This window comes from Lepidothrix coronata, unplaced genomic scaffold (assembly GCF_001604755.1).
Source record: "Lepidothrix coronata isolate B3197 unplaced genomic scaffold, Lepidothrix_coronata-1.0 Scaffold336, whole genome shotgun sequence".
NCBI lineage: Eukaryota > Metazoa > Chordata > Aves > Passeriformes > Pipridae > Lepidothrix > Lepidothrix coronata.
In genome coordinates this window covers 1-67,645 of record NW_016690516.1, presented here as the reverse complement: position 1 = coordinate 67,645, position 67,645 = coordinate 1, and the positions used below count along the sequence as shown (strand labels likewise).

Below are 67,645 nucleotides of genomic sequence, written 5' to 3'. Positions count from 1 at the left end.
TGCTCCAAGCCCCGTCCAACCTGGCCTTGGACACTTCCAGGGCTGGGGCAGCCACAGCTTCTCTGGGCAACCTGTGCCAGGGCCTCCCCACCCTCACAGCCAACAATTTCTTCCAAATATCTAATCTGAACCTCCTTTCTGTCAGTTTAAAGCTCTTCCTGAAAATCAGATCCCTTTTTAAGGTATCCCAAGACAGCACCCAACAAATGGGGCAGAAAAATCAAAGTGTGAGGATGGATGTGAAGGAGTTCCACCCCACACACACAGTTACACACACCCTGTACAGCAGAAATGTCAACACCGAGCCGAAAACTGCTGTAGAAGCTCTTTGATTAAATATTCTGCTGATTGCAGATGAAATATCAGCTATTTATTTATGCAGATTTAGAGACCTTCAGAACCGGCAGGTTGTCATCAACAGTGATCTCTGCACAACCTAGACCTGCAAAACAGACAAATCTACATTTCTTCACCCTCTCAGTTTGCTCAGCGTGACCAGAGTTTTGTTCTGGTTTAAATCAGGACAAGTCCCACGCAAGTATTCTCTGTCCAAATCAGTGGGATTTTGTAATTAAATACATTTATTTAAATTTATCGACTGTCCTCAAAGAGTAAGTAAAGGTTTTGAGTGTAACCAAAACAAAGAATGTCCTTTAGCACAAAGAAGTTTGGGGCAATTCCTTTAGCTTTCAATCAAAATTTCTTCTGAGCTCAAAGCATCAAAAGGAGAATTTCAGCAAGTGTACTTGTGGTTTCTCACAGCGTCAAGAGGCAGAAATACAGGTTTTTTTTCAAGGCTTCCTCACTTACAAGGAAAGTTTCAGGTTAGGATGTGACATGGCTTGTTTGTCGAATGAGTCAAGGATCAACAGGCGGCTTTTTCTCTGTGTAAACTCGTCACCCAAAGTAGACAAAACGGCTTGTTTTCTCCCTGTCCTTCTCTTTCTCCTGGTGCTATAAGGAGATCCTATAAGAAGTTTCAAGGTCATTGCACCCAGTATTCCCTGTCCAGTAGAGCTGGGAAGCTTGGGAAATAAAAGGGACCCAAAAGAGGCATTTGTGAGACAGAACAGGAAGTCACAACGAACCTGAACGATGAACCTTCCAGAAAACTCATTTTGTTTAACCTTTCCCACATTTGCTCAATCCCTCACACTCAAACTGGCTGTGCCAAGGTGAAATTTCCTTCGGACCTCAACACTTGCAGCAAATGGAAGGGAAACAGTGAGAAGTGAGAGTTGAGCCCAGGGAGCCAAACCAGACGGAGGACACAGCTCTTCTGGGTTGGAGGGGGGAAGGTCTGGGAGGAGGTTGGGTGTGGAGTGGGAGGCAAGAGAAGTTCTTATCCGAGGCAGGATCTGGCCTTTTAAGGTCAAGGAATGAAGGCTTAGCTGGGCCAGTATGTGAAAGCATCAAGGCTTAGGCCACAGAGTCTAAACTCTACCTGTTATTTATATCTGCAGCCCACAAACTCACACCTATGCCCACACGACGAGTGTCTCGGGGCTCTTCTCGAGCGCAGCCTCCAGCAGTCGAGTGCACAAAGTGACATTCAGCCCGTGCCCACAGGGCTGCTGGAGACATTAATATCAGCAATGACAGCAGAACATTTTGGCCGAGGGCATTATGCAACCAGTGCTCTCTAAAGGTGCTTTGGTATCCGTTGCTCCTGTGGCCAAAAAGTGAAAGACATTCACCACCATCCTGGCAGAACACGGGCTGTGTTCTGTGTCCTCTGCACCCCCAATGGAGAGGTGGGGTGATGAATGCTGGGAAATGATGGCATTCCTTCATTTTTCACTTCTGATTTGCACTAAATCTACTGGATCTGGTCAGACAGAGCATCTCTCTGAAGCTCTGCTTCTCTGGGGAGCAGACTTGGAGCTTTTCCAGCCTCTCGCATTTCTGAGCAGGTAGAAAGCAAGTCACATTTTTTTATATAAAGACTGTTAAATACATGAAAATACACAATAAAATTATCCTTATCACCTCTACAATGCATCTGATCAGCTGTGAAGGGCTAAATGTGCAATGTCCTGGTTGAATGTGCACCTCCGTGGCAGTGAGGACGTGCTGGACTGAGGGGTTTGTACCTGCTCTTCATCTGCCTTGTCAAAATATCCTCATTTCTGCTAAAACTATTTCCTTGCACTGACAGAGGACCATCTTAGGGCTCAGCCTTCAGTGAGTTGTTCAAACTTATCTCCCTTTCTTTCCTTATCTCCCCTCTGAGCAGCAGATAGGAGCAGACTGATGAATTGTGCTTTCCAGCAGGTTGTGCCGAACCCTCCAGAAAAGACTTATCTCTCACAGGAACTGATTCATTGCAGATCTCTGAGTTGATACACACTTTTCTTTAATCAAACCACACAGAAAACAGCAGGTGAACCTCCCTTTTCTCTGAGTGTGTCAAGCCCTTGACCCTCAGATTATTCTTTTTTCCAGGGATGGAGTCAAATTAAAACAGATCCTGCAAAGGGCCACCAGAACAGCTGCAGATTCAGAACAGTTTCTCTAAACAGAAAGGTTACCTCAATATTTCTCATGAATAAAGAACACGAGCTGGAATTATCAGGCAGTGGATTTCAAAGGAGCAAAGGGAAGCACATCTTCTCTCTAAAATTTGGAGTTCATTGCCTCAGGATAACGAAGACAATTAAAATTTGTCTACAATACAAATAGAATTTAAAATAAAATAAAATGTAGATAACTAAAAGGAAATGACAAGGGAATATCAGGCAAAAGATCAGGTCATGTGGGCAACCAGCCAGGGTCCACACACCACACAGCAAGAGGGTTCTTGATGCTCCATAACTGAACCACAGTCATGGGTTTTACCTTTTCTTTGCATCAGAAGACAGGATGAAGTGGATTGTCATAATGTAGTGAATATCTGTATTTTATTATTCTCAATTTGCTATTTTTAATGTATGACTCTAAATTTTACTGCCTCTCACTATGGCTTCGCTTTCTATAAGTTGCAAAATCATTCTTAGATCTTCACATCTGTTTATTTGCCCCTATGTATATCACAAATTCATATCTACAACCATTGATAATGATTTGCAGTTTGAAGCCTTGATTAAAAACACAGCTGAGAGGAGAATTCATCACTAAAATCTCAAGAATGAAAATCCAAGCATAAATCTGCATATATTTAAATTAAGTAGGGAAGCCAATGTAGTATAAAAGGGCACAGAGTGACTTGGCAGATCTTCCCTGTGTTGGGCATTTCTGTTCTTCACTCTGAAGTGCAAATGGGTGATTTGCTGTGATATTCCCATGCCAGAATCATAGAATATCTCAAGTTGAAAGGGATCCATAAGGATCATCAACTTCTCCTTGCAAGACTCCCTAAAACTAAACCACATGCTCAGACTGCAGGACATATATTGTGTTTGAATCCAATATAAATTGAATATACTGTAAATTTGATTTTTGATATAACTTGTATATTTGTTTTTCAATATAACTTGTACCCTTGAATTTCAATATATTTGATTTCCAATATAACTTTAAACAACAAAAGGGAAGGAAGTTTCCCATTATTTTTCATAAAAGACATAATTCCATTATGAAATTCCCTCCCCTACAGGCAATTTTTGGATCAAATTTTCATTCCCAGTTTCCTGATCACACTCAGTTCAGCATCCATGTATATAAGAGCCTTTGTTTACCTGCCTTTGTTGAGCTGGGAAGAGAATTTAGAATTTAGCATTTAGAGCACAAAGTTTGAGCCAAGCTGTCCTTGCTTTACACTAATTTAAAGGAGCTTGAGAGCTGCCTATTTTTCACTCTTGAATTAGTTCTAATATTAATTCTAGTTATTTTCACTCTTAAATTAGTTCACCCTGAACTAAATCAGAACTCAGCTGTTCATCTCAAGCTCCTCCAGCACATCAATGTCTGACCCACACGAGTTAAGAATTTACGCTCATAAAATGAGACAATGATTTTACAACAGAAACCTCTGAAAACTTCTCCCAGGGACACTGCACTGTACAAACAAGTTTTGATCCTTGGTGCTGCTTCTTCGTCTCAGTAATAAGAAAAAAAATTAAACCTGTGGTTTGGTGGTATCTGAGAGAACTCTCTAAACCTCCTGGTCTGTTCAAGATAAAAGGGCTTCATTCTAATTACTCACATTCCTGAGTATTTCATGTTCACACTAAAGCAGTGGTTAACAGGAGCTGTTGAGGAACAGCTCTTACTCACTTCTTGTGTCTCAGTGGGAAATAACGTGGTCTAGTGATGAAAGGAGGCAGAAAAGGAGAAAACACAGCAGAACCCGATGAACTCAGGGCCAACAACTTCTGTGGCAGCTCCTGGTGGAAGAATCGCTCTTGCTGCGAAGCTTTAAACTCAAATTCAAACCAAAACTGACTCAGACACAGCCCCACCATGCCAAAGTCACAGTTTGCTGCGTGTCTGTTTTGAAAACACCAAATGTTGGCTCAAAGCGACGAATGTTGCTGCAAGTCTGTCAGTGCATCTCAGAATTTCAAACCCAAGGATTTTCACCACCAGCTTTTCTAAAATCTGGTCTCCACTGAAACTTTGCACTTGTTTAGGCACTTGTTTGTAAGTTCAGGCTCAAGAACCCATAAGGATTCTCTGGAGTGGATTATTCTTGAAACCTGGCCATAATCACAGATGCTGAACTCCCCAAAATCACATTTTTCTCTACAGATTCCTGGTCTGAAGGACATATTGAACTCAAAGATATTAAATCACTGTCTGTGCAACTTATTCACAATGGGTGGTTTGTTTGGGAGTTTGGGAGGATTAATTTTGTCTCTTGGTCTTGAGGTAGAGACTTCAAACCATGGAAACCTACCCAAAATTACCAAACCAGCAGCAGCAAAAGTGCTGCATGAGCCCTCCTTGATCCCTCAGTCCTTGTGGCCAGAGCCACAGCCCTGAGGCTGCACTCTCATGGTAACAAGCCTCAAAACCAGCTCAGATATTACTCAGGTTGGAACAAACTGACCTCTAAACTTTCCTGTGGGTCTACAAAGACCGTAAGATGGAAACGTATTGCAAAGCCCTAAAACCCCCCACCTCACTAATGATCTTTGACCAACTTTCACATTTCTTGGTCTGCAAATGCTTCAGTGAGTGGTGCTGCTGAAGAATCTCAAAATAATGAAGTCTTCATGGTATTTGCTTCTCTTAACTTGCCTCTGCACCCAAGAAATCTGAACCCCTTCCCACTGTAGCTCAGTATAAGGTACTTCATAGATGTGGGGGTTTTTTCCTCTGGGAAAGGACTTTAAAGAAATCCTTTTTCTTCCTCTGCTTTGTTTCATAGTTTGGGTTGAAAGTCTTGACTTTTGGGCAGACTCTGCTTGACAGGGACAGTTTAGTTCAATTCTGAAATAGTGCAACTGGGGACTCAAGGCTTTCAGCTCAAAACTGAAACCAGCTCTGGGGTTCTCAGCTCAGGAAGGACACGGAGTTGTTGGAGCAAGTCCAGAGGAGGCACCGAGATGGTCAGAGGGCTGGAGCAGCTCTGCTGGGAGGAAAGGCTGAGAGAGCTGGGATTGTTCAGCTGGAGAAGAGAAGCTTTGGGGTGATCTGATTGTGGCCTTGCAGGGCCTGAAGGGGCCAACAAGGAAGATGGAGAGAGACTATTTCCAAGGGTCTGAAGGGACAGAACAAGGGGGAATGGCTTCAAACTGAAAGAGAGTGGGTCCAGATTAGATATTTGGAAGAAACTGTTCCCTGTGAGCATGGGGAGGCCCTGGCACAGGTTTCCCAGAGCAGCTGTGGCTGCCCCATCCCTAGAAGTCCAAGGCCAGGCTGGACGGGGCTTGAGCAACCTGGGCTAGTGGGAGGTGTCCCTGCCCATGGCAGGGGGTGGAACAAGATGACCTTTAAGGTCCCTTCCAACCCAAACCATCCTGGGATTCTATGAAAATGCAAACCAATCAACATCTTAGTATTTTCATATAATTTTTGGTCTTTTTTTTAAAACAACTAAAACTTTCCTTGGAATGCTAATTGTGCCTGAAAAACAGTCTGGATACTCCTAAGTATTTTCCAAACATTTTTAGCTATTCCTTTAGTTTGAGCACCTTATGATGGGCCCTGCTCCAGGAACATAGAACATGAATAACCCAAATATTCTTCTTCCCTTTGCCATTTCTTCTCTGCATGACACAGGGCAGCACAGGGGTATCTGAGGTGTTTCGTTCAGACCCAACGATGCTGAGACAGACTGGAATTCCCCAGGCTCACTAATGCCTACAAACCCAACTTGGCACTGCTGCCACCATCGAGTACTGAAGCTGCCTCACTGAGACCACAGTCACAGTGCACAGATTGCAGGAGCAGCCCCTCTGTATCAGACCTGTGTCCTACCATTCACAATAAAGCAGTAAATAACATATTTATGCCACACAGCAGCACAGAGGGAAGGCACAAACCCCTTAATTCCCGCGCGAGGACGTTTGAAGCGGCGCTTTCACTGACAAGAACCAGGAAGGCGTGGCTGCATTTACCTTGGTGGACCTGCAGGAAGCCTTTTCCAGTCACTGGATCTTCGCTCTCACAACTGATGGGAGAAGAGGAGAGCAGGCCCAGGAGCTCACAAGGCTGGTTGAAGGAGCAGTGGGATGATCGTGTGCGACGTGCAGGATGTGCAGCCCTGCATCCGCTCTCCACCTCTCTCTGCCTACCCAGAGGAATGGAAAATTCCATCTGCTTCATACTGAATGTGACAAAAACTGCTGTCACAATAGGGTTTTTTTTAAAGTAAAGATTGATTCATAGAGATAAAGCTCATAATTATCTGAAGGTTACCCCACAAGTTACGGTGATGCCTCGTCATGAGGAAGAAGTGAGAGGCGGCCAAGACCCAAAGGTAAGTCCCTTCCTCTCCACAGGTCACGAATGTCATTGCAGGCTATGATGGGGCCTAAATTTAAATTTAACATTCAGCAGAAGCTTAATTTTAAAAATTAAGCTGAGGCTGAGAGCTGAGGCAAGGCCAGAAACACTGGCTTAAGCAAGATCTGCCGCTGGCATTTGCAAGTCAGTGGCTTTCTGTCCTGGAAATTAGAAGTCAAGAACCACCAGGAAAGTATTGAACACATTTCTGATCTTTCATAGGTTCAATCATCTGTGGTCACTAGGTCTTCAGGGCGCATAAAATCCCTGTTTTAAAAATGGAATGGGATCACTTGCAAATGACCAAACCCCTGCTCTGCAGCAGCTGCAAAGACACCCCAGTCACCAAGTCTGTGACAACACCTCAAGAGGAAAAGCAAAACAAATCCTGGTAAAAACAAGGACTTCCCCTCCATTTTCAAAATCCAACACCAGGAAGCACAACCTTCTCCTATATTTGATATTCCCGATTCCTTTCTTCATCTTTTCACGTATCCGTTTCAAAATGCCCAACCCAACATAATTTCCTCAGCCAGTAAAACTTCCAGGACCTGTTCCATCCTCATTATCCTGCTCCTTGGGCAGTTACAGCAGCAGCTGCAAATTATTCCTCATTTACAAAACTGAATGAGGCCCTTAACTCATGGCTGAGCCACAGAGACACACAGAGGCAGTAAATCCCACGGGATTTTTCTTATCCAGCAGTGCTGGCATCCAGATTCTAACCCTAAGAAATTATTCTGTTTTAAATACACAAACTTAAAGCAAGTCCAGCTGTCTCCTTCTCCCAGTCTTTCCTGCTCCTACCTACAGCACAAGCACTTCCAGAAGGGCTGATCACAAGGTCCCATTTACAGAAGTTTCTTGAAGAACCAAAATAAAACTGATCCTACTTTTGCCCTCCTGTTTTGGGCCATTCACAATGAGATGTGTAGAAATATTTAGCAGATTAGCAGTGGAGTTTATTGAGGATCACAAATTTCTGCATGTGGCATCTTTCCCATCATTTCATGATGTTTGCAGGTTGTCCAGAGCAGCTGTGGCTGCCCCAGCCCTAGAAGTGTCCAAGGTCAGGCTGGACAGGGCTTGGAGCAACCTGGGCTGGTGGAAGGTGTCTCTGCCCATGGCAGAGGGTGGGACTGGATGAGCTTTAAGGTCCCTTCCAACCCCAACCATTCTATGATTCCGTGATCGTTTTCTGGCAGGAACACTCCCATCCTTGTGTTCTTTTGCAGAAATCCTGTCATGGGATCTGAAGTTCTCTAAAAGCTTTCTCTGTGCTCCTTAAAGGAAGTAAGTCTTGTTACGGGCTCGTCTTGAAGGCCACCAGGCCTCCTCCATCACCCGCCCGTGCCAAGGGCACTCTCGACCCAGCCTGATCACCTCCCTCATTCATTAATTACTAATATCAAGATTTTCTGTCAGAGGTTTCCCTTTCACTGTGTTATCACAGGAAATAAATGAAACTTCTGAAGACTTTTCGGGCAGTCACCTCTGCTGAGTTTCTATAACACACACAACCCGTGACAACCCACGAAAGGTGAAACTGCTCATTTCCACCCGAAATCATGGAGTTCCTCTGTGCCCCAAGCACCAGGGTGCTTATCAGTCCTTCATCAGTCTCAGAATACTGCTGGGGAACTGAAGTGAGGGCTCTAAATTAGGGGTTGGGTTTTGTCTGAAACTGCACTCGAGCCAAATCTGGAGTGACTCCACTAGTGCTGCACAGCCATCCCAGCAGCAGAAATCAGCAGCCAAGCTTTAATAACCTTTACAGAAACCAGCAAAAACCAATTAACTCTCCCTTGCATCCCTTGGGTTATTCTGTGCAATATTAGAATTAATATTAATATTCACAGTGCACTGTCACAAAATGGAAGAAGTGGGAGTTTCTTGACTCCATAAGAAAATAAAGATACTGTTCCTTCTCAAAACACAAAGCCAAATTCTGATGTTAACTGCACCTTACCTGACTTATTTCTGTTATTATTGATCCTATTGCTATATATATTGCTATTATCTCACTTTATTAAATTTAGGGCACAGGTTTGGAGAAGGGAGCTGTGACCTTGGCACCGATTTCAGTGACACACATCACCCAAGGGTTTTTCACCTGCCACAGTTCTCAGGGACCCCCGGGAGCACAGGATGAGTCCTTGAGCCCCCAAAGACTGAAAATCAGGGGATACTTCACCCTCCCAGATGCTGTGGCCACACTGACATGGTGGCACAGCAAGAGCCCATCTCAGACCAACCCTACAGGACAACGCAGTGAGGGAGCATAAATTATGAGGAGATAATTTATAAAGAGATAAATTATAAAGATATATATTATAAGATAGAAAGGCTGAACAGCAGGAACTGGACTGTGTTCCAGAGGCTTCTCCTCCAGGGAAGAAGTCTGGGCAGGAATCACAAGGATAAGGTCAAGCTCTTGGGTTGTTTTTTGCAGTTGAACAGATGTTTTACAGTTGTTCAAGAAAAAAAATCCTGAAGTTTAATAAGACTTTCCCAATATCTGCTGTTTTCCCTCATTACACTGAAGTGTCAGCTTTCAGTTAAAGAAAACTGTGGTTAATTCTTGAGGATTAAAAATGGAACACCGAGGAGCCCCAAAAACAAGACAAGTAGAAAACTCCTCTTCAACAACAACAAACCCGACCCCACCAACAAAACCAACCCAAAAGTTCTTCACATTTGATTTTACCACTCAACATCACTTGAATTTGGCTTTTAAAGACATGCTGCAAAGTTAAAGTTAAGACTGGAGTGGTTTTTTAAAATAGTTCATGTTTTAGAGTGTCTTTATTGGAGAACTGCAGTTCTGAGATGTCTCGAGAGATGCCTGAATTTTAAAAGTGGTCTTTTCCAAATGAAACCTGTTACATTTGGCAATAGAAATGTCAGAGATTGGAGTGATTAATTTTATCTGCCTGACAGCTACAGATTCTTCCACTCACAATGGCATGGAAGCCACCCTACAATTAATTATTCCAGCAGTGATTTCTGATGAGCAGAGTTCTAGATATGGGATAGTTGGATAATTTGGAACTGTGTTTCCCTTCTCCCAAAAAATCTTTGACTGCCCCCAAGAAATTCAGCCTTTCAGAAGGCTCAGCACAGCAAAATTCAAATTTAGAGTGGCAAAAAATTTACAAAAAAATTTGATATTTCAAAAATTAAGTGTTGTATTCTGTCTGAACCAACAAGGGATTTGTCACATGTGGAACAGGAGCTTCCAACCTTTGGGTAGGAGCCCAGTGGTCACTTCTTAGTCTGGGAAGACTCAAGAATTGTCCTTCAAACAGGTTTTTTATCAACAGAATAGTTATTTGCTGTCAAACTCTCTTTAAATCAAAAGCAACACCAGCTACTAAAATAAGCACAGAGGAAAGAAAAGGCAATAAAAGTGTCCAACCTCGACAATTAGGAAAACAAAGTAGAATAATACAATAAAACCTATTAATATAACCACTTCCATGACTCCTTCCGAGGATGGGAAGAGAAATTGGGAAGGAAGAATCTGGGCATTGAATTATGGGGAGGGTGTGAGCACTCAGGTGTGGGCACAGCCAGGTGTCCCTGGGTGGGCAGGTGCGGCAGGGAGGGGTCCTGGATGCCAAAAATTTAGAGAAATTCAGGGAATGGTGGAGGAAAGCAGAGAGTGCATGGAGATAATATATGGAGGGGAGAGAGAGAGGAAGGAGGGAAAAGGGAAAGAGAAGAAAAAGAAGAAAAAAAGAAAGACGAAAAAGATAAGTAATGAAAGATTAGAATGAAAGAAATTAAAAAAAGATTAAAAAATACGAAAAAATGAAAAAGTGGGGGAGAAAAAAGATAAAAAAGGAGAAAAAGGAAAGAATAGAAAAAAATATGAAAAAATCAAAAAGCCAGCAGTTTTCATGCCACAAGCCATCCATGGTTCAGGAGAGATGCAGAGCTTCAGGGACGAGCACAGAAGTGGTTTTTTGGAGAGTTGTTGCCTTCTTTGCCCCACGACACCCGAAAAAGCCCCAATTCCATGAACTCCCCAGCACCGACGTGGCCAGGACTTACCCTGCGGGTCGGACACAGCCCCTGGAGTCACCCGGCACCGGCTCCTGAGCCCGGAGCCCCCCGGAGCACGGCCGGAACTCCTCCTGTCCCATCCTTCCTCACCTCACCCCTCCTGGGGCAGCCCCGCACCCCCAGGTGCCTCCGTGCCTCACCGGGGATTCCTTTTTAGGCTCTTTTGGGTTTAGTTTGTCACTTTTTTCCTGGCTCGGGCAGCCCGGGAGCGCTGCGCTCCTGTCGCGTTACGTGAGAGGCGGTGACAGAGCCCCGGCATCGCCGCGCTGGGGGTCAGGTGGCTCCTGAAGCTGCTTTCGAGCTTCCCGTTCACATTTACAGCGAAAAGGCAGCGGGGGGGGGGACGACTCTGTGCTCGGCTTGAGGCTCAAAAACTCAACCCCCTGTTGTAGGTGTTGAGTCACTCGGGCTGAGTGAGAGTGTGAGCGGGAGCTCGGGGAGGGGGAGCAGCAGCCTGAGGGGGGCAGGGGGACCACCATGGGGTGGTGGGCACTGGTGGGACATGGAGAGGAGGAGGAGGACAAGGAGAATTTGACGGGTGCAGCCAGATAAATCTTAATTTAAGAAAGAGGGTGGGTGTTGAGTTAGAAGCCAGGAGTGAGCTCAGGGAGGTGGGAGAAGCAGCCTGAGGGGGGCACGGAGGTCACCATGGATGTCTCCACTGGTGGGATGTGGAGAGGAGGAGGAGGAGGGGGAGGAGGAGTAGTTGATGGGTCCATCCAGAAAAATCTCAATTTAAGTAAGAGGATGGGTGTTGAGTTAGAAGCCAGGAGTGAGCTCAGGGAGGTGGGAGAAGCAGCCTGAGGGGGGCACGGAGGTCACCATGGATGTCTCCACTGGTGGGATGTGGAGAGGAGGAGGAGGAGGGGGAGGAGGAGTAGTTGATGGGTCCATCCAGAAAAATCTCAATTTAAGTAAGAGGATGGGTGTTGAGTTAGAAGCCGAGTGTGAGTGTGAGCTCAGGGAGGCACAAGCAGCAGCCTAAGGGGGGCACAGGGTGGTGGGCATTGGTGGGACAGGGAGAGGAGGAGGAGAAAGAGGAAGAGGAGGAGTTGATGGGTTCAGGCAGATAAATCTCAATTCAAATAAAAGAATGGGTGTTCAGCGACTCAGAAGTCAAGTGTGAGTGAGAGCTCAGGGAGGTGGGAACAGCAGCCTGAACAGAGCATGGGGACCATCATGGGGTGGTGGGCACTGGTGGGACATGGAGAGGAGGAGGAGGAGCAGGAGCAGTTGATGGGTGCATCCAGATAAATCTTAATTTAAGTAAGAGAATGGGTGTTGAGTTACTCAGAAGCCGAGTGTGAGTGTGAGCTCAGGGAGGTGGGAGCAGCAGCCTGAGGGGGGTATGAGGTGGTGGGCACTGGTGGGACATGGAGAGGAGGAGGAGGAGGAGGAGGAGGAAGAGGAGGATTTGATGGGTGCAGGCAGATAAATCTAAATTTAAATAATAGAACAGACAAGTCAGTCCAGCACAAATACAGTCACAGAATATTCTGGGTTGGAAGGCTCATCAGCTCTGAAGTGAATGGCCCATAAGGGGCTCAAACCTCCAGCCTTGGTTTAGCAGCACTATGCTCCAAGCTGATTTTGGACAGGGAGATTTGGGGCTGTGATGTTTTCAGATGTGTTTCTCTACCGATGAGTCAAGTATTGGCACACAGCAAATGACTGTGTAACAGACACAGTTAATTAATTGATTCTAATCAGTTAAATTCCCTCTCTGAATTCTTCAGCACAGAGGGTTCCACCACCCCTCACTGATGTTTCTGCTGCAGTTTTAAGCAGCTGCTCTATCTGTGTTGCCCAGAGCAGCTGTGGCTGCTCCTGGATCTCTGGAAGTGTCCAAGGCCAGGTTGGACAGGGCTTGGAGCACCCTGGGCTGGTGGAAGGTGTCCCTGCCCATGGCACGGGGCGGCACTGGGTGGGCTTTAAGGTCCCTTTCAGCCCCAAATATCCCATGATTCCATGGTGAATAAAGTGAGGATGGTCATTGCTTAGATGACAGATTTTTAGAGCACATTTGGTACCTGCTGCTCCTGCTGTGGCAGCACCGGGATCTTATTTGTGCTTTTACATTTTGCTGTAATTCAGTGGGGAAACAGTGCAGGTGTTGGTGTGTTCAGCTGGAGAGGAGGAGACTGAGGGGAGACTTCACTGCAGTTCCAACTGCCTGGGCAGGGACAGAGGAGGGGCAGGGACTGAGCTCTGCTCTGGGGGGACCAGGGACAGGACCCAGGGAAGGGCTGGAGCTGTGCCAGAGGGGTTGGGATGGATCTCAGGGAAAGGTTCTTCCCCCACAGGTTGCTGGGGCACTGCCCAGGCTCCCCAGGGCAGTGGGCACGGCCCCAAGGCTGCCAGAGCTCCAGGAGCGTTTGGACAACGCTCTGAGGGACAGGGTGGGATTGTTGGGGTGTCTGTGCAGGGCCAGGGGTTGGACTGGATGATCCTTGTGGGTCCCTTCCCACAGGAAATTCCAGGATTCTGTGACAGAGGAACAAGGAACTGGCTCTGCTGAGGCCTCAGTGCAGCCCAGGGGAGCAGAAATCCCCTCTGTGCTTTGCTGCCCCTGTTTGTGCCTGTACCAGGAGCCTGTGCCACCTACTGGGTATCAGCCAAGCCCTGAGATGCTCCCAGAGTTGGCTGGAAGAAAAGAAGAATATTTTATGATTGGGTTGGAACCACCCCAATTGCAGGGGATGTTTTAAATCATAAAAATCATAGGAAGGTTTGGGTTGGAAGGGACCTTAAAGCCCATCCAGTCCCACCCTTTGCCATGGGCAGGGACACCTTCCACTAGCCCAGGTTGATCCAAGCTCCGTCCAACCTGGCCTTGGACACTCCCAGGGATGGGGCATCCACAGCTTCTCTGGGCAACCTGTGCCAGGGCCTTCCCACCCTCACAGGGAAGGATTTCTTCCCAATATCTAATTGCCCAGAGATTCCAGTTTCATTCATAGCACTGTTGTATTTTACTTTATTTTATTTTATTTATTTCATTTCATTTCATTCTATATTACTTTATTCTATTTTATGTTTACTGGTTCTGACAGGATTAGTGTGATCAAGGCAGAAAGTGAATCTTTCTTCCCAGGAAATCAAGCCTGGAAAGGGCTGAGCTGTAGAGGTCACTCTTCTCTCTTCTTGCTCCCAAAACTGGGAATCCTTATATTCCTGATTTCATTTAACTTTAGATATCTGCAAGTGCAGAGTTTTTACATCTGGACTGATCCTCTAAGATTCCCTTTAAAGTGAAGGGAGAGAAACAAACAGACATTTATGGGGTTCTGATCTACTTTACGTTATTATCTCGAGAAGCAAAAATATATCTTTACATCTTTCTCTGAATTGGGAAGGTGAGGAGTCTGGATGGGGCAAATGGCCTCAGGTTGTACCAGGAGAAGTTTAGGTTGGATATCAGGAAAAATTTCTTCACTGAAAGAGTGGTCAGACATTGGAATGGGGCAGTGGGGGAGTCACCACCCCTGAAGGGCTCAAAAAACAAGTGGATGTGGCACTTTTGGTGTGCCATGGGGGGATTCAGTCACAGGTGACTTGGTGATCTTAGAGGTATTTTCCAACCTTATAGATTCTGTGAGGGCTCCAGTGATGCCAGACTGTGCTCCAGCTCAGAGCTGGGAGTGCCACTCAGAAACAGAGAAAACCTGTTGTGAGCAGGTTGTTGTGGAGACAAAGCCCCTCAGACTGTCCCAGAACAGGAAAATAAACCCAGGATTCATAACATTTGTGACCAATGATTTGTAGGAAGATCCAGACTGTCTGTCACTATCCCACTCTCACTCACAGAATTGTTTTATGTCCAGAAACTCTAAACTGTGATTAACCCTCAACACTAACACACCATGAATCTGGTCACAGAGGGTCAGCAATCACCTCCAGTTAATGGCTTTTAATTCAAACACACCACCTCCCTCACCCCTTGGCAGTGGGGTCAGCCAGGGATGTTCAAGCCAAGCCTGAGCCAGTGGAGGTGCTGAATGTTCCCTCCCACACCTCTGGGTCTGTCACATCCCTCAGGTCACCTCTTCTGGACACAACTATTGCAGAGGAACTTCCCTGGGATGTTCCCAAGGCAACATCCCACCCACAGGTGGCTTTTCCTGGGAATCTGGCATCCTCACAGCCCTGCTCTCCTCTCTGGGCTGGGTTCATTGTGCAGTTTGATGTGGTGGTTCAGCCAAAAACCCAATGGGATGGGACCACCAGGAGTTGGGCCTGAGAGGCATCTCCACCAGTGTTTGTTGATGAGCAATGGCCACAATGGTGTGTGGGTCAGAGTGGGACCCAAAATTAATGCTTTGGTCAGGCTTGACAGACCAAATAACATGAAGTTTAACCATGATGAGAAGAAAATATTTTGCCTCATTTTTTTTTCACTGGGAAATAGTGCTATGGGGTTTTTTGGTCTGTTTTCCTTCAGAAAATGCTGATTTTACAGGGATTGGGTTTTATCTATGAAGGAATAAAATTCTGATGTAAAGACCCTTATTAGCTCTGGAAGCTGGAGTAAAAATGCTGCATTTAAAATGGGTTGTTCTGAAAAGAGATAAGGATAAAAAGCATTTTTAAGGAAATATAGTGATTTTTGTGGCAGGATAATGAACAGGGATGAGCCCATCACATCCAGCTGTAAAAGCTGATTTCCTACAGTTCAGATTTTCAGAGATGGGGTAATTCCACCTCTGTGCAGTTTGTTGTGCACTGGGAGCATGAAAAGAAATGTTTTGCTCAAATTATGTTTTCCACAGCAATGTGTGTCTTCATTGAGCACAAGTTTTCCACAGCAAATCTTAATGTCCAATTAAAACTGAATTTTCATAATAGCAATTTGGAAACCACCCTCAGTTGTTCTCCCTCTCCCCAGTGGTTCTCAGTTCGGACAATCGAAAACATTGCAGCCAAAAAAAAAAATCCCAAAATACTTTTTTACTTTTCAGACATGGAGTTTTAAGGAATCTTCCAAAGGTTGAAGAGGAAACTCCTCCAAAAACCTTTTACTGTTTTCTGTTGTCAAAACTATGGCGAGGAACAGAAGCTCTACACGGTCATGGGACCACCAGTTTTTCCTCCATCTCCAGCTCCCCTGGGGGCTCTTGGGTGGCTCCCAGAGTTGTGGTCCAGCCCTGTTTCTCTCCCTACCTCAAGGTAGGGCTGAACACACTTAGAGCTGTTCCTACAACAGCAGGAGACCTTCAAAGGTTGGGTCTCACCGTTCCTGGTGATGAACCTCATCTTCAAAACCTCCCGTCAGCCCTGTGCCCAGAGGAGCAGCCACAGCCTGTTCCTCCTCTGCTGGCAACACCAGGGGCTTTCCTCCCTCTTGGCTTCTTTCCAGTCCCCCCAGGAAACAAATCCCTACTCTGCCACCACCTTTGTTCCAGCTCAGCTGGGCTTTACCTGGACATTTCACTGATTTCAAGAGGAATTACTCATGTGCTGGAGATGGAGAAGGAGCAAGAAGTGCCACAACAGCATTTTTGGGGCACAGCTGCCCTCAGTGGTCACCCAGCCCAGCTACCAAGAAGAATAGAGCCTGTCTGCAGCTCCTCAAACCCTCTGCCAATTGCTACAGAGATTTCACAATGAAACACTGCTCATTTTGTCCTAAATGGAGTAAAAACCATCGTGTAAGGGTCAGGAAACCCAGACAGACAAGGAAAGCTAGCCAGAGCTGGAGAAGGATTGAGGGTGATTTGGGTTTGGATTTGGGCTGTGAGGATGATACAACACTTAGCTGGGTTCTCACTGCACTGGTCTTGGGGATTTTTGGAATTGGGGTGGATTTTGCTGCTATCTCTGCGGTCATGTGCATTCCATCCAGGATTTTGGCAGGACTCATGCCTGGGAAACCGTTGGCCTGAGGGCCTGGAAAGCTCCTCAGTCCGTTCTGTCACGCCTGGGCCATTGTTTGAGAGTTGGCAGCAGCTCCTGGTATTAAAACACTGTGACCTCTGTGGTGTCACTGCTGTCACCCTGGGACTGGGCTGTGCCAGCACTTCACCCTTTGGGTACTGGGCTGGAGGACGATGCTCTTCCACCCACTGGGGATGAAATGGGGCAGCACAAGAGGTCTGGGGCTCTCTGAGTGCAGCAGCGGCAGCTTTTGGAGTGAGGCAGAGCAGGGGGAGGACATTTCACTGGGTTATTCAGACCCACAGGACACCCACAGAGTCCCCTTTGCCACTTTCCAGCAGGGAGGATTGTGTGGATTGGTGAGACAAGAAGGATGCAAACTACAGGGAGAGGCACTGAGGCTGCTTCACGTGGGGGCCTTGTGTCACACCCAAGGGTGATCAGAAGGGTCGTGCCCTTCACCCCGAGAAAGACACTGAGGGGCTGGAGCGTGTCCAGGGAAGGGAACGGAGCTGGGGAAGGGGCTGGAGCAGCAGGAGCAGCTGAGGGAGCTGGGGGGGCTCAACCTGGAGAAAAGGAGGCTCAGGGGGGACCTTCTGGCTCTGCAACCCCCTGACAGGAGGGGGGAGCTGGGGGGGTCGGGCTCTGCTGCCAGGGAACAAGGGACAGGATGAGAGGGAATGGCCTCAAGTTGTGCCAGGGAAAGTTTAGACTGGATATTAGGGAATATTTCTCCTGGAAAGGGTTGTTAAGCACTGGCACAGACTGCCCAGGGCAGTGGTGGAGTCACCATCCCTGGGAGTGTTCAGAAAACTTCTGGATGTGGCACTTGTGCTTTAGTGGTGAACATGGTGGTGGTGCTGGTTGATGGTTGGACTTGGTGATCTTAGAGGGCTTTTCCAACCGTAATGATCCCATGATTCCGTGATTCCTCTTCTTATTCTCTAAGGAAACTCTTCTTCCATCCTCCCTGTCCTCACCTTCTTGGCTCTCACACATAGACACCACACTTGGTGCTCAGCAGAAATACCCTCCCAAGTCTTTGTTCCAGTGATGGGCTGAAGCTGAGCTGAGGATCTGCTCCTTCCAGGCCCAGATTTCCACTGTGAGAGAGTCCCATCCTCAAAACTTCACCTAGGGCTAGGTGTTTAAAGGAACACATCCTTTAGAATCCTCTTGATGTGAGAATAGAGACCTGAAATTTCATTTATTGTTCTGCAATTCTCCCCTTGATGCCAGAGCAGGAAATTATAGCACCTCATTTAAAAAAAATTAGCATTTGTGTGCCATTTCCGAGGTTTTCCATGTGTTTGCCCCTGCTGACATGGGGCAGAAATTTCACTGAATGCTTCAAGGTCAGTGAGAGTGAGAACCATCAGAAGGGTTTCATGGAGAATGATGAAAGATCCAAGGCATGAGAGTTTGAAGATAAACATCCAAACATCCAAAAATCAGTATTTGTGACACTTCTTAGTAGGGAAAAATTAAAGCAGATATTCATTGCAGTAGCTGTGCCTGTGTGGGAAAACAGTCCTTCAAGTCCGCACAAATGAGGCTGAAAAAAGATGGGACAGGGAAAAACCTCTGGAGGAAGCTGTTAGTCCAGCTCACACACCAGGACTAAGAAAATTCTGGATTAAATCAGTTTTTGACCTCCTTTTCTGCCTGATAGCAAAGGCTTCAAAAGCAGGGAGAGCTGGGGGGGTTCACCTGGAGAAGAGCAGGCTCCAGAGAGACCTGAGAGCCCCTTGCAGGGCCTAAAGGGGCTCCAGGAGAGCTGGAGAGGGACTGGGGACAAGGGATGGAGGGACAGGACAAGGGGGAATGGCTTCCCACTGGCAGAGGGCAGGGTGAGATGGGAGATTGGGAAGGAATTGTTGGCTGTGAGGGTGGGGAGGCCCTGGCACAGTTTGCCCAGAGCAGCTGTGGCTGCCCCATCCCTGGGGGTGTCCAAGGCCAGGTTGGACAGGGCTTGGATCAACCTGGGCTAGTGGGAGATGTCCCTGCCCATGGCAGAGCTGGAAGGGGATGGGCTTAAAGGTCCTTTCCAACCCAAACCATTTCATGATTCTGTGACAACAATTGGTGTTGGACCTGGGCAAACAGAAGCACAGCCTTTGGCACTGTGAGCAGGAACACACAGACCTGCACACACATGGCTGGGGGGGTTTGGGGGTGTTCAGGAGTGTTTAGGTCCGTTCAGGTGTGTTCAGGTGTGTTTAGTTGTGTTCAGGTGTGTTTAGGTATGTTCAGGTATGTTCAGGTGTATTTAGTGTCACATACACAAAACATTTTCTACACACAGCAGGGCACAACCCCCCCTGACAATCCTTGCACCTGCCCAAAGTGCCCCAGTGATGTAACTTTGCAGTTTGAAGGCTAAAAACCAAAATGCCCAAAGGGAAAATGAAGCTTCGCTTCGTTCTGACCATAAGTCACATTGTCCTTTGGAATCTGTTCAAAAGGAACATTTCCATCTTCCTTCCACTGACTTGCTGGGAAGAATGACCTCCCCAGATTCCCATTGTCTAATTCCCTCTCCATTTGAACTGTACCTATGAGACCAGTTTTCCCTGACATTGTTCTGGAGGAGTCTGTGACTGTGCTAAAGCATCTTGATCCCAGTGCCAGAGGGATCAACCAGGAACTATGGAACTGGGAGAACTCTGGAAGGAGTGTCCTTCTCCAGCAGTGTGAACTTCTAGTTCCTTTTTATCCATCTGACTTTGTCCATCCTCTTCTGAGCTCTGATCCCTGAGTGCAGGAGAGCAAAACAGGTTGGGAGTGGGAAATAAATGAGGCTCCTTACAAGCCTTTTCTTGCTCTACTTTCAGCATCCAGAGAAGCAAGGTCAAAAATCCCTAAATTATAATGAAAAGAGCAGGAGTTCTTCTTAGGAAAAGTACTTGATTGAGAAAACCTAATTAAGCAAACCCAGAGGAGAGATTTTTCTTCATGTCTAAAGACAAAATAACAGACACGAACCAGATGATTCGACATGAAATCAGGATTAAACATTACAAAGTGGAATTTAATGTCCCCTCTAAAACATGGTTCCTGTAGTTTATTACCTTGGAATATAATCTGAAATATTCACTGTGCCATTGTTTGTTAAATTCCTTCTCTGACAGTAATTTTTTATATTACATCTCAAAAATATTTCCTTGCCTTTCACTTTCTGTATCTGAGCCTCTATAATTATTTCTGCTCTTACTTAGCAACTCCTCTGACCCTTCTCCTCCTTTGCTCTGTCTTTGCAGCTCCTCCCAGTGTTGGTTTATTTGTGATTTTTCTGAATATGCCAAACCAGCTCGGGAGGTGTTAGAACAGGCTGCTCTAAATATCAAGTCGCAGACTTCAGAACAGTCTATTTTCTCTTTTCTGATTCTTTGCAGCTTTACAGTTGGGAAAACAGACTCTGAACCAGGTGATTTACTGTGTGATTCAATATCTGTCTTCCTGTGTCTGTTTTTAACCCATTTTTGGTCCATCAGACACTTTTTCCACCCTTTTTTCTCCTCATATTGTTAAAACACAAACACACAGAACAAACCACTTTCCCCTTTTCCACTGATTGTAGGAGATGTTTTATCTTTTATTAATCACTGCAACCTTTTTTTTTCCACATCAGTACTTTCACTTTGCTTTCTTAAAGTGTTTGAATATTTAATGGTTAAGTTTTCCATTACAGTAGCTGGAGCAAGACAGTACTTTTTGTGATTCCCTTTTTCATTGCCACAAAGATCTTGAGTTCCTTCCTGAAGGAATGACTTGCATAGGTTCTTAATAGCAAATAAAACTATTATTTCCCATAAGAAAATAAAAAGTAGAACATACTGTGTTAAAACTGCAGATTTAATGAGTATTTATTTTACATGAGTAGGACATTGCTGTGCAACCATGAGGCAAATTCCCAAAGGATTAGGTGAACTGTGTATTTCTGGAAGCACAGCTCTGGGGAGCAAAAATGCAGAGGGATAAATAAGAGGCAGAGATGGGCATTCACACAGAATCATGGAATTAGTAAGGTTGGAAAAGACCTCTAGGATTATCAATGCAGCACCTCCACCATGTTCACTATTAAACTGTGTCCCCAGGTGCCACATCCACATGTTTTTTGGACACTTCCAGGGATGGTGACTCCACCGCTGCCCTGGGCAGCCTGTGCCAGTTCTTGAAAACCTTTCCTATGAAGAAATTTCATAGGAATTTCAAACCTCCCCTGGCCCAACTTGAGGCTGTTTCCTCTTGTCCTGTCACTCATTACCTGTGAGAAGAGACCAAAGCCCACCTCACATATTTCTTCACACTTAGACAGGATTCTCTATTTATTTCAGGCCCAGGGCTCTTGATTGTTTGTCATTCCAGCCTAATTCCCTGGATTCTGTCCAGGATGACACAGCACAGGGATGCTGCAGGTCTGGGGAAGGAGCTGCTTCACCACATCCCTGTTTCCATCCTGCCAAAGGATGTGGCAACTGCTCCCCCTCTGCCATGGCCCTTCTCTACACCCACATGCTGCTCATTTACCCTGGGAGTCAATCACTTGGGTTGGATGGAAATTTTCCAACAGAAGACTTTTCCACCTGAAAATGCTGATTAGACAGAATTGAAGTGTTCCATGGAAAGGGTTTGATTCTGTCAAAGCTTTCAGTGGAAACAAAGCCAGGCTTCCTTGAACCCTGCCAGCCCACCCATCTGCCTGAATATTCCTGGACTTCCTGGCTCTGTGGGTACAAGAATTCTCAGCTGGTGGATGAGCCCAATGCCCCAGCCAGGCCACCAAAGAAAAGCAGTTCCTTTACAGTAATTAAAACAGTAATGAATTCATGGATTAATTTCATAATAACACATATTTATGGAAGGAGTTGGTTATTTGACCTGTCAACACCCAGTGATTTCTCTGCTCCACGTGAGGATGTGTCAGCCTGTGCCAGAGTTACAGTGGAAGCCCTGGATGGAGGTCACAGGTAGGGAGGGCCTATGAGTGGACAAGATCGGGAGGATCACAGGATCTCAGAATCATTTAGGTTGGAAAAAACCTCCAAGACCATCAAGTCCAACCTGTGCCTGATCCCCACCTAGTCCCCCAGCCCAGAGCACTGAGCGCCAGTTCCTTGAACACCTCCAGGAATGGGGTCTCCAAACCTCCCTGGGCAGCTCCTTTCAAGGTCTAATCCGCCTTTCTATGAAGAAATTTTTCCTAATGTCCAACCTAAACCTCTCCAAGTGCAGCTTAACACTATATCCTTTCATCCTGGATGGAACATAAGGGGGGAATCTCAGATCAAGAGCCAAATTCCTGGGTACTCACGAACCCTCCAGGCTACATTTCTGTGGACCCCAAACCTGCCCACAGTGCCTTGGAGAGGCAGTGGGGACACACCCCCCCTGCCCAGAGCTGCCCGTGCAGATGGAGCAGAGCAGCACCTCACACTGACCAAACCTCATCACTGAGGGCCACAGAAACCAGCTCAGAGAATCAGCTGAGGAAACCACCCCTCACTGCCTGTGCTGGCAGCCAGGGACAGAACCAGCCTCTCCTGGTGACCTGGTGTGTGTCTGCTGCTCTCTGCACCTCCCGGCTCTGTGCAGGGCCTGGCTCGGTGCCCTGGCTCCAGTGGGGCAGGCAGGAGTGTCCCAGTGCTGTCCTCCCCCCACAGGGCTGCTCCTGCCCCCGGGTGGGATCGCTGTGAGCTGGAAGAGGTGAGTGAGGATGAATTTCATACCACTCTCCAACAGTATCACGGAATATCTCAAGTTGGAAGGGACCCATAAGAATCATCAAGTCCAGAACCAACACCTCTCTTATTTTCCAAGGTTTCCATTGCTGACCAAAGGAAAAAACACCCGTGAAGAATATTTACAGTTTCTCCTGCCAGCACAGAGATTTCTGACAGGCAAAACCAAGGTAACATTTGAAAACTAGAGACAAAAGGAGAAAAGGCCTTTTGGCTCAGTCCAAGTGTCACCTGCTCCCTTGGATTTCCTGGTGGCAAACAAAGTGATTTCCTCCTGCTGTGAAACGGGAATTTCTTTTCCTCAGAACTTGGATATTTGTTGATAACTAAACCAGCCCCATTACATGCACTCCTCATGTCAGTGAAGATCATCTAATTTGGCATCTTGGTTTGCATCTTCCAGTGCCTTGAACATCCTTTTTTCCTCTTGTGTAGGGGGTTGATGGTAGAAGCTTCTGCAATAAGATTCGGCTAATTAGAATCCCAGAATGATTTGGGTTGGAAGGGAACTTAATGATCATCCAGTCCCACCCCCTGCCATGGGCAGGGACACCTTCCACTAGCCCAGGTTGCTCCAAGCCTGTCCAACCTGGCCTTGGACACTTCCAGGGATGGGGCAGCCACAGCTGCTCTGGGCAGCCTGTGCCAGGGCCTCACCACCCTCCCAGGGAAATGTTTCTTCCCGATAGCCAATCTATACTCCCCCTCTTTCAGTTTAAACCCATTTCCCCTTGTCCTATCACTAAAATTCCTGATGAATAGTCCCTCTCTGAGTTCTTGTAGCCCCTTCTGATACTTGAAGGGGCTCTGAGGTCTCCACACAACCTTCTCTTCTGCAGGATGAACAGCCTCAACTCTCTCAGCCTGTCTCCATAGGGGAGGTGCTCCAGTCTTCTGTTCAACTTTGTGGCCTCCTCTGGACTTGCTCCAACAGTTCCATGTCCTTCTTATGTTGTTGGCACCAGACTTGTACACAGTATTCCAGGTGGGGTCTCAGGAGAGCAGAGGGGGCCACTGTTGAGTATTTGGATGCCTGTGATGGCTCTGGGTGTGTTTTGGCTTCTCTGAACCATGAAGGCCTTTGAACACAAAGAGGAGACATCACCTAGAGAAGAAAGTATGAAAATAAAGGTAGATGGGAGCTTTTCTTCCAGGCCCCTGTGCAACAAATCCTTCCCTTCCCTTGCCTCTCCTTCTGATGTGTTTAGAAACAAGGTGATGTGTTTAGAAACAAGGTGATGTGTTTAGAAACAAGCTCCCTTGTCATGGAGGGAGGGAAGGAGACAGTGTAGGGTCAGTGATTGACCTGAGTTTCACGGAGATATCTGTGATTTTGAGGTGTATTTCTGACAGCATTCTGTGCTTTAATGGTTGCCAGATATTTAAGTGCTAGGCAGGCTTGTGGGAGAAGACAACCCTGAGGAACATGAACATCAGGAGCAGCACTTCTTGGGGGGAGAGGGGAAAACAGCCATCACTGGCTTTGAAAGTACACTTCTACACTGGTTCAGCAAATTATTTAGGGGTCTGGTACAATGTTCAGTGAGCCCAGAGCTGTGTGAGTCACATCTGGGCTGCTGAACAAAACAGAAGTTCCTGATACCTGGGAGAGATAGAAGGGTGGGTTTGTCCTTGTGTGACTTGCAACTGATAATGAGGCGTGTCCTGGTGATAAGATAGGTTGGAATGAGATAGATCAGCATGGGGGTATGATGGAGCGTTCCATGGTGTTGATCAGACGTGGTTGGTCACCAACATTTTGTCACGTCTCACGTTATCGCTGCGGATGCTCAGTGAGAAGATGAAGTTCATCCTTTCCCTTGCAAGATGTAGAGTGAGAGAGCCAGGAGAGTTTGAAAGGTTCAGGTAAAACAGAGGGAGATGGATGAGTGGAGAGAAGGAGGTAAGGAGAAATCAGCAAGAGAAGAGAGGATTTGGGGAAGTTTTGGGGAGAGCAGCATGAGCCACAGAGCACCGAGCTCTGAGCCTGTGCCAACTGCAGCTTCTGCCTTTATCTCAGCAGGGCCGCAGCACTTGCTCTGACACCCAGAGACTCTGGGATCAGCCAGGAGGTCCAGGAGAGTGTTTTACTATTTGGACACACCAGAAGGGAGCAAGGAGAGAGGACCTGGAGATGTGTCTTACTGAGGGGGCCGAGCCCCTGCTGTGATGGTACACTGGGGATGCCCAGGGCACTCCCCTCAGCCCCTGCACATCCCCAAAGCAGGAATCACAAAGACTCTTGAGCCACAGAGCCCTGTGACTTCAGGACCTGGTTGTCTCCCTCCTTTTTTTTCCCCTCCAGCAACTCCTGACATTTTGTGATATTCTTGGAACAGCCAGAGCAACATCCACAGCCCAGACTGGAGGATAAACCCCTGCCCTTAGTCTTCTGGCATAACCTCAAGGGATTTATGTCCTGTCTGTCAGGGTGTGGATACACACACTTGCTTCAAATTGTCTCCAGCTAAACCAGAGGCTCCTCTGGGAATATAACTTTTCTGGTACTTTCCTTCAGCAGTGACCAGTTTGCTGAAAATTTAATAGGAGAGATCATTTCAAACCAGAAGATGGACTTGTTTTGAAAGCAAGATCTAAGCAAAACCCTTTGGCAGTGGTTTTCAAGTAGAAAACACACTGAACCTTCTCTTTTCCAGCTTTCTCTGGGAGGAAAATATGACATAGAGAATAATTTTTTTCCTGTCTCTGCCACTGACTGGACAAACAGCAACAAGGCAGTTTCTCCTCTGATACCTGTTTTCCTCTCTGCTGGCAGGGATAATATGTCCATAATTCAACACACAGGACAAGCTCGTGGGATTGAGAGAGAAAATGCTTTGGCACATAAATAGTTGGTGCCACTGGAGGCTTCAGTCTAAGCAAGGAGAGGGCAACACTTGGTTTTCATCAAACCTGAGTTCTCTGAACAGGCTGTACCAGAGGTTAATTCAAGCCCCACACCTGATGCTCCCCAGGAACTTTGTCTTCAGACCAAATCCACCTCCCATCAGTGCTTTAGATGGGGGCTGTGCCCTTGGACTGCAGCTGTTTGCTTTGCCTCAGGACAAGGTGCTCTGTGTGAGCTGCTGTGTGGCTTCTCAGGCACCAGGAGATGGTGAGAGATAAGCTTCTGTAGTCACTGTACCTCGGGGCTCAGATCTTCTGCTTCCTCTGTTTCCCCAACCTTCACAACCCCCCTGGGCTCTGCAGCAGGGCAGGCCACAGTCCCCCCCCACGTGTCAACCAGGGGAGTTCCACAGGGGACTCAGCTGAACTGCAACAAAACTGCAAGAAAAGACTCCATCCCTGCAGCAAAACCAGCCCAAGGGTCACCTGGTTGATCAAGGAGACCATCAGGGAGTGAAATCCTGGCCTAGTAGAAGGAAATTACAAGTATTTAGTTGTCAGGTGGAAGCAGTTCAATAATCTGAGCTGTAGGTGTGTTAAAAAAAATTTAGAATAGTTTATTTAGAGGATGACCAGGCTTGAAGAACAAGATGCTCATTTCATCAGCACAGAGGGGCCAGGTGGGATCCAGGAGGTGAGGAATGGGCCCTGGAATTTAGATCTTTAGGAGCCATGACCACCTTGGAGGGTGTGTGAAGCCCTGCTCTGTGCTGAACAGGGCTGGCAGTGCCCAGGGGATAAGAAGAGCCTGGCAGGGGCAGGAGGACAAGCCAGTGGGTCCCACTGCTCCTCCCCAGCCCAGCTGCTTCTCACCCTAAGCCAAGGGGGAAGGGGACTCAGTGGTTCCCTGTCCTGTGTCACACCCCACTCAAAGCTCACCAGAAATGCCACCTTGGTGGTTTCCAGTGAAAGAATTGTATGTGAAGGTGTCTGGAAAGATCCAGATCTGCTGGAGCTAACAGAGTTCATCCTTGGTGAAACTGGTGAGCACAAAGCTCTGAGGTCACAGAATAACTGAATCAGAGAATTGTTAGGGTTGGAGGGGAGCTCTGGAGATCATCCAGCCCAACCCCCTTGTCAAGGCAGGGTCACCTGGAGCAGGTGACACAGGGACGTGTCCAGGTGGGTTTTGAAGGTCTCCATAGAGGGAAGGTCCTGGGATAGCTTTGGAATTGGGCAGGAAGAAGCTCTAATACTGTCTGTACCATCCTGTGCCAGGTCAGGCTGGAGGTGATCATGGCCTGCTGCTGACAGGAGGCACATGATCCCAGCTGAGTGTCCCCTGTGCTGGGACAGCATCGTCTCCCAGGTGCTTCGGTCTGGAACTGCTTGAGAAACAAAACCAGCATTTGAGAGATTAAAGCAAAACTTCACAAGGAGCCTTTCCAGGTCCTGTGCAGGTGGGGGTGTGTTGAGGAGCAGAGAAGGAAGTTCAGGGAAGAGCTGCTTTGGACTTGTCCTCTGTCTGTGGCCCATTTTCTGTCTTGGCAGCAATACTGTAGTAGTAGGAGCGGATTGTGTTTTCCACTTCTACAAATCCTGGACGTTCTTCCCACCTGAGAGGGCAGAGAAGAACAAGAAAGGTCAACAGAGGGGACAAGAGCAGACTGATGCAATGAGAAGATACCAAACACAGAGAACCTGGGGAGGAGCAACAGCCCAGTTGTACCAGGGCTTAGGAGGACAGCTCAGACTGTTCTGGGATGGAGAGGGTCAAAGACACAGAGCTTGGACAACTCCCAGGATTGGCACAGGCAAATGGAGGAGGATGGTAATAAAAGGTTCATCATGGAGCGGGGAGTGACACCAAGGCAGGAGAGACCAGTTGCTTTGTGTTGTCACCATTCAACGTGCTCCAGCTTGGCCTGGCGAAATGTGTCCCTGCTCACGGCAGGGCTTGGAACAAGATGATCTTTAAGGTCCCCTCCAAACCAAACCATTTTGGGATTCTGTGGTTCTGATGGACCTGCCACCCAGCAAAGAGCTGAGCTGGTGAGAGCCTCACCTGTAGGTCCAGCACTGCTGCATGAGGGCGAACATCTCTGCGGGGCAGTCGCTGGGACGGTCCAGGCGCTTGCCCTGCTCGATGAAGTTGTTCACCTCCGGGCCCTTCATTTTCTAGGACAGGATGGAGTAGGAAATGCATTAATGTTCTTGGAGCTGCCACAGGGTTAGAGGAGACAGGTCAGAGCTGGGCTTGGGGCAAAGCTTTGGACCCATGGGCCACAAATGCGTCACCGTTTCCAACCCCAGCACCCACAAACTGTCTCAGGCTGTGGCCCATCTTGCAGACCCCATCTTGTCCTCCCCACAGACCCCATCACATCCATCCTGCCAACCCCATCCCACCCATCCTGCAGACCCCATCCTGCCCAGACTCCAGACCTCATGCTGCAGACCCATCCCCCCCAGCCTAGAGACCCCATCCCCCCATCCTGCACACTCACCCTCCAGACCCCATCCTGCCCAGACTCCAGACTTTATCCTAGTGATCCCATCCCACCCACCCTGCAGACCCCACCCCAGGCATGGCAGTGGTTGAAAAGTGACTTTTCAGCTCTGCAAGTGAGCAGAAGGACCAATGATCTCCTTTGACTCAAACCCAAATGTTTAGTTTGTTTTCTGTTTCTTCTCCCTTCAATGAACACAGAGCTGCAGGATCCAACCTCATCGTGCCTTCCATGAAGTGTAAGTGGACCTTAGCCCTTTCCCCTGTGTCCAACAGTGGGAACACCAACTCAAGGAAATAGGAATTGTAGTTTCTGTGTGTGTCAGTTGTGACTGTGTCATCCACTTGTGATGGACCCAGCTCTGCCTCACTTTGGAGGGTTCCATCCTCACCTCGAAGGGTTTCTGCCTCATTTTGTGGAGTTTCTGCCTCATCTTGTGGAGTTTCTGCTCCACCTTGAAGGGTTTCTATCTCACCTTGTAGGGTTCTATCCTCACCTTGTAGGGTTTCTGCCCGTAGCTGAAGGCCTCCCACATGGTCACACCGTAGCTCCACACGTCGCTCTTGCTGGAGAACTTGTGGTAGTTGATGCACTCGGGGGCGTACCACTTGAGGGGCCACTTCCCTGCTGTCCTGGCCTGGAGCAAAGCAAAGGGGAACATTCCCACCCTGAGACACAGAGCTGGGAGCTGGGCCTGAATCCTGCTTTGCTAAATGTTTGTGTCCAGAGCAATCCAACGGTGCTGAAAAAATCCCCTAAATCCTGAGCTCCAAACCCCAGTCCTGGAGGCTGGAGCTTGTTGTGCAGGACACAGAGTGCAGGATGCTGACCTTCCTGCCACCCTGCTCCTGCACCCCAACCCCAGGGCTGTTTAATCACAGAATCATGGAATGCTTTGGGTGGGAAGGACCTTAAAGCCCATCCAGTGCCACCCCCTGCCACGGGCAGGGACACCTCCCACTAGCCCAGGTGGCTCCAAATCCCGTCCAACCCGACCTTGGACACTTCCAGGGATGGGGCAGCCACAGCTGGTCTGGAAATTCCATCCCAGCCCCTCATCACCCTCACAGCCAAGAATTCCTTCCCAATATCCCATCTCACCCTGCCCTCTGGCACTGGGAAGCCATTCCCCTTGTTCTGTCCCTCCAGGCCCTTGTCCAAAGTCCCTCTCCAGCTCTCCTGGAGCCCCTTTAGGCAGTGGAAGGAGCTCTAAGGTCTCCTTGTATCCTTCTCCTCTCCAGCTGAACACCCCCAGCTCTCCCAGCCTGGCTCCAGCCCTGGGGTAACTTGGTGGCCTTGTCTGGACTCATTCCAACAGGTGTTTCTTGTGCTGGGGGCCCCAGAGCTGGACCCAGGATTCCAGGTGGGGTCTCTGGTTCTCACTGCTGGAAGAGCAGCCCTGGCTCACTTTTCGTCCCCTTCTCTTCCCTGCTCTTTGCTCTGGCTCCTCTCATCCCACTGCACCACGTCCCCCTTGCTGCCTCTGCAGCCATTTGAATGCCCTCCTTGGGACCCAGAGCTTTGCAAACCCCCTTTTAGTGTCCCAGCAGTGAGACCAGTCAGAGTGTGATGTTGTGCAGCTCCTGAGGAGTCCAAAGCTTCTGTCTCTGGGGCTCTCAGCCCCCAGCCAGGAGGGCTCCTGCTCCTCACACTCACCTTGTAGTAACTGTCATCAGCACCAAGAGCCTTGGAGAGCCCAAAGTCACTGATCTTGGCATAGTGCTGGTTCACCAGCAGGACGTTTCTGGCTGCCAGGTCCCTGTGGACAAAGTTCTTCTCCTCCAAGTACTTCATCCCCATGGACACTTGGTGCATCAGCTCCACGATATTGCTGATTGCAATCTCATCTCTGGGGAAGATGAAGGGACAATTCACTAATAAAGGACCTGCCATGGTCCCCTCTGAATTTTTCAGCTTCCAGGGAGAACGAAAAGGGCTGTCCTCTGCTCAGTCCCTCTTATCCCACACGAAGAGACATTGCAGCTTCTCTGCACCTCCAAAGCTCAGCTCACCCGGCAGCAGAAAATCATCCAGAGACATTTAATTCAATACTCACTTCTTGGAGGCCAAGAACCTGTTGAGGGGCCCTCCAGAAGCCATCTCCATCACCAGCATCAGGGACTCTGCCTCGCAGACCCCGATCATGCGGACAATGTAGGGGTTGTCCAGCTGGTGCATGATCTGAGCTTCCTTCATCATCTCATCCTTCACTGTTTTCTCGTTGTTGCTCTTCAGCACCTTTATGGCCACATCAATCTGCTTCCTGCAAGAGGAACACGTGTGGGATGAGCTGAGCAGCAGCTGGATTCAGGTATTGTAGCCAGGAATGCAAAACACTTCTCAAGTGATGCTGTTGGACCTCTCAACAGACTGTTTTGGCAGAGCCCTGCACCATCCTGGTATCCCAGGCTGAAGAGGAAAGGATCACCTCACCCTTCTAAGTGTAGGCCAGGAGTTTCCATCTGTAGATCTGAGGGCACATCACCTCACACACCAAGATCTGTGTCATTGCTGCCACTCTTCAAGGAGGAAACTGAGGCACAAAGTAGGTGAGGACCATCTGTGTGGGCTCATAGACAAGAGCCCTCACATGGACCTGACCTCAGGAACATGGACCTGCTCCTCTGAACCCATGAAGTACCTTCAGGGTATTGGAATGAGATGATCTTTAAGGTCCCTCCCAACCCAAACCATTCTGGGATTCTTCAGAAGTGGCAGTGGTGTGCCCAGGAGTGTGTGGGGCAGGTTCACCCTCAGGGGAGTGAGGCTGTCACTGAAAACCCATGAAAAGTCATAGAATCATAGTATTGTGCCATAATATCATTGAATCATTAGGGTTGGGAAAGACCTCTAAGATCATCAATGAATCCCACCATCACCCACTAAACCACAGCACGAAGTGCCACATCCACTTGGTTTTTGACCACTTCCAGTGGTGCCGACTCCACCAGGGCCACCACCACTGACCTTCCAGACTATCTCTTATACCTCCACCCCATTACCATTTTAAGGTCCACCCAGCTAGAAACAAGATAACTGGGGACACCCCTGAGCCCAGCTCGGATCTCTCTCCTCCAGCTCCCTCCTCACCCCTCCAGGTAACACTCACTTCCTCATTTTGTAGACTCCTTTCTTGACACAGCCAAAGTTTCCTGCCCCCAGCTCCACTTCATCAATCATCAGGTGGTCCCTCTTGAGGAACAGTTTCTTGTCCTTCAGTTCCTCCGGGTCACTGTAGGGGCTCTCGTAGACACTGGTGTCCATGGGCAGCAGACGGGACTTCCCGGCACCTTCTCGGGGGACACAGTTGTTTAGAACCACCTGCCCTTCCCCGTCCCTCTCTCCCTCACTGACTGGGAGGCCAATTCTCCTTCAAGCTCCAGCATTTATCCTCTCTCATGGACATTTCCCTTCCTTACACAACCCATGGCCTGTCCAGGTTCCAGCTGCTGAAGGAGCCAGGATGGGGAGAGGTGGCTGAGCATTCCCATTCCACATATCAGACTCTGCAGGGCTTGGGCATGGGCAGGACATCACCCCACTGAAATACAGCTGAATCCATGGATTATTTAGGAGGCAGGATGGAAGATGGGGATAGGACAGGGCTCGATGTACTGGGTAAAACAGGGAATGGGATAAGGCTGGATTTACTGGGAGCTCAAAACCCTGAAATGACTGGGATGCTCTTGGGTGCCTTTGTAAGAAAGGGGTCTACAGGCAACCCCTGTGGCTCCTGTGCCATCCCCAGGTCCTGTCCCCTGCCAGGACAGGCTCTCAGAGGTGCTCACCTACAGGCTCTGGTGTGTATCCGTCCGCATTGAGGGGCCCCAGGTTTCTCTGGAAAAAAAATGGGGATAAAGTAGATGAAGGAGCACAGGGAAACTGCCTCAGTTAGAAGTGGAAAAGGAAGGGACAGGGAGCCTCTGCACCCCAACAGAGCCCAGATGGTGATGCCCTTAAAAGGCCCTGAGGTGGCACAAGAGATGGGAGGGGTATCAAGCCAACATTCCTCTTCCAGTCCCGGCTGGCAGATCCCAAATCAGGGATCAGGCCTTGGGGGATCCAGAGCCAGGCCCCCTGAACACAGCACCCTCCTCCAGTACAGCAGAGAGTGGCAAAGATGTGGGACATTCATTCAGCACAAGCACTGCTTGGAGTCACCAGGACATGGCAGTTTTGGGCACCACAGTATAAGATCTGAAGCCATCAGAGAGTGTCCAAAGGAGGGCAGTGAAGATGGGGAAGGGCCTTGAAGGGCAGACCAAGGGCACTTGGTGTGTTCAGCTGGACAAGAGGAGACTGAGGGGAGACCTCACTGCAGTTCCAGCTTCCTGGGCAGGGGCAGAGGAGGGGCAGGGACAGAGCTCTGCTCTGGGGGGACCAGGGACAGCACCCAGGGAAGGGCTGGAGCTGTGCCAGGGGGGTTGGGATGGATCTCAGGGAAAGGTTCTTCCCCCACAGGGTGCTGGGGCACTGCCCAGGCTCCCCAGGGCAGTGGGCACGGCCCCAAGGCTGCCAGAGCTCCAGGAGTGTTTGGACAACGCTCTGAGGGACAGGGTGGGATTGTTGGGGTGTCTGTGCAGGGACAGGAGTTGGACTGATGATCCCTGTGGGTCCCTTCCCACTCAGCATATTCTGTGATCCTGCGACGTGGGAGCCCAGCACGGATTGTGAAAGCTCCTGAGACAATGGGGGAGTGCTCAGGCCTCACTCAGCTCCACTGGGCTCTGGGAAGGGCTCCCAGCCCCCAAACTCCCTGGTTTCAACACAGCTCAGTTCTGGGAGCTGTGACTGAGCCCAGACATGCCCCAAGGCCAAGGGAGCACAAAGACCTGGCCAAGGGCCAGTGGGCTGAGTGTTCCCAGAATCCAACCACGTCCTCCTCGCTCCTGCCTGGCAAGGAGGGCAGGGGCAGAGGCCCCCCCCCCCCCAAGGGTGTTGCAAGGAGCTCAGTATGAATGGAAACCATTTTCAGCTCCAACAGTAGCTGTGCCTAGTGATTCCTCATCCCCATCCGAGCTGGAAAAGGGACAATGTCACAGATGGTCCTAGTATAGTCCATTGGAGTTACCAAGTTTTAGGGAAAAGCAGAGTTTGGAGAGCAGAGTTTGATCAGCAAAGCCTGAAATGCAACAGCATTAAACCGCTGAGGAACCAATAAAAGAGACCCCCCCAAAAACTTACGCTCACAGAGGGGTGGGTTGGTGGAGCCGGTGCTGCAGATGCTGCAAATCAGGAGAGAGAAATTAGGAATTTGCCTAAGCCTTAGCAGGATCAGAGCAGCCCTTGAAGGGTTGTGTCTGATCACATCCCCTCCACCCCCAAAGGACAGTTTTCGCAGCTTTAGACAAAAAAAAAAAGGTGTGGAAATGTGCCTGGATATGGGTGTTATTCCCAAATCAGTGGGAATAATCAGTCTCCATCAGTCCCAGAGCAGAGCCTGGCTGAGGAGAGCGAGGGTCCCATGGGCAGGCTCTGAAGGGACATTTGTGACACTTGGACCAGCAGAAAGTGACCCATGGTTTGGATCGTTCAGCTCCAGGGACCCACCAGGACCCAGCCTTGCAGGACATGTTTCCTGCTACCTGAAAAGCAGGTGATTTTCAGAAGCCTTTTGGCTCACCAGGAGTCCCTGATCCATTTGAGGCGCTGGTTCTCCCCATCTGCTCCTGCCTTTGGGCGTCCTTAGGCCAGGCCAGGAGAGTGGCCACTTTGAGCAGACAACATGACATGAGACTTGCCCAGTTTGCCAGAGGAGCAGAGACCTCACTGCTCCCTGCCCAGCAAGGGCTCAGCAAGGTTGGACACAGCAAGGGAAATGCGGGTTGGCACCGCTCAAACTGGCACCACTTGGTAGCAAACCCAGGCCCGGGGTGGCACTGGGAGATGTCAGCTCACCTGGCAGGTTGGGGTTGGGACAGGTTTCCTTCAGGTAGAAAATCAGCCCATCTGGTTTGAGTTTTAGGTATTCCACCAGCTGCAGAAGGAATCGGAGGAAAAAGAGATTATTGTGAGGAAAACATTACCTCTTTTTTTGTTGAAGACAACTTTTGTGGCTTATGGCAATGATTCCTCTCAGATTTATGCAGGCAAGGACTAGAATGTTTCTCTCCTCTGTCTAAAAGGAGATCTGCTCACTCAGGGATGTCCTACAGTAAGTGCTTGTATATTTGGATATCTGCCAGAGCTGGGAAGAACTTTGGAAGTTAGATAAGGACCAAAAAAAGACAAAAGGAAATCTCCAGTATGAGATTTTCAGTGTAATATTATTGTCCCAGTCAGAAAAGTTTTTTAAATCCTTTTGTGTCTGATAAAGCCTGAGAGAAACATTTTGCTTTCCTAGAGGAACTCCAGGGTTAGCTCTGAGGATCCCAGGCAGCTTTTCCCTGCAGCACCACTGGTCCAAGCACAGTGGGGATTTGACTCTGGCTGGAGACAACCAGCCCAGCCCTGGCCATTGGACCACAGGGACACAAGGCTTTCTCTTCTCCTCCTGTCTGGCTCAGATTTCAGCTGCAATTGGGAGCCTGACATGGTTCTGTTGCCATAAAAATGCCCCCAGGCCTTTGTTTTCAATCAAACTCAGAGTGAAAACAGTCCTGGGAATTTGGAAAATTCAGCAAAACAGAGTTACTGTCCCCCCAGGCAGCCCTGCCCAGGGGGAAGCTCTGGGATCTGCTCCTGGAGCAGGTCTGAGGTGGGTGCCAGGGGGCACAGCTGGGCTCTGGGGGGGACATGGACTCCCCAGCAGTGCCAAGAGTTGCTGGACCATGTGTCCCATTCCCTAAAAACCCACCCCACCTTCATAAGGATTGCTGGGACATCGCAGCCATGTCCCCTTCCCACTCTCAGGGGTGACAGGATGTGTCTCCTGCCAGTGGGATCTTCAGCCACATAAAGATTTCAGCAGCTGGCTCCAGATTTCTGCACTCCCCTACTCTCTGCACCAAAACCAGTCCCTCAGAACATGATGTGGCAACCTGTAGCCAATGGTTTTGCCAATCTTGGAGCAGTCCGGGGAACACACAGGAGGGACTACATGGGATGAGCAATTTCAGGGTTTTCTGAAAGGGAAAACAACCCATACCACCACCCATGGATGCTCTTAAAGCCTTTAAAGGTCCATATGGCCTTTCCTGTCCCTCAAGGCAGCTACAGTTGGTCAGAGCCTGGTGCTGATCACACCAAGGCTGTGGTTTTGATCCATGTATGGGCCATTCACTTCAGAGTTGATGATCCTCGTGGGTCCCTTCCAACTCAGAATAACAAGTGAAAAATGCCTGTACTTTCTTAGACATCAGTTTTCAGCACCCCCAGCACTTTACCTGCCAGAGTGTGTCGAACTTGGTGCCCTCAGGGATGGAGTATTTGCCAGACTTGTCCTGGTCCACCCTGTAGTGGTACACAGTCTTGCCATAGACGAGGGACAGGGCATAGGTGCCATTTTCCTTCCTTTCTCTCAGCCTGGAAGGAAGGAGAACTATTAAAAGTAGCTCTAGAATTTGCCCTGCAAGTTGTCATGGTTGCCAGGGGTGGGTGGGCACGTGGAAAGGTGTCCCTGAATCCACTGTTGGAATTGCCACCTTCCCGACACCCCTCTGAAGATGCCGAGGGGGATCCTTCAACTTCTGGTTTTTGCCTCTCTCATGGAATCTAAGAATGGTTTGGGTTGAAAGGGATCTTAAAGCTCATCCAGTTCTGCCCCTCTGCCATTGTCAGGGACACTTTCCACTAGCCCAGGTTGTTCCAACCTGGCCTTGGACACTTCCAGGGATGGGGCAGCCACAGCTGCTCTGGGCAACCTGTGCCAGGGCCTCCCCACCCTCACAGGGAAGGGTTCCTTCCCAATATCCAATCTAAATTTCCTCTCTTTCCGATTAAACCCATTCCCCCTTGTCCCATCACTAAAGTTCCTAATGAACTGTTCTCCAGCTAATTCTTCCTTTCCCTGACTCATTCAGGAGATAATTCAATTAAGAGCTGTCTCACCTTGGCAGAGATGCAAAGCAAATGCTTTCTCCTGTGTTTTATGGGCCATACATTGCCAAACTGTCAGTGTTAAATGCCTTCATCAACTGAACCCTGTATTTCATATCATCCAGTGCAATGGAAAGCACATTTCATAGAGATATTTCAACATGAGAAATAAATAAAGCTCAAGATTGGCTCTTCATGGAGTCCAGGCACTGTCTGGGCAATAACAGATTTGGGGTCTTAACCCCTGTCTTTGACATATCTGTAACCAGCCTGACCATAATCAGCTAAACCTCCTCTCAGAACTGTCATGTGAAAGCAATAATTACAGGATGGTGGAGGTGGGGAAAGGGTGAAAAGCACAAGGATCACAGCATCTGCCAGGTTTTGGATACTCACAGGAATTTCCCGTCAGGTTGTGCCCCCGAGTAGAGCCTCCGCTCAGCCTCGTCCCGGGTGATGCTGCCGTGGTACCAGGCCATCCTCTCATGGGCTGTGGTGGCAACCAGCTTCTCCACCTGTGGAGCCTGGCTTATGATGGCCTGTTCCAGTGCATCCCCCTGGAAAAGAGTGGGAAAGGAGACCTTCTGCCGTTCTGCTGCACCTTTGCAAGGCTTCAGCACAGCTGATTTTGCACCAGTTGGGGCAGATGACACAGGAAACTTGGAGGGTTTCCTAATTAAAGGGACTGCAACCCAACAATGGGTCACAGCAGAAATCTGTTCTGCTGCAGAGCAGAATTCCTTTCTTCTCTCAATTGACCTCATCCCTTGAATCCAGCTGAAGTCCATTGACTGACTGGTGAGGAAAGAGAAAATCATCACATTAATGTGGTGGAACTTGATGCCAGGATTGTGGGGTGTCTTTCAGCCTGACATTCCTTTGGAGGGGGTCCTGGTGGGTGGAAAGTCGGGTGTGAGTCAGCAGAGTGTCCTGGCAGCCCAAAGGGCAACCGTGTCCTGGGGGGCATCAGGCCCAGCATCGCCGGCTGGGCCAGGGAGGGGATTGTCCAACCCTGCTCTGACCTGGGGTGGCCTCACCTCGAGTCCTGGGGGCTGTTTGGGAGCCACAGTGTCAGAAATGTCTCATCAACGTCAGAAGGATGTTGGAGAGTGTCCAGAAGAAGCACATGGGGATGGGGAAGGGTCTGAGGAGCAGCTGAGGGCACTCGGCTGGTTCAGCTGGAGCAGAGGAGACTGAGGGGAGACTCCTCGGGGGCTGCAGCTCCTGCCCAGGGGAGGCGGAGGGGCAGGGACTGAGCTCTGCTCTGGGACCAGGGACAGGACCCAGGGAAGGGCTGGAGCTGTGCCAGGGGGTTGGGATGGATCTCAGGGAAAGGTTCTTCCCCCACAGGGTGCTGGGGCACTGCCCAGGCTCCCCAGGGCAGTGGGCACAGCCTTGTGGGTCCCTTCGACCTCAGGAGAGTCCAGAATTCCATGACTTTCTTTAAATCAGAAGGTCTTTGGTGCTCCTGCCTTCTTGGCTGCTCACCAGCTCCAGACACCAGAACTGCAAGAGCACTGCAGTCTGGAAATCAAGCGAGGGACCCTCAATTCATTTCCCTGGGCTCACACCTGCTCTAAACTGTTATTTTTCGTTGCCAGGAGGTGGCGATGTCCTTTGTGTTATCTGTCAGTGGCCACAGATCTGGTTCGTGGAGAAACCCCATAGAATACCTGCTTCTGGTATAGAATTCTGGCATGAAATAACTCATTCTGGTCCAGAATACCTCATTCTGCTATAGAAACCCTGTAGAATACCTCATTCTGTCAAATACCTTTGCTCTAAAATAGCCCAAATTTAGAGAGCCTTTGTAGAAAGGCTCCATAAGGACAATTCCTGAGCTGTATGTCTGCCAGGACTTGAATTAAAATATGGAATCACAGGATCAATTAGGTTGGAAAAGACCTCCAAGATCAACAATTCCAACCTGTGACCGATCCCAACCTTGTGAACTGGCTCAGAGCACTGAGTGCCACGTCCAGTCATTCCTTGGACATCTCCAGGAATGGTGATTCCACCACCTTCCTGGGCAGCCCCTTCCAATGAAACAACAAAATCACACTTGGAGGAGTCTGGTGACAAGGTGACAGGAGGTAGAAGGAAATTAATTACAGGGCTGCCAGTGTGACCACTTAGAGAGTTTTGCTTTATTTATATATTATATATATTCTAGTCTGTAATAAAATACAGGAACCTGTCTGTAGTTATTTAGATACTACTGTTGTAGTATCTAAATTTAAATGAGAGACCTGATCCAGTACCAACTACCTCAGGCTCATAGGTAAAAGCTCCATTGGCAAAAAAACCCCTCTACGTAGGACAAACTTTCAAATAGGCAAAGACTCCGCTCCAAAGAGAGAGGAAGACCTGAGCAAAAGTCTAAGTCTTGTTTCATTCCATTTTCAGCACAACATTTGGAGGCATCTCATGTGAAGAGCACTGATCTAAGGCAGGGAGCATCCCATGGGCTGCAGAGGAGAGAAGGACACGTGGGGAAAAGCTGGCAAAGGGAAGTCTAGGTGTTCCAAAGGGGAGTCACAGAATCACAGAGTCGGAAGGGACCCACAAGGACCATCGAGTCCAACTCTTAGCCCTGCACAGGACCATCCCAAGAGTCACACCCTGTGCCCCAGAGGATCATCCAAATGCTCCTTGAGCTCTGGCAGGCTCTGTCAGAGCTCAAGAAGGCTTGGGAAGATGTTTAGACTTGTTTCTGAAGAAGGAACTGTGAAAGAGAGGAATTAAGACTGTTCTTAGTGCCATCAGCCTCCGAGAAGGACCTTGTTCTAGAGGGGGCAAGAACAAGGGGATGATGCAAGAGCAAGAGGGGGATGACAGTGGCTGTGAAGTAAGATAACACACAGGTACCCTCGAAATTCCAGGCAGTGGAAGGATTGTAGGAAAATTTATTTCCAGAGTCAAGAACACTGGACTTCCAAGGAAATTATCTTAATGGTGCTCTGAACACTGGGCCTGAGAAAAGCCTCACTCCTGTTCTTCTTTATCATCACTGGCCCCCTGGCCCTCCCCACCCCAGAGGCCCTTAGCATGTCTGTGAGTTCTTATCTCTTTCCTCATACCAGAGAAAGTTTCTCTGGAATGCAGGAGGAGAAAACACCTAACATTTTCTCTGGGAAAGATGCTTCTTCTGGGCAGGAAAGCAAAGAACTCTAATCTCCTCGCCATAAATCTTCTGGCAGGGTGGCGGCGACAGAGGGGTCAGGGCGCAAGCAACAGGGTGTGAGCACCCCTTACACATTCCCACTCCTGGAAAAGGCCAGTACCTCCAGTTTCCACGTCTGCCGGACGTACTCCCGCACCATGTTGTCCCTCATGCTGTCGAACACCCCGGGCTGGGGCTCCACCCCACTGGGCCGGTTGCAGGGTTTGCGGAGGGGGCAGCACAGCCCGTCGGCGTCCTTGGAGTAGAACTCGCAAAGCTCCTCGGGCCCGCAGTGGGCCTTGCCCCCCAGGATGGCGTAGGTGCCGTTCAGCTGGCGCTCGATGGGGTAGTGGTAGAACTGCAGGTCGAACACCACGGACAGCACGTACCCGCCCAGGCTGCGCAGGCACTGCCGCAGCAGGAACAGCCCGTCTGACATCCCCGCCAGCTTCAGGTGCTCCTCGGCCTCCGACCTGGCGATGCTGCCATAGTAGAAGGGCAGGTGAGCGGCAGCATCCGGCATCTCCGGGACTTTCCTGGGACTCCTCCGGGTGGTTCACGCACTGCTGGTGCTCAGTCTGGAAGAGAAAATTCATGGAATCACAGGATCAACCAGGTTGGAAAAGACCTCTGAGATCATGGAGTCCAACCCATGACCCAACACCACCTCGTCACCCAGCCCATGGCACTGATGCCACGTCCAGTCTGTCCTTAAACACCTCCAGGGATGGGGACTCCACCCCCTCCCTGGGCAGCCCCTTCCAGTGGCTGATCCCTCTCTCTGAGAAGAATTTCTTCCTGATGTCCAACCTAAACTCCCCTGGCACAGCTAAAGGCTGAGCCCTCTCGTCCTACGGCTGGCTGCCCAGGAGAGGAGACCAACCTCCTGTCAGAGGGTTGTAGAGAGTGAGGAGGTCTCCCCTGAGCCTCTTCCTCTCCAGGCTGAGCCCCCCCAGCTCCCTCAGCCTCTCCTCACAGAACTTGTGCTCCAGACCCTTCACCAGCCTCGTTGCCCTGAATGTTCTTCACTGACATAATTTTGCAAAAATGGTTAGTTGGAATTAAGACTCCTCTGTCTTGAGGTTCTTCAACCCTCAGCTGACTCTCTGAGTCATTTCAAACCTCTTGTGGAGAGGAACATCAGGGATAAATGTTCGAGTACAATGTTAAAAAAAACCAAGCAAACAAAAAACCAACCAAACATAAAGCACAACCTCACACTCAGGACTTTGACCAATGCTCTATGAAAAAAACAAAATCCTTTATTGCCTTTGCTTTTTCTGCCTGTTCTAGCGCTGCAGGCGAGAACTGTTAGTTCAGGTGCTTTCACTGCACTTACTTCCTGAGAAGGTCAGCACCTCTTCCTAAATACGCACTCTATCCATATCCCCATCCACAGCATCCCACAGGATTCCTCCACCCTGCCCTAAATAGAGCTACAAAGTATAAGTAAAACCCATCTGAGCTTGATTTAAAGATTCCAGGCAATAAAGAATGCACCAAATCCTGCAGTGAATCACTCCAAATGGTTAATTATCTTAACTATTAAAAAAGTGCTTCTCACATCCATCCCGAAGTTTTCAGCCTTGACTTCCTACCATTTTCTCTCCAGCCCTCTTTTCACAATAAAAGGAAATTCTTTCACCTCTCTGAGTAAATTAGTTTTGTCATGGAGGTCTCTGAGTCCAGAATCTTAACTGCAGTAAGATTACAACATGAGATGTCTAAGAAGCATTTAGATACACGGTTGCACCAAACACAGCACAAGGAGATAGAGATAAGCCCAAGTGCTTCTGGGCAGACATCAACCATCAGTCAATGGGAACAAGAAGAAACTTTCCTCTAATTGTCCTTTGAACAATCTATGTTTTCTTTTCCCCACAATACCTGACTCTGGTGGTCTCTGAATTTGGCTGATACTCTGATCCCGCTGGCAGAAAGGGGCACGTTGTTGACTGAGTTGCTGCAGAGGCCCTTCTTCTGTATCTACACAAGTCCTGTATCTCTATCTTGAATCATCCAGAATCCCACCCAGAGGGTGTTGACAGAGGCCAGTGTGCTGTGATTCATGGAAACATCATCAGATCCGAAGGGTCTCATTTGTTCCCTGCGCAGACGACGACCCCAAGAAAGGTCAGAGTGGTTGTCCCCATCCCACAAACACGTCACTCGTGTTCAGAGTAAAGCAGACACTGGGAGAGTAAAGAGGACACTGGGTTTTTGGGCAATTTGCCTTGGTTCTTCCCAATTTGACCCTTATTTCTGAACACTGTGGGAGAAGTTACTACCCAATGGGTTGAGCCCATTGCTGTGGCCTCTGCTCTCAGGCAGTGGCTGGAGCTGTGTCTGGGCTGGTGGTCAGCCCTGCTGGGGCTCCCCCAGGCTCCTTCATCCCTCTCAGCACAACAGTGGCAGTGCTGCCTCCTGCCAGCCTCTGGGATCACTAGAGCTGGGAAGGGGTTGGCTGGATTTGTGCTCTGGATGGGCAGGAATGGGATAAGGGTGAGGAGGAAACTGCTGAGGAGGAACCAACCCTGCTCTGCAAAGACCCTCATGGAGCTGGATTCATGGCAACCAGACCATTCTGTACCTATTTGTTTGTTGTCTCCATCAAGCCCCGAAATGGCCCTGATGAGAACAGGAAGGGAGAACAGGAGGCGTTTCAGCCAAGGCAGGAAACCACAACAGGAAGCCTCAGTGGTGTTCACAGCTTGGGTGAGGGACCAGTGAAACCTGTCAGACACAGCACAACTGTGGAGCCCCTTCCACCAAATCCATCCAACGGAGCAGAGTGGGGTCTTGGCAGAGCTGCCGGTCTGGGACACAAAGGAAAACACCCCATGGCTCAAACCCAGACTGGAGTCGGTGCTTGGGACCAAAACAAACGTCCTAATCCTGTGATGCCTCCAGGCATCAAAGCAGCCCAGGCACTGGTTCCCAGACCTGGTTCCCAAACCTGGTTCCCTCAGATGACCAGGTCTTCCCAACCTCATCCTGTTCCCAGGACTGAAGGACATGAGACTGAGGATTGCAGCTCTTGGGTTTAACTGCAGTGAGCTCATGAGTCATGTTCAGGAGGAAGAGGAAGTGCTGAGTGAGCAGTGGGAGATCAGTGGCCTTCTTCGTGTGCTGCTACTTTCCACTGCCCACCTGGGACAAACAGCAGGGAGGTACAAGGATGCTGCACCTAAACATGCTGCTTCCCTCTCCTGGAAAGTCCAGGAGCAGAACATCACAGCAAACAAATTGTTCAGACAGGTGAAAATGAGGTGGCGGAAGCCATTGGTGACATCTGAGCTCTCACAAAATTTCCAGCTGCCTACACGGAGTGTTCTGTTATAAACAGGCTGGTTTTCCTCTCCAAACACAGAGCTGTGAGTGAAGGAACTCTCATGGAGTGATCCCAGGCCTTGGTTCAGGCTGTGCCACCCATCTCATCCAAGCCTTGCTGTCACAGGTGAACCCTGGTAGGAAATGACTCCTACTAGAAAAAACTTTTAAGTCCCCAGACATGAGGAAAAGTCACCTGCTGAAGTCACAGAGCAAACTTGAACAGGATAATTTATAGCCCCTCTTACTTTTAAAAGGTTTGTCCAGCCATCTTGGCTCTTCCCATTGCTCACACACCAGCCCAGGGTCTTCTGGGCATAACTCAGCTCCTCTTCCAAACTACAGTTCTGGTCACAGAACCACAGAACCACAGAATATGCTGAGTTGGAAGAGACCCACAAGGATCATCAAGTCCAACTCCTGGCCCTGCACAGGCCCATCCCCAAGAGTCACACCCTGTGTTCAAGAGTAACATCCAAACGCTCCTTGAGCTCTGTCCTTGGCACTACGTCTGGGTGGACCTGAGCAACCCTGAACAACCCCAACAGACTTCCACAAACCTCACACAACCTCCTTTTCCCAAAGCAGACAAAAGTTAGAACCAATTTCATGGACCGATTTGGTGAATGTAACAAATGCCCAGAAGCTGTGCAAGGGACCCTCCCCCATCATTAATTTGAAGTGACAGGACCTGATTTTTCCAGCACCTGCCTAGTCTCTGGCCCTGGGTGTTCCTGTTGGGTTTGGGTGCTCCCCTCAGGCTAGACAGAGCCCTCGGGGCTGTCACCCAGGGCCCCTGTGGTGATGGCCACGTTTGCAAGTTGGTGTCATGACATGGAGATGTCCTGAAAAAAAAGAACCCCCTCTGAAACACAGTGGGATCTGTGCCCATGGCACCCAGGAGATGTCAGGCAATCACATCCATATATAGCTGGGTACTTATTTCACTCATCAGACAGGAACCAACAGGAACTGGTTTAATTTTGTAACTTCTCAGAACAGCAGAAGCACTTTGTGTGAATACAGAGCCAGTTCCCAGGAGCACTGGAGAAACTGGAGGCAGCACTGGCAAACTTCAGCATCCTGTTAGGACCATATTTTCTGTCCCATTGTCCTGGCAGCAATAATCCCATATAACACAAACAACCCCATATACCCCAAAACATTCCATATACCACAAATAACCCCATATACCACAAATAATCCCATATAACACACATAAATCCCATATACTACAAACAATCCCATATACTACAAATAATTCCATATAACACAAATAATCCCATATACCACAAATAACCCCATATACCACAAAAATCACATATAGCACAAATAATCCCTTATACCACAAATACCCCCATATACCAAAAATAATTCTATATAACACAAATAATCCCTTATACCACAAATAATCCTTTAGATCACAGCCCTGGCTGGCTGAGCTGTCCCTTTAAGGTGGTTGGGTCACCCAGGGGGAGAGGAGGGACCTGCCCAGGGGAGATCAGGGGCTGGAGAGTGGGAACCAGCACAGAGAGGTCAGGGGATGCTTTGGAGGTGGTGCTGGGAGCTGCTGCCGAGGTTTGTGGGGGCAGTGTGGGGCAGGGGGGTTTTAACCACCCCCTACATGGGGTTTGACTGTGGAGGGGGGAGCAGGGGCAGCTGGAAGTGCCTGGTAAATTTAGCATTGCTGAGAGGTGAGGTCAGCCTGGGGTGGGTGGTGGGGTCTTTCGGCTCCTCTGAGGTCTCTTCTGCTGCCCCTTAGGGTTGGGAGTGTCCTGTGGCACGGGGGGGGGGGGGGGGGGGGGGGGGGGTTCCATGGGCAGCCCAGTTTAGCTGCTTGACCTGCAGCAGGTGAGTCAGCTGGGTGGGTGTGGAGGGAGCATCACTCTGCCCCGAGCTCCTCTGGCCTGGGGAGCCTCCTTGTCCATGTGAACTGGCCTCTCTGACCACCCCATGGGAAGGGAAGATGCTTCTCGTGGTGCCACCTGCACTCCCTCAAAGAATAAACGTGCATTGTCACAGTGCTGCTCCAGCCCCTTCTGACAGCACTGCAGGAGAGCCCTGAGCACAGGTCTGTACCCAAGGTTATCCCAACCCTGATGGCCCCCACAGAGGGGTGGCTGGATGGAGGAGCAGGGCTGAGCCTTCTCTGTGGTACAGAGAAGGGGTGGGGAGGATTTAGGGCTGGGAGCTGGGGGTGAGGAGCAAGGGGGTGTCAGAGACAGAGTGATCTCAAGGAGCAGCCACTTCCCTCTGGACTTGCACGTGCAGGGACCTTCTGGCTGTCCCTCATCCCTTCCCTGGATTCCATTCAGTTGTTCTTGATTTGATCTGAGAACTGGATTTATGGCTGAAGATAAGGGCTGAAAAATGCCTCCAGCTGCCTTTCCAAGTCATTCATCCCAAGAGGAGCTGGCACTGTGCAGGAGGATGAACTGAAGAGCTGATTCCTGGAGCTCAGGCACATGTTTTGATTTGGGTTTTTTGTTTTGTTTTTTGGGGTTTTTAAAATATTACATAACAGAAAGCTTTAAAATAACTTCGATTCAACATGAAATGCTTCTTAGTTCAAAGACAAACCTGACAAACTTAACTTTGGATTGACCTGGCTGCAGGTTCCCGATTAATGTTTAATTTTTATTTATGCACTCCATGGCAGCTCTTCCCAAGATTTCCTCCTGAGCACTCCCATGCCTGGCCAGAGCTGCTTTTCTGACCTCCCAGCTCATTGAAACCTCAGCTACTCACCCATTTGTCAGCAACTGAGCTACATGTGAGTGGGAGTTTACGAAAGCATGAGCCCGTTTGTGTTTGTGCTCACTAACAGGCTGCCTTCTGCTTGTATGTGGAGATAACCATCTCCTCTACTTCTCAGGGAGCAGCACTGAGTCAGACCTGCCTGAAGTGGTGGCTTTTACAGAAACTCCACAGAAAAACCTGGTTGCCACTAAGGGCCTTGTGTGATCTTGGCCCTGAACGAAGCAGGGAAGTCCACAGTGCAGGAATGTTCCATATGGAATCACCAAGGTTGGAAAAGACCTCCAAAATCTTCCAGTCCAATTTTTGACCAAACACCACCTTGTTCCCCAGCCCAGAGCACTGAGTGCCACGTCCAGCCGTTCCTTGAACATCTCCAGGGATGTGACTCCACTACCTCCCCTGGGCAGCCCCTTCCAAAGCCTGACCACTCTTTCCAGGAAGAAATTCCTCCTGATGTTCTTCTCCCATATGAAGTGAAACACTGGAGCCATTTGGCCCTGGGGACAGTCCACAGTCCTTTTTGAAAGGAAAAATATTAAATTCCACAGCAACAATTCCACTTGCAAGGCTCACGAAGGGCTCTGGTGCCCCAGTGATATGTGAAGGCTCATGACAGTGACAGGACTGTACCAGGCCCAGAGAAGAGCTCATGGAGATCAGTGCTCCTCTTTCCCTTTCTAAATCCGTGTCCAGAGACCTTGTGCCACCCAGTACAGTGTTACTGGAGGTCAAACACAGAGGGAGTGGCTCTGCTCAAATGCCTGTGGCCTTGATCTTAGAGAAAAGGAGGCTCAGGGGGCACCTTCTCACTCTCTACAACTCCCTGGCAGGAGGGAGGGCCCAAGTGGGGGTCACTATTTCCTCTTATCTGGGACAAGAGGAAACAGCCTCAGGTTGTGCCAGGGAAGACTTAATATGAATATTAGGGAAAATTACTTCACTGGAAGAGTTGTTCAGCCCTGGCACAGGCTGCCCAGGGCAGTGGTAGAGTCCCCATCCCTGGAAGGATTTAAAAGACATGTAGATGTGGCACTTGGCTTAGTGGTGGCCTTGGCAGTGTTAGGCTTGCAGTGGAACTGGATGATCTTAAAGGCTTTTCCCACCTTAATGGTCCTGTGATTCTGTGTACTGGAAGCAGCCAGTGGCAGGGGAATGGGTGACTGGTGTTCTGTGCCACCTTCCACCCAGGACCTGAGCTGGACAGGCTGCCTTGGGTGCCCTCAGCTCTGGTAAACGTTTATTCCCACGAGCCAGTGCCCTTGCTGACAGTTCATGTTTGAGGGGTTTGGCGCAGATACAAATCTGTGCCCAGAGGCTGAGAGGGTGCCATGTGCCACCTCTGCTCCCACCCTGCAGCTCTCAGACCCTCTCTTCTTGCTGCTCTGCTGTGGTTTGGCCGCTCGTGATGCTCACCCTTCCCCGAGAGGCAGCACCGGTGCAGCAGAGCACAGAAAATCGATGACACGCCGGTTTGGAGCGGGGAGATGGTAACAAAGGCCTGAGCTCACTCAGATCCTGCTGGGGACTGGTTTTCCCTCCGTGGTTATTTGTCAGATGCTAATGAGTGGAAGCAATTAGCTCTGGGAGCGGGGGAAGGGGAGGGGGCTGTGGAGGGACAGCTCAGGCTGGGTTTGGTCAACAGCTGGCACTGCCCAGCTCCCAGAAAGCAGCTTCTTGGGGTTACAAACCCTGCTTCCTCTGGGGTTTTCACTCGTGAGCCCTTGGTGCAGCTGCTTTAGGGGGGCACAAGGGTGGGTTTGGAACCCTCCACAGGAGACCAGGGCAGATATTCCTGTGAGAAGACAGAGCTCAGCCCCTGAGGAAAAGCACAGTGAGAACATTGTACCAACGGGTTTCTGAAAAACCACACAATCACAGGATCAACCAGGTTGGAAAAGACCTCTGAGATCATGGAGTCCAACCCACAACCCAACACCACCTCGTCACCCAGCCCATGGCACTGATGCCACGTCCAGTCTGTCCTTAAACACCTCCAGGGACAGTGACTCCACCCCCTCCCTGGGCAGCCCCTTCCAGTGGCTGATCCCTCTCTCTGAGAAGAATTTCTTCCTGATGTCCAACCTAAACTCCCCTGGCACAGCTAAAGGCTGTGCCCTCTTGTCCTACTGCTGGTGGGAAGGGACCTCTGGAGATCACCCAGTCCAACCCCCCTGCCAGGGCAGGGTCACCTGGAGCAGGTCTCAAGCAAGGCCACCAGCTTTTGCAGGATGTCATCAAATCTCCCCTCTTGGCTGCCTTATTTACCTTTGAATAGGAATAAAAATTAGATCCAGGCCCTCTGCTCAAGGGGATTGCAGTATCAATGATATTGTTGCAATTAGTATTCCCAAATTTAAATTTTTCATTTAAGAATTTGTATTTGTATTACTTATGCAATATTCTAATCATGCTGTGTTACCTTTTTCCATTAAGGAGTCAACAAATTCACAGCAGGGGGTGTGTTAATACCTCTGGATTAACACAGGTGAATCCAAAGTACAAACTTGTTTCCTATTTCCATGTAGCCACATCCAAGGGATGCTCTTTCTAGCAGAGGGCACCCGTCTCTTACTAAAACCGTGTTGTCTTGTTGTGCTCTGTGTGGAAAACGTGGATGTAAAGACACAGCCAAGCACCTGGATTTTTCTGTGCTCCTCAGCACAGAGCAATTTAAGTGTGGTTGGCTTTGCACTGAATCAGTGGCCACCAGTTATAGGATTTTAGCAGAAGTACTTTGCTTTTTCCCTAAAGAACAGGATGTTTCTTCCTTATCTATAAACATATAAAATGTTATTCTTCACCAGAGTATCTTTACTATACACATATATTTATATTTTCTCCACAACCCTTACGATTTTGACATAAAACAAAGCCATAACAAATTTTGTCCCTACACAGACAAGACTTGTTTTGGGTTACTTTTGACCACAGAATGGTTTGGGTTGGAAGGGACCTTAAAGCTCATCCAGTCCCGTCCCCTGCCATGGGCAGGGACACCTTCCACCAGCCCAGGTTGCTTCAAGCCCCATCCAACCTGGCCTTGGACACTTCCAGGGATGGGGCAGCCACAGCTTCTCTGGGCAACCCTGATGTCCAAACTTGTTGAACATCTTATATTTCCTAAGTATTTGTCAGACCTTGATAAATCAGAATGTAAAGAACCATATTTTTCCTAAAATGGTGCAATGAGGGGCACAGAAAATTTAACTGAATGGGTTTATTTGTTTAACTCAAGCTGACATTAATATTTCAGGAACATCCAGTGGTGCAGACAGGCACAGGTACCCTGATTCCTGTTTCCTGCTCTGCCACAGGCTTCAGTGGCTGGATTAGCACAGGAACAGAAGACCTTGGAGCTGCCCCTGGTTTGTAGCAGCATCTTCTCAGAAGCCAGATGCCCCTGGTGAGCAGTGGCCCTCTCAGGGCAGCTCTGGAATAGGTGGGTGCTGTCCCCACGTGCAGGGTGACACCACTGTGTGATGCTTTTGGATAAAGGAAAGTCACCCTGTTGTCCTAAGGCAGCCCGTGCTCCTCTGTTGGATGTGGGTTTAGTAAGAAAGGCTGTGAAAACCCCCTGCTGATCCTTTGTGGAGCCACTGAAAACACTCCTGGCTCCAGAGCCCTCGATGCTGACCAGCTGTTAATGAGGGGCTGAGGGCAGAGTTAAACCCCTCACACCCCTTCCTGCCTGGCTGCCCGAGTGCTCCTGTGCTCTGGGAACGCAGCCACGGCTCCAAACAAGTGATGGCAGGATGTTTGTCCTGGGGATGGGTGAGCACAGAGCTGTCCCTGCCACCAAGGGGTTGATGCCTGCAGGATCCTCTGGGTTTCAGATGGAGCAGGTGGTTCCATGGAGCCAATGACCAAAAACTGCAGTAGCCTGGGCGTAAGTTGGAGGAAAAGGGCTCTGGATTTTGCTTGCTTCTACCTGCCCTCCCTGCAAAACCTTGTGAGGAGCTTTTGCTGAAATAACAACTTACACACAACATCACAGGCCTAGGGATTGACTCACAGAATCCCAGAATGTGCTGAGTTGGAAGGGACCCCCAAGGATCATCCAGTCCAACCCTCAGCCCTGCACAGGACCATCCCCGAGAGTCACACCCTGTGCCCCAGAGGATCATCCAAATACTCCTTGGGCTCTGCCAGCCTTTGTGCTGTGACCACTTCTGCCAGAGCAGAGTGTTTAGGGAGTGTCAAACTGCAGGAAGATTAAATAAAGTATTTACCTGAGGGATTGATTGTGAGCTTGTGGCTTGAGTCCATTCCCTGGCCACTTACTACACTACTTCCCTATTTCCTACTACAAGTAGCACAGCCTTCAGCAGGTTGCAGGAGAGGTGACACAGAGGGCTTTGAGAGCACTGGGTGTGACACATCTTACTGGAAATGAGTTTATTATGACGTACACTGGCCTGGGTCCTTCTGATGGTGCTGGGCAGGTCCTTCTCTGGGAGGACTAAACCCACTGAGCAGGTTTGATGCTGCTCTGAGCAATGTGCCCTTCTTGCCTCCCTGCTCCAGGTGCTGGAGGGGCTGACAGCTCTATTTCCAACCACAAAATGATGGTGGCTTTGTTACATTAACAGCTGCATTTAGGCTTTGACTGTGCCGTTTAAAAATAAAGGTGACAGCTGAGCTCAAATTTTAGCACTGTGGTTGGGTTTCCGTCCTTGAGTTATTCTGCCTTCATTTAGTTTTGAGAGAAAATGGTCACTGTGTTGCCCTAAGTAACATCTTCCTAAGCATAAGCTCTCCTCTGATTTCATACAGTGGATTCTGTCAGGCATGGGTTGATGTGTCCAAAACTCCCTGCCTTTTCTGTCTCTACAGAAGTATTTTTAAGGCATTCTCACTCTGGACAATATTTATGCAAATTTAGCAGTTGATACATTTATTCTGGTTTATAGTCTTCCTCTAAAGGCACCCCTGGAACTCTGCATGTCCCTCTGGGAGAGGAGGTGGATTGGAATGGGGAATCACAGAACCACAGAATGGTTTGGGTTGAAAGGGACCTTAAAACCCATCCAGTCCCACCCCCTGCCATGGGCGGGGACACCTTCCACTAGCCCAGGTTGCTCCAAGCCCCGTCCAAGCCCTTTGGACACTTCCAGGATGGGGCAGCCACAGCTTCTCTGGGAAACCTGTGCCAGGGCCTCACCACCCTCTGAGTAAAGAATTTCTCCCTATAATCTATTCCAAACCCAGCAGACAGTTCCCATTCAGGCCAGTACTGAGCTTGGCCTTACTGGTGGTGCACCAGTGCCATGTGTTGGTCACCCCAGCTTGGATGAGACAAAGGTTTCCATGTGACCTGAGCTGCCCCAAGCCTAGGGACAGGGGCTTCTGCTTGGGGCAGTGCCAGGTGAATGTTCCAGCTCCCCTGTGAGGAGCCAGCACTGCTGCAGGGCCTCCAACCATCTCTGAAGTGGCTCTTGGAGATGGTTTGTCTTCAATTAAACTGCCCCAGATTTGAGGCACAGTGGCTCCCGTGCTCCAAGTGCTGGCACAGCAGTGCCCAAAACAGGGAGACAACCTTCTGTAGCACTGCTGGAGGGGATTTAGGCAGCTTATAAATATCCAACTCTGAAGCTGGCTGAGACACCAAAGCAACTTCTCGGTACTTGCAATAAGTGCCACGGGCTCTGATGGCCATGAGTCACAGGGCTGCTCGATCTGGCTTTGAAAGCCCAGATGAAGGGGGAACCAGCAAATCCCAGCACGACAAGAGGAACGTGTTGGGCATCTGGTGCTCACCACTGGTGCTGCAGATATACCACTGGCCTTTATAATCAGAATATTGCTGTGAATAGAGGGGTGGAAGCTGCTGGCAGATCTCTGGGTGCACTCATTGCTCCTCAGGCACACGAAGGGCAGTTTAGTCTGCACAGAACAGACCAAAGCAGTTCCTGCAGTTTCAAAATGAAAAAGAAAATCAATACCACCCATGTGGCTCAGTACCAGTGGTGAACATGATCCCAGCACCTTGGTGTTACTGAAATGACTTATTTCAGTAGGTGATTTGATCTTAAGAGTGCTGGAATCATGACAAGTTCAGGAGAGAACAGTGAAAGAGATGAAGGGTCTGGTTGGGCTGATTAATGAGCACAGCTTGTGGGAGTGGAGGACACACAGTAATTGTGGACCAAAAATGGTGGGGGGAAATCTGAGAGCAAAATAGAATTATCTAAGGAGCATAAGAGTCTTTCAGAGAGGAAAAACTCTTCTGGATGTGCAGACAAGATGATCTGGGGATAAAGCAGAAGATATTAATCAGTGGAAAGCAAGTCCAGTTCTCAAGAAACATTTCCGAGCAAGAAGGATCATCAGGATGTGGAACAGGGGAAAGAGTGAAAGTCCCATTGCCACTCACTCAGCACTGGATCAGAAATTGTGCTGTAGGGAACAGGAAGAACCTGGGATGAGCTCACAGGACTTTCCTATCTCTCATTTCTGCAGTTAGGGAAAATCCTACTTTCAGTTTCTTTCTGGGGCCAGAAATGTAATTTCCAGTTCACTCAGTGTTTTTTGGAAGACTGAAAAATGCTGAATGCAGGAGGATTTTTTCTTTTGCTGTTGACATTTTTGGTGGTCTTTCACTGAAATGAGAACGAAGCCCTTCACTTGCTCACAGACTGGGGTGACGTGCTCAGCACTGAGTATTCTCTGGCACATATTTATGATGTGGCTCAGTGATCATGACTAAGATGAGAAAATAGCTCATTCTGCATGGTCTGGTAAGTTCTTAGTGTTTGTCCTTCCTGTGCTGTCAAGGGGAGGTTGCATTAATCACTGTCTGCCCTGCTCAGGCTCTCCTTACATGGGCAAAATATCTCCCCAGACCCTTCCACCAAGGAAAACCAGCTTTGAGGTGACCTTGCAGCTCATCCCATTGCAAGCACCCATCCTCATGTCCCTCTTGAATGCAAGACACTAAAAATAGAAGGTTAGGAAAACCTTCTGGTCACTTGTCTTCTGCTTCCCCCTCCTGCAGCCTCCCCTTGTCACCTGAAAGTGCAGGACACCAATAACCCACTGACACAAATTCTGCAGGAGAACATTGTGGTCCAAGGAATTTTGTGCTGGAGATCCCTCTGGGCTCCTGGGCTGCATCCAACCATGGTGGGTGTTCCTGGCAGTGTTTGGGCACTGCCAACGAACCTGGCAGTGTTTGGGGCACTGGTGGCAGAGAGATTTCGCTCACAGCTGCCTCATAGCAGCGACAATGGTTGGAAATAGGTTTTTCTTCAGCACTTTCAGCACAGACAAAATGGAAATCCTTCCAAGTTCCAGGTAATCCAGGGCACTGGCAGCTGTGCAGGGCATGTCCTGCCCTGCTTGGCCCAGCTGAGTTCCCAGAAGTGCCTGGTGCTGTTTAACATGATTTGGGAGAGATGCAGACAGCACTGAACATCCCTGAAAGTTCTGCCTGTTCCTCTGGCTCCTGGTTTTGCTGTGGCTGTGGGGCTTTTCTCTAGACTACTGTCTGGTTTTGCATCAAAATTATGTTCCTTGGGGCAGGATTTGCTGGCTCCTTTCCCAGCTCAGCCACAGCACTGGTGTTTGTGCTGAGTCTGCCCAGTTTGCCCTGGCAGGACCCTCTTTGGTCCCCCTCTGTGCTTCACATGATCCCCCTCGTCCTCCAGGACCTTGAACTTCTGATATGGAATTCAGGAGGATGCTTCCTCCACTGATTTCTAGACATGTGCACAGTCTCACACTTCCTTATTAATAAAATAAGGCTCTAGCTGTAAGATATTATTCAGGCTGGGTGCTCCCACCTCTGCTTTTGAGTTCTGTGCATGAGAGATTATAGTCTCAGATAAAAATTGAGGGGCAAACCCTGTGTGTAAGTCTTCTCAACTAATCTTCAGGATCTGCACAAACATCTGACAGGAAAATGGTCATGATTTTCACTCCGAAAACCATAATTTTCCACCTGCCTTGCAGATCTCAACAGCAGGTTTCACTGATCTGCTTCAGAGACCAGCACTGGGAGTTTTCTAGGGAGATGGAGAAGAGGCAAGAAGGAGCAGGAAACCCAAAAACTGTTCTTCACTAGCCCAACCTATCATAAGTTTGTTATTTAATAAGTTTCTGCTGAGGGATTTTTGGAATTCCAAACTTCTGAAAATCTCTCTGCTTTTCAGAAGCACAAACAAGTTGTTTTTTTAAAACAAGTTGGTTCTTTAAAAAGACTTTAAAGGTCTCAGCTGGCTTCAGTTCTCTTCTCTTTTTGGCCAAAATGAGATAGAACCTGGGCACAATGTGGTTGTGCTGGGTATCTGGAGGCAGAAGGACTTTCCATGAGATCTGAGCTCAGGGTTTGGGTCAATGACTGAGTGTTGCTGGGTCTGGTGTCTCTTCCAGCTTTGTCTCTGCCATTGGGTTTTCTGGCCACTTAATTGTTGACAGGCAGCTCTAAGTGCTTGGGAGAGTGACTGGTTTGGGTCAAATAATCACAAAATAAGGTTTGAGATTATTTTCACTAATATTTTGCAGGTGCTGGAGTGCTCCTGGTTAGTGGAGGGAGTAACCCCAGAAGTGGCAGCATGATGGTTTTGCTGCTCAGGTGTTTCTGCTTTGCAGTTTTGCAGTTCATCCCAGTGCTGCCCAACCCAGACCTTCCAGCAGCCCCGGGCAGAATCCAGAGTGTCCCATCGACTCCATGCCCTTGCCAGTGCTCCCAGTGGATGAAATGGAAGGCTCAGTGTTCTACTTCGGGCTTTTAACTCTTGCAACAGAGGATTTTCTCAGTATTATATCATTGTAGAATGTGCTGAGTGGGAGGGACCCACAAGGATCATCCAGTCCAACCCCTGGCCCTGCCCAGGACACCCCAACAATCCCACCCTGTCCCTCAGAGCGTTGTCCAAACGCTCCTGGAGCTCTGGCAGCCTTGGGGCCGTGCCCACTGCCCTGGGGAGCCTGGGCAGTGCCCCAGCACCCTGTGGGGGAAGAACCTTTCCCTGAGATCCATCCCAACCCCCCTGGCACAGCTCCAGCCATTCTCTTAAGTAATAAAGCTTTAAAATTGCTCTTGTCTGCTTTGTAACCTTGGTGTGCCTCAGAGCTCTCACCTGGAACACCTGGTTCCTAAAAACCACAGCTGTTCCCTGTCCCTTCAAAGGCTTTACCCCAGGCTTGGCCAGGGCTTTGCTCCTCAGAAATGTGCTGATGGTGCTCTGTACCCGGGTCCCATGTCTCGATTCTTTATTTCTAGGCAGCTGAGGGATGATGTTGATGATCCCTCTCCTGCAGATGAGGATGTTGAAGGAGGCAGAGGATGCCAAGGGCTGGAGTTCTCCCAAGTACCGCACTGGCTGTCACATTACACTGCCCAGCACCATAAGAACATTGAATCTCTAGATGATCTATGATGGGGCTTGAAAGAACAGTCACTTGGACATCTTTACACCTGCTTTATTATGGCCAACAGGACTCAGAAGTGAAGTTCTTGTGCTGTTTTAAAACCCCATAGGATTTTCAGAAAAATACAGAAAAAAAAACAGCAAAAGCATTATCTGAAGCCTCTTCCCCCACTTCTTGTCCCAGACTCCTAAATCTGTCTGAATTATTAACTCACTGCAAGAATTGTATGTTGTCTCATCCCCTCAGGGGCACCCAGGACGTGAAGTGATTGCTTTTTTGATGTACTTCAAGATCATCCAGAATAAAAAAAACCCTGTGTGTATTTCCCAAGGTACAAGTGACAGGTCTTGCCTAAAGTTTCAGCTCCTTCAGCATTCGCCTTTTGTGGCTTTCATGCATCTGGACCTGCCAAAGTCATGCTGTCACCAGCTGAGGGGCCCCTGGAGCCTGTTGGAAGCCAAAGGCTATTACAAGGTCTGGCTTAAGAGGCTCCACTCCTCTGATTTATCAAAGTAAGTCTTGGCTAAGCTGCCCTGGTATGAACTGGGAGGTGATGGTGATCAACCTCCCTGTTCCTTTCGGTGGTCAGGAGCAGTTTGAGGTCCTGGTTCACCAGGGTCTGCTGACAATGTCCTGTTGGGTTGGGAATTTGAGGTCCCTACATTTGCTCTTTGGAAGTAGTTGTGCACAGGGAAGTGGGAGATGGCTTCTGTTTTGGCAAGGACATGTTTGACATCCCAGGAAATACCTTCCCAGAGCCAGAGCAGTGACAACCTGCACTGTGACTGATGGAGACCAGGGCACTGCACTGGTAGACCTGGATTTAAGGTCAGAAACTGGGCAAATAAAGTAGAAAGACTCAGAGCCCAACAGCCACCTGACAGCAAAGTTTACTGCGTTTTGACAGCAAAGTTTTCTGTTTGGAGTTTTAAAAGACTAAAGATGAGTCTAAGATTTAAATCTAATTTGCAACAAGGACGGAAATTTTGCAAGATCCCAAAATCATGTGTAAAATAATGTCCTGGTGGTTAGTGATGGTCTTGAAAGGTCTTCAGCAGAGTAGGAGCACAAGGTTTGCCTCATCAGGGCTGCTCAGGATTGCTTTGAACACTGTTTACTGCTCTGTGTTGTGAGGATTAAACAGATTCAGACTGGGCAGGATTAGAGGGTGGTCAGAGGAAAGTCCCGAAGAGGAAACTCTGAAGAGGAAAATCAATACAACTGGAGGCTGGGGAAGTTAAAGGCTTGGAGTTCAGCTCTGCTCTTGCAAAATCTCATCAGCTCTGAGGGGTGAGGATGTGTTTCCATGTGACCAGAGTGTGTTTGGGCACGTGTGTGACTCGTGAGGGGCAGTGGAAGTTTGTGTTCACATTTCCTATGTGAAAGGTCTGCTCTGGGTGTTGAAATGCTCCACTAACAGGCAGCTTGTGATCTCCATTTTCCAAGTATAACACTGTTCAGAGCAGAGAGAAATAATGGGCTAGATCTGCCCAGGGCTTTCTGTTCATTTTAAATTATAGCAGCAAAGGGGCTTTGTTTATTTGAATAGGATGTAGGGAAATGGAGTTATTTAAGACTAGTTCATGCTTTATCCTTAGTGCCTCCCTTACTGAGGCTGGAACTGTGTTTGCTGGCTGTGCATGGACTTTGTAAAAGCTGCCCATGTTCTCTGTGGCCCCCGGGATCTGTTTTATGTTCTGGGCTCTCTCCAGCCCAGGCCTGGTCTCTGCTGTGCCCATTCAATCCCACACCCAGCTGGGCCTTTCCTGGAACCTCTGGGATGCTACAAAGCTAAATAAGCACATTCAGTGATCAAAACTGTGTTTAAAAATTCATATTCCTGCACTAAATACTAAGCAAGGATTATATACTTTGAGCCTGTATCATATTATATATATGTATATACTTTGAGCCTGTATTATATTACAGATATATATATGTATATTACTTTAAGCCAGTATCATGTTACCCAAGTATTATACTTTGGGGGTGTACATCTGGAGAAGAGAAACCTCCAGGGAGACCTGAGAGCCCCCTCCAGTGCCTAAAGGGGCTCCAGGAGAGTTGGAGAGGGACTGGGGACAAGGGATGGAGGGACAGGACAAGGGGAATGGCTTCCCAGTGCCAGAGGGCAGGGTTAGATGGGATATCGGGAAGGAATTCTTCCCTGTGAGGGTGGGGAGGCCCTGGCACAGGTTACCCAGAGAAGCTGTGGTTGCCCCAGCCCTGGAAGTGTCCAAGGCCAGGCTGGAGTACCCTGGGCTAGTGGAAGGTGTCCCTGCCCACGGCAGGAAGTGGAACAGGATGAGCTTTAAGACCCCTCCCAACCCAAACCATTCTGGGATTCCCAACCTGTCCATTTGATGGAACCCACCTAATGCTACTGTAGGAGTCAGCAGAGATTCCTGGAAAAAACAAGTGCTAAGCAAAGTTTGAGGGCTTTTAAATGCTTTTGTAACATCTATTTGGTACTTTTGGGTATTTCCAGCCCTCCAGATGAATTTCCTGCATTACCTCACGAGCAGCTGCTTTGGGCACCTTTCTGTTCCCAGCCCTGTCACTCAACTCAAACCCACACACTGGTAGGGGGGAAAAATATCCTCTCTTTGGCTTCCCTTGCCCTTGGTATCTCTGGTTTTGTGCTGCCAGTCCCACCTGCTCGGGGTTTGTGTGAGTTAAGCCTGGCTTAACTGACATCTGTTGTCCCTTCAGACTTTTCCTGCTCAAGCCAAGTTTTCTGTGCGTCACTGAGAGGGCTTAGATCGTGTCTGGAGCCTGGGAATTTCCAAGTTTTCTGCTCTTTTTGGAGCCTATTGCTTTACAGAGCAGTACAGAGATTGGTAACATCCTGACAACTTCCAGGAAACCCTCTTTCTGGTCAAGATTTTAATGGGAATTAACTTTTAAAGTTATGCAGATATGTGTGAGTTCTAAATACTGCTGGGACACCATCCATGTTTCTTTAGGAAATCCTATTCCTGGGAGCATCAGGATTTTCAGGGACTTGGGTCCCTCTTCTCAAGAGGAAAAAGGATGAAGAAAGGTGGAAAATACAAGAATCATGAATATATCAGAAATCACGACCTTGTAGATTAGTTTGTTCATCCCTGTCAGCGAGGAACCTTCTGCCTGATCCCTTCTCCAGCCTCCTCTCCGGTTCTTCCCTATGTGATGGGTTTTCCTTGTGTGCCTGTGGTATTTATTCCATATTCTAATAGATCTGTCCACTAGGAAATGTTTTCTGAGGTTCAAACTCAACTTTCCTTTGTTCTAGTTTATTCCATAACACTATGGGCTGTGTTTGGATTGATAGGACCTGGACCTTTTCAGGGCAGGAACAGAGGAGATGACAAAGAAATCCAAGGAAATAAATGTGAGTTTGCCAGAGGCCTCTGTTTTTGGGTATATTTGCTGTTACATTGATTGGCAGCAAATCTCTGAAGTCCTCCTTGAGTATTCAGATCATTATCCAGCAGGTGCCAGGTATCCTAAATTTTCCCACAGTGCCACTGAGGCTCACAGGCAGTTTAAAGAAAATCTCCCAAAGGAGACAAATTTTGATGTCACGTCTGTGCATAAAGGGAAGAGAATGGCTGGCTATGAGTATTGGACCTCAAACCACCATTTCAGCAAGTTCTGACCTATCTAAACCCCGCTCACCTTCAAAAAGAGTGTGATGTCCCCTGACTTAGACCCAAACTTGAACGGATGGAGTAACCGGCAGAGAGCGGTCACACAATGGATTCATTTGGGCCTGTTGACACCAGGGTTTCACCCCTATTAACTATTTGGGCCTGTTAACACCAAGGCTTTACAGGATCTTCCCTCTAAACCCCCAGTGCTGTCGGGGTGGGCAGGAAGGCACAAGACAAGGAACAAAGCAGCCATGACGCGCAACCACGACCGAAGATGCCGACAGAAAAAAAAAAGTGCCTCTTACCTGGTTTGCAGATGAGCCCGATGGCTTTGGAGGCTTCCTTGCAGCAGATGTGAAGGAGGAAAGGAACAAAGAGGGAAAATCTTCTTTGTTGAGTGAGAAATGTGTCGATTTTGGGAAACAGGAGGGGAATGGGCTGCACCATCCAGTGAGTGCTCAGGCATTCGCAAACCACCGTTGCTGGTTTCTTTGAAATGTGACCTATTTCCTTGTTGCACAGGAAAGGAAAGAAGAGAGAAGAAAAGCTGGGTAGCTCAGAAGAGTGAAAGAACTCTGAGATCATCTCAGTGCCGGGGCATGGGGCTGCTATGGGAAAAAACAAGTTCTCTTCTTGCTCTTTGAACAGATGCTCATGGGGAAGTGAGTGTCTTTGCATGAGTGTCTCTGCCACAGAATCACAGAATTAATTAGGTTGGAAAAGACCTCCGAGATCATCGAGTCCAACCTGTGACTGATCACCACCTTATCAACTAGACCAGTGTCACTTCCAGTTGTTCCTTGAACACCTCCAGGGATGGGGACTCCACCACCTCCCTGGGCAGCCCCTTCCAATGTCTAATCACCCCTTCTGTGAAGAAATTCTTCCTAATGTGCAATGTAAACCTCTTCTGGCACAGTTTAAGACTATGTCTTATCACTTAAGACTTATGCCTGGGAGAAGCAGCTGACCCCACCCTCCTGTCAGAGAGTTGTGCAGTAGTTGTCATGCCAGGCTGTGTCCTTGGAAGTCACCAGGGAATAAGGGAAACCTAATTTCTTTAGACTTTCCACATCCAGGCCATAGGCTACTGAGAAAGGCCCTCTGTGAAGGGCTGATCTGGAGTTGTGGTTTGTGAGGGACTCATAGCCTGTTTTCCTTGCTCTGCTTTCTGATGAATTCTCTGAGGTGCCAAAATAGCCAGAACGCTCCCAGCTGGGCTGGGCACCATCCAGCACCAGTCCCACCAAATGGTGTTTATGTTTGGCAGGGTTTTCAGCTGCTCCTCAGGGGAATGTCTCTCTTTCCAGAAGGGAAAAATGTCCATGTTTCATCCCCAGGGCCACAGAATCATGGAACGATTTGGGTTGGAAAGGAACCTTAAAGACCATCTTGTTCCAGCCATAGGCAGGGACACCTTCCATGAGATCGGGATCTCCACGCCCCGTCCGACCTGGCCATGACCAATTTCTGCTAATGCAAAGACAAAGCCCAAGAAGAAGCTGGGATTAAGACCCTGATTCCAGTAGGCTGAGCTTGCTGATGTTCAAGACTGGTTGGAATAAAAAAAAAATTGGTAATAGGGTTAGATATGCGAAAACCAAGGTATCCTTGAGCATTACTCAACTCCATGGCATGTCAGTGCCAAAACCCCCTGAGGAGCCTTTTGTTTACATTTTGACATGGAGATGTTCACGGTGTTCACTCAGAAATCCATAACAAAGGTTTTCCCAAGGACAAGGTGAGATCCTGAGATGGAAGGATGAGTCACTTAGGCAATTTACAGTGGTGAAAATGCAGCATCCCAACACACCCAACCTCCCAGTGCCCTCAGCAATGTTCACCTACGTGTTTTTCCTTTGCCCAAAATCCCCACAACCTTTAGGGATGGTGTACAAAGATCTTGATGATCACTTTTTGATGGCTCTGCTTTCAAAGCCTGTGGCTCCTTCAAGCTGGAGCTACAAGTTTGGGAAACATCAACTCTACTTTATCTAACACCTGGGACTCATTGAACTGCAGTTTTAATGTTGGGCAATTAGTTTACATGTCTCTGCACTAGTGGAAAAACAAACCCATTTGTTTACACCTTATTTCACTTGCAGGTTCTCAACCTGCAGGATTTGGGCTCCAAACAAAGCCCAGTGGTTTGTTTATGGCAGCAGTAGCTGAAGGACTGAATGGAGCTTTGTTGTGCTGGGTGCTGAACAACCATAAAAAGGGTTAGTCTGTGGCCAAGGAGCTTGTCCCAACATGGACTTGGGGCCAGACTGTGATGTAGAGCCAGAGCTGGGAACTTTGCCCAGGCCCTGCAGTTTAGACATAGCAAGAGAGAGAGAGAATATTTTATTTTATGCACAAAATGCTCATACAAAATCACCCCATCAGGCCTCAGCACTGTTCCCTGTGTGTTATAACAGCAACCAGGACAGGGTTTGCAGCCTTTTCAAGCCTCAAAACGAGCACTGCCCTGGGTGTCCTGCAGGCTGGTTCCTGGCTGGATGGGTTTGGGACCCCGCCAGCACCACCGGGAGCGGCGACGCCAAGTTGGCCTGGAAGTGTTGGGATTTGTGCTTCCCTGGGGTCCAGTCCATCATCCCAGCGGGGTTTCCATCAGCCTGGTGCTGAGCCCGGGCCTGGCAGGGCCCAACGTGCAGCCTGTGCCGTGTGTAGCCACAGGAGGGTGCAGCGTCACCGGGATGGTCCCGCTCTGAGCTCGGGGTCCTCTCCATCCCAGGAGCGGGAGAGGATGCAGGGGAGCCGGGCAGAGAGGATTTCAAGTCTCTCCTGGAAGTTTATCCTCATCTGCTCATCCCAGGAAGAGGAAGCAGCTGGTTGGCGCTGTTTGATGTTGGAGATGAAGTGTGGAGGTCGTTGGTTGCCTGTGAAACCCTTTTTTTCAGGCAGAGTCTGAAAACCCTCTGCCTGTTTCCTGTGAGTATTTGGTCCTTTTACCTTTTCCTGTTTTCTGGGCTTTTGTGCAGGTGATGGAGGCTTTGGTTTGCCAAGGTGTACACAGCTCTGAGGTAGCTCCTTCACCCCTTCAGAGACAGGTCAAGACTGGAGTAAGACCCAGTTTTGGAGCTGGTCTGGTACAAGATGAGGGTCCTCAGTGCTGGGTTTGGGTGCTGGGCTGGGGCAATTGGCCCCAAGCACTCACATTATGTGTCCTTGTATGTCTAACACTTTATTTACTGTCCAGGAGGGACTGAAGACCCTGCATATGAAGGAAAACCAAGTTTCCCTGGGATGGGAGAGGGACTGGCAGCTCACTGTGGAAGGGAAGATGGGCTCGTGCCCCTCAGTCCCTCTTTATCCACACTGAATGTGTTTGGGGCAAGTTTCAGCAGACAGAACGTCCCCGGAGTGGCACCAGGCCATGCTTGGAGCAATTAGTTTTTCCCTGGCCAGAAGCAGAACCATTCAATTAAACCCCAAATACTTTGTTTAGTTGTTCTTTTATGCGTGTGCTTTGGGGGCTCAGACAATGGCCAGCGTGGCCTGGGGAGGAAGGAAACCACTCTGTCCACCCAGCCAGGGAACTGGCCAAAAGTCCAGCCCAGCAGCTCCAGTGCCTTTGAACTCAGTTTTGAACTGGAGAGCCAGGCCTTTCCAGTCTGAGTGCCAGTCAGGGAGAGTGCTCCGAGTGGAGCTGGGGGCTGTGATCCCCCACCATCAGGCAGAACCACAGGATATTCTGGGTTGGAAGGGACCCATATAGACAAAGATCATTGTGGGTCCCTTCCAAGCATCTCCTCCTGTGAGCAAAGGATGTTTTCCCTTCTTTCCTCAGGGCTGTTCGGATGAACACACCTGACAGGCAGCACAAAATACTTGGAGACCAGAGGATGCTCAGGAGGTCACTCCTGGCATCTCCTGCCCAGGTGACACTCCAACGAGTGGAGTCCAGAGGGCCTCAATGAGGGTTTAAACAAGTTCATGAATGACCATGAATTGTGGCTGTTACAGCTCCTGGCTCAGGCCCAGCCCTGCACTGAGTTTACTGATAGAAGAGGATGGAGGAGGATAAACCACAAAAAGTGCCACGGCTTCTTGCTTTGTCCTTCATCCCTTTTCTGAGGTATCCATGGCCAGCATCCCATCAGGACACAGGGCTGGCCAGGCCTTTGTGGCTTTTTCCTTCTCCATCCCCATCTAATGGTCTGGTGGTTCCAGACTAGTGCTGGGTCAGCCTGGGTGGTACCCAGGGCCGTGGCCAAGAGCCCTGGCTGCCCGGGCCTGTCCCAGGGCTGGATCCTGTGGATTTGGCACTGTGTGTACCTACGAGGGTCAGGGGAGGACACGCAGTCTGGAGGGATGTCCTGCAGTCTTGGAATCCACACAACACTCCACAGGGCTGCAAACCCTCCATCCCAGAGCCCCCTGCAATCCCCTCCTGGGCACTGGGGTCTCATGTTCAGGGAACTTGGTTTAATATATATATATATATAAAAAACATCTTTCCCTGGCAGCTTTTCACCCCCTTAACTCTTCATTTAAATCCTCTTAGATGAAAAGGTGCCTTGAGGCTGGTTTTGTGGTCTCTCTGTCCCCAGAGAGGGTCAGACAGGGGTTCCCCTGCCTAGTGCTGTTGTCCTTTCCCTGTGTGCTCCCCCAGGGCCCCTCTCTCTTCTCAGGGAAAAGCAGGGCAGCACATGGCAACCCAGAAAGGCTCATTTTTATAACATTTGCAGAACTGCCAGGTAATTCTCTCTCCACCAAGACTTACAAATGCAGCTTTCAAATCCCAAAGACGCCTTCAGAAGGAAGAAGGAAATGAGCTCCTGCCTTTTATTGTTGCTTATTGTTTTATACGTCCTGAGAGGGCTCTGTTTTTAAACAAGGAGTATTTTATTATTTACAATGTTTATTCTTTACTTTGGAGATGGATTGTCCTCTGTGGGACACTCCACGGTGGCAGGAGAACAAGAGAATTACGGCATCATAGGAGCCAGCGGGGCGAAAATGATGTAACTTGAGAGGGAAGGGACTTGTTAAAACATTAGTGAATTCTTAAGGGCTTTTTTTTTTTAAATTTAAAGCCAATACCTACCATTTCTGTGGAGCACAGCTGCCTTTTGGGCCATTTACTCAGACTCACTGGGTTTTTAAAAGCGTTTTGAAAGCTACGGTTAAAATGTAGGATGGGAAAAATGTTTGTTGTCTGGGGGGAAAAACCGAACCAAAACAAATCCTGGCTGGTTTATCTGCTTCGTCTGCCACTATCAGTGTGACCTCTTTGCTTTATCGCCTTTATTGGGATGTTTTATCTGCCGAGGAGCCTCCGGGGCTGCCCAGAGGTCTCTGCCTGCTCCTTCCCAGAAAGGCTGAGCTGATTAGTTTTATATTCTTTCAGGCAAGACCTGCCTTCTGCACTGATGTCAGCAGTCAGGGCGGGACTTTTCCAGCCTTGTGGGTTTGGGGATTTTTTTTTCTTTTTTTTTCTTTTTTTTTTTTTTTTGGATAATCCTGGCAAAATTCCTGAGCACAGTTTTTTTTTTTTTTTCTCTCTCTTTTTTTTTTTTTTTTTTTTGAGCAGCCCCTATACATGCTGCCTCCGAGCTGCTCTCTTATTACTGCTCACTTCCTGAAAGGAGACTTTTTAGCAAAGGCTCGAACTCCAGCTCTGCCTGGGTCTGACAGAAGAAGGTTATTGAGGAAGGCGACATAAACCCTGAGCCTGGAAACTTTCTGACACGCTGAGGGGGAGAGAGAAGCTTTTGGCTGCTGCTGGCAGAAAGAAGAGAAATAAAAAAAAAAAGAAAAAAAGAGAAGCTGAAGGAATTAAAAGGGGGGGAAAAAGAAGAAAGAAGGGAAAACGCTAGAAAAGGTAAAACACTGTTTTAAAATAATTTTTCCGGAGGAGACTCTTTGAGGTTGGAGTGGGGTGGTCTGGGGTGGAGGGAAGGCGAGTGTTCTTTGAAATCAGAACCGTCTCCCTGGAGAAGGAATGAGCCCGAAGAGAGCATTGCACGCTGGAAAAACATTTATGAGAATGAAAACCATGTTCACCCTTCTCCAACATTCAGAGTTTCCATAAAAACGCAGGGTTGTGTTTCAAAGTGTCTGCAGGCAGCAGGAGTCAGGCATCTGCTCTCCTGCGCTGCCTCCCTCACCTCCCCCAGCCCCACTCAGCTCCACTCCACCTTTTTTTTATTGTATTAAGCATGTTTTCTGCTCTAAAATATCGTTCTCTTCAGCCCAGCTGCCCTGGGCAAAACTCTCAATTACAGAAAGCAACAGTTCTAATCCCCGTTGCAGAATGAAACGCTCCTTGCTGCCTTCATTCCTGAGAATAAACACATCTCGCGCTCCCTCTCCCTCTTTTCGCTGTCTCTCTCCATCTTCAGGAGCTGCAATGCCTCTCTCCCTCCTGCACGATGTGGTCAGAGGATTATAAACCGTCTGCCCTGAAAAAGTTGCAATGTCATTGACTCCCTGTGCATCCCCAGGAGTTTGGCCCCGCTGCACTGGTCATATATTTCTTTGCTTTGATTATGTTTTAAAGGGCTTTTTTTTTAAAAAAACCAAACCAAAACAAAAAAAAAACAACACAAGATCAATCTCTCAGAACATGTTATTTCAAACATCAAAGTAAATATTAGTGATGGTGAAATGCCAGAAGATTATCTCATTAGAGATGAAGGAGCTGGGCTATAAATAGAAAAGAGTTTATAAAATAACCTTGGCAAATATCTTCCAGAATCAACCAAGAGGGAAGTGTGGAGCAGTGCTTGGGGCAGGTTCCCTCTATGTCAAAATTTCACACAGAGGCTCATTTTTCGGGGATTTCTTTGGTCCAGATATAAACTTCAGGGGGAGTGTGTTTTCCTGTTTCAGTCCCTGCCACTCCCCGTGTTGGTGGGGATATCTCAGCCCCACCAGAGCTCTGTTCCTTGCTCAGCCCCACCAGGGATCTGTTTCTTGTTCTGCTCGTTAATACTCTCGTTAGCAGAGCTCATGTGGTGACAGCATGTGATGTAGGGCACGGTGGGCGATAGCAGGAAGAGTTTTGAAGTCTTTGTTCCTTTCTGGTTCCCCCCAGATGTGGATGGTAGAAGGGGAAATGCTTTGTGGGGTGCCCAGGTGGTTCCCCAGCCACTGGGGTGTTCCCTCTGCCTTGTCGGGACTAGTCTGAAACGCCTCCGTCAGTGAGGCTTCCTCCAGTTCTTGGGAGGTTGTTCCAGTGTCACAAAGTTTCTCCATATATGGAACGTGCTGAGTGCTCCAGTTGCTCCATCCTCAGCCTCCCGTTGTTCCTGCTTCGCCCCAAGGCAGCACCCTCTGCTTTCCTCCCCTCCTGAGAGCCCCGAAACCTCCAGTGCTTGTTGGTGCATCTCCAGTTGCATTCCCTGGGTGGCTGCTTGTTGGGTGGAATGGGAAAGGTCCTGTCATCTCCTGTAAATCATGCTTTTCCCAGATAAGGCGGGGGTGGGGGGTGGGGGGCTGAACTGTTTCATTTGGCACAGGAAGACCCCGATAAGCCCCAGCTGAGACAGTGAAGTGTCTGCCCTGAGGGAAGTGTTACTGCTCAACATTAACAGTGTTTGCAAGTCATGTAAGAGAGGCCACAAACCTGTAATATGAGAGGCTCTGTTATCACTGATGGCTCCAGGCCACCCGGAGACTGTTGGAGAGGAGGGACTGTCCTTATCATCACGTGGAGCCCTGGGCTCCACTGCCAGGAGGAGCAGGTCCATGGAAGGCTCCTCAGCATAGGTTGCATCAGGCCCACCCAGGGGATGCAAACATTTATCTAAAGCTTATCTGAAACCCCCAACTCCAAAAACCACTTTTCTTGCCAAGTTTCCAGCAATTAGTTCGTTCCAAGCCAGAAGCACCACAGGATGTGTTTGTCACGTCCTGTCCTGCCTAGATCTCTAGTTAACACAAATTAACTTAAAACAAACAGAATTGGGACCAAATTCGTCAAGTTTTAAGAAACAATTCACTGGTGATGGGATGATGTCAGCTCAGATGTGCTGGAGATATGCAAGCCAGAAAGATCTGCACTTGACCCCGTGTTTGCAGGGCAAGTAGTGACAAACATTTCTGGGAATCTGTAAGGTGGGATCTCATGCAGAGACTGCAGAGTGAGAAACATGGAAAACCACCAGCCTGGATACAGACCCATTTTCCAACACTGAAGGAGGTTTAAAGGGAGATCATGAAAGCAAGTTTTCCCATCTTGGTTACTGTGAGTGCCTTCAGTTAAGTCTGCAACAAATTCAGGACTTGGGAGATTCTCCATGGAGAAACTCTGCCAGAATGTTTTAGCTCCATCTGACTTGAGTGGAGCAAAGTCAGTGGCATGTGTGAAGTGCAGGGTCTCCATCCAGATCCTTCATTGCTGCTGCTCTCTTACCTTCTGTATCCTCCCAGGCCTTGGGGTATTCCATGACTGACTGTTCCAGTGTGTTTCACAGAATCATGGAATGGTTGGGTTGGAAGGGACCTTAAGGTTCATCTCATCCCACCCCCTGCCATGGGCAGGGACACCTTCCTGTATCCCAGGTTGCTCCAAGCCCCGTCCAACCTAGCCTTGGACACTTCCAGGGATGGGGCAGCCACAGCTGCTCTGGCTCTATACTTCTGTTTATCACCCCAATCCACTGTTATTGATGTTGTGTTTCCTACTTTTAAAGGGAAAATGAGTTAAAATGAATCTATTCCTGAACTCAAACACTCCTAAACGTTGAGCCCAGCTGAGCTGAACTTGCAGGTGAAATCCTGGCCTCCCACTGTGGGAGTTGTGACCTCAACAGGACCAAGACTCACTCTGAGGTGGCTTCAGTTAAAACAAAAGTGGAAAGATGAGCTCAGTCCTATCAGGGTTGGTGGCTCTTCATTCCCTGGCCATGATCAAAGGAGCTCCTCCCCATCTGGGCACAGGGAAAAGCACTTGGTGGCTTTTTGGGCTGCAGTTTCCTCGCAGGGAAGCCACATGTGCTCGTGAGTCGGCATATTTTCTGCTGCACTGTGTCCTACCCCACCAAACCCAAACCAGCTGGGCCATGTGTTTCCCAGAGCAGAGAACCTGCAGGGAGGGAAAAAGGGCCCATAAACTCTCTGCACAGCAGATCTCACAGAGTTTAAGAGACTTCAGGGAGCGGGGGTCTGGAAACGGTCTGCAGATCTGTGAGGGCTGGAGGGAGTCCACACCCAATGAGGTCTGCAAGGCTTCATCCCACAGGGTGCACCCTCTCCCTGCAGAGCTCCCCTGGCATGTGGCAATGTGTTTTGGGGTCTATGGGTGCTCACTGTCATAGAATCATGGAATATGCTGAGTTAGAAGGGATCCACAAGGATCATCAGCCCAACCCCTGGCCCTGCACAGACACCCCAACAATCCCACCCTGTCCCTCAGAGCGTTGTCCAAACCCTCCTGGAGCTCTGGCAGCCTTGGGGCCGTGCCCACTGCCCTGGGGAGCCTGGGCAGTGCCCCAGCACCCTGTGGGGGAAGAACCTTTCCCTGAG

At 49.0% G+C, this 67,645-nt stretch overlaps 1 protein-coding gene across 2 annotated transcripts; it reads right to left on the bottom strand.

Annotated features, from left to right (window-relative positions):
- Nucleotides 1-26,890: 26,890 nt before the first annotated feature.
- On the bottom strand, nucleotides 26,891-58,560 carry LOC108509122 (tyrosine-protein kinase ZAP-70). 2 transcript variants are annotated; one of them, XM_017838385.1, is made up of 13 exons: nucleotides 58,474-58,560; nucleotides 39,193-39,649; nucleotides 36,305-36,465; nucleotides 35,257-35,395; nucleotides 33,830-33,908; nucleotides 33,116-33,156; nucleotides 31,720-31,768; nucleotides 31,041-31,221; nucleotides 29,988-30,194; nucleotides 29,588-29,780; nucleotides 28,428-28,568; nucleotides 27,487-27,599; nucleotides 26,891-27,037 (listed from the first exon to the last, which is right to left on the bottom strand). In XM_017838385.1, exons 2-13 carry the CDS (start codon nucleotides 39,592-39,594, stop codon nucleotides 26,914-26,916), a joined length of 1,830 nt encoding a protein of 609 aa, XP_017693874.1. In that variant the 5' UTR covers nucleotides 39,595-39,649; nucleotides 58,474-58,560; the 3' UTR covers nucleotides 26,891-26,913. The 2 variants fall into 2 exon arrangements, with proteins under 2 accessions (XP_017693874.1, XP_017693875.1); XM_017838386.1 differs by lacking the exons at nucleotides 39,193-39,649; nucleotides 58,474-58,560 and adding an exon at nucleotides 37,397-37,500 and having other exon boundaries at nucleotides 26,893-27,037.
- Between the last annotated feature and the right edge of the window lie 9,085 nt (nucleotides 58,561-67,645).

Excerpts from the sequence above, each read along its gene's own strand:
- LOC108509122 (XM_017838385.1), bottom strand. The coding sequence starts at position 39,594 with ATGCCGGATGCTGCCGCTCACCTGCCCTTCTACTATGGCAGCATCGCC. Across the intron at positions 31,769-33,115 it reads CAACCCACCCCTCTGTGAGC|AGAAACCTGGGGCCCCTCAA; the intron begins GTAAGTTTTTGG and ends TTTTTTTTCCAG. Across the intron at positions 30,195-31,040 it reads GGAGTCTACAAAATGAGGAA|GAAGCAGATTGATGTGGCCA; the intron begins GTGAGTGTTACC and ends TTCCTCTTGCAG.